The sequence below is a fragment of the Anolis sagrei genome, chromosome 2 (genome assembly GCF_037176765.1).
Source record: "Anolis sagrei isolate rAnoSag1 chromosome 2, rAnoSag1.mat, whole genome shotgun sequence".
Lineage (NCBI taxonomy): Eukaryota > Metazoa > Chordata > Lepidosauria > Squamata > Dactyloidae > Anolis > Anolis sagrei.
In genome coordinates this window covers 200,331,321-200,403,409 of record NC_090022.1, presented here as the reverse complement: position 1 = coordinate 200,403,409, position 72,089 = coordinate 200,331,321, and the positions used below count along the sequence as shown (strand labels likewise).

Genomic DNA, 72,089 nt, shown 5'->3' with positions numbered 1-72,089 from the left:
ACATATTCCAAGGTTAAAACCCTAAGAGCCGCCGCAAACTAGGCTCCTGCGGGAGCAAACCTTGCCAGCACGTCCCTGACGTCATGAGACTGCGCCTCTCTCTCCGCCCCTTTCTCCACCTCTTTCTCTGTGCCAGCGTGGTTTTTCCTTTGCTAGGGCAGCATTGCCAGCGTATTCTCTCAGTTGAATTCTGCCTACTGAGAGAATACACTGGCAATGCTGCCCTAGCAAAGGAAAAACCACGCTGGCACGGAGAAAGGGGCGGAGAAAAGGGCGGGGCGAGAGGCGGAGTCTCATGACATCAGGGACGTGCTGGCAAGGTTTGCTCCCACAGGAGCCTAGTTTGCGACGGGTCTAACACAGAAAGCAGACTACGGTGGCTTCTCTTGTCAATGGGATGGCAAACTTTACATGAGCTGTCCAAGGTGTTGAGCTTGCTTTCAAGATTTGGTTCAGCACCTTGGGTAGCTTCTTTAAAGTGTGGAATAAAACCAGAGAAACACCACTGCATCAACAACATTGGAGGAAACAACCTCCCCAAGCTCAATTCGCCTCAGGCTCAACCCTCTGCTTCTATTAAAGGAAGTCTCTTGCCTGCTATATCTCACTTGACAATGTCCGGGAATCCTTTCTATTTTCATTTGCTCAAACTCTTTTCTATGGGTTATATAGTTGTATTGATCTTTCTAACCTCGGGTAGTGTGGTGCATAGTTGTCTTAGATATTTGTTTAGATGTGTAGATAAATACCTGTTTAGAAGAAGAAGCTGTACCACCTTCCAGATGTTGGTGACCTGCAAGACCTAGCATTTGTAACCAGCACAGATCTTTTTGGAATTGTAGAACAGCAACAACTGGAGGGCCATACAATTCCCAAAACTAGTTTGGAATTTGTAGAGTACAGAGATAGAACATAATACCTCATCCAATGAAGTAGTCTCCAAAGGCAAATTATTCCTCCCAATTTCCATGGTTTTATGCAGCCTTCTGTAGTCTTCCTGGATTTGATTGTTTTGACATGACATCCTTCTCACATTCCACCACTTGACTGTGTGTCCAACTACTCCAATGCACTTTCCATATTATAAGAGCAGACCATCTGAGAAACTGTCTCACAATTACTGACTTCTCTCATGTGTGGGCTTGTCATCGGGCTTTGGCTCTGAGGCCAAAAAATAAAGCTAGCCAGAATGGAGAAGAGAATGAGAAGCGTAGTAGATGTAACTAAGGTTCTGTACCCACCTCTCTCTTTGAAATCAAGTCCATCCACACTAGGATTGTGCACCGCAACTAGACTGTAAGATACTGTATGGCAATCACATTGAGCACTTAGGAAAACTTTATATCACCACTTGAGTGATGACTTTAATTTTAAATATTCTGAAAGCACAAGATCTGTCTGATCTTGGAAGCTAAGCAGAGTTAGCTCTGGTTAGTGCTTTAAGAGGAGACTGACAATAATGCCAGGTGCTGCAGGCTGTATTTCAGAGGAAAGAACTGGCAAAACCACCTCTAAGTATTCCTTGCCTAAGAAAACCCTCTGGGATTGATGGGTTCACCATAAGTCAACAAACAACCTGGAGGCACATACACAAAGACATTTTAGTTATTACATTTTTAAAAGATCAGCTGACTCTTTTCAAGAACTGTCATCCCATAGAGGTGGTAATCAATTTACAAACTTCCTCCTTGATGCCCATCATAAACAGTCATTATCTTGGGGCCATCAAATTCAGCAATTTGCTTCCCATACATTTGGGAGAACTTGAGGGAATTGAATTCCAGTGTTGACAATGATAGTTCTATGTTTTCCTTCTAGTGAAACACCACAGTTATGTGCTATTTTGTTCCCAAGGTTTTATTGCTTTTCTTTTATTGTTTGAATGAAGTCAGAGCCCTCAGACTACGTGTGTGCAATTGTCTCCTTTAGTTTAAATAAAACGAAATTGCTATTCAGAAGACAGGCAGCTGGGAGAAAGCCCATGCATGAACAGCAATAGGCAGGGAAGCATTTCCTTTCCGCAAGTCCTATTAATTGCTGTGAAAGAACTCAAACTAAACCAGGGCACGTCCAGTCAGTGTGTCTTGTACCCACCTTTTTCTTTAAGGAAGTTTGTAATTTGATTAAAAATAATAATTACAGGGCGAAGTAGAATAGGTTTTTGTAGTGTCCTCAGCTACATAAACTCATCCACATACATCCCTCTCTATGTGTTTTTAAAAGCTCTATTGTTTTAAAAGATCTGATTTCATCAGGAATGTGCAGAAATATCAAACTATAGTCATCCAAGGGAATTATGCACACAATTATGCAAGATACCTAGGCAAGAAAGCAGGCAATGCCATTGTCTTTAAGAAGAAGTGATTCCACTTTAACAATCATTTTTATTATTATTATTATTGATTTATTATCATTCAAAGTAGGCCATTTCTCAACCAAATGATGGATGTAATAATAAAACATATGTTGACTTAAGGCTCAAAGGAGGATTGCAATAATGAGGCAACTATATTTAGAAGTCAAAACTTGATGAAATAGAGGGGAGAACATGTTTAATTGGAACTCCATACAGCAAGTAAGTACGAAGCATTTCTGGCATATTCTAGTTACAGGATTTTGGGGTTTTCAATTTCTCAGTCTACTATCCAAGATTTTTAATGAAATAAAATTAGCCCTGACTTGTATATTAGGAAAATGCACTTTTCACTCTCGGCTGTTGTGTCTTATCTCCTCGAAATGCAAGTGTAGAATGACTCAACTCTTCACGTTTGTGGAGAAATATCTCAGAAGTCAGACATCATGGCTGTTGCTTGAAGACAAGTGACTATTATGTTCTTATGAGTGCTCTGACCTTCCTCCTATGTCAGCATCCAATTTCCCATTTCAAAAAATTATTGTGAGAATCCACTTCCTTCAATTCTAAAGCTGTAATAGGCCAGTCCATGGGAACCAGAAAACAATTTTCCCCCTCGCCAGTTACGCACCCAAGGAAATAATAATAATAATAATATTAATACAACATCAATAATAATAATTTGGAGCACAATACTCCTGACCTCATGGTCATGGGAAAAAAGAAGTATGGATCATCAATTTTGCAATCCCAGGCGACAGAAGAATTGCCAAGAAACAACTGGAAAAGCTTACATGATAAGATAATTTAAAGAACTGCAAAGACTCTGGCACAAGCCAGTAAAGGTGGTCCCAGTGGTGATCGGCATACTGGGTGCAGTGCCTAAAGACCTTGGCCTGCACTTAAAAACAATCAACGCTTACAAAATTACCACCTGTCAGCGCTAAAAGGCCACCGTAGTCGGATCTGCACACATTATTTGCCGAGACATCACATAGTCCTAGACACTTGGGAAATGTCCGACGTGTGATCCAATACAACAGCCAGCAGAGTGATCTTGTTTGCTGTGTACTAATCTTGTTGTGTATCGAATAACAACAACAACAACAACAATATTAATAATAAATCTGTATACAGACAGACAGAGAACAGACTAGCTTTGCAAGGCAGAGCATGTTTTTATCATGTGCCTTCAAGGCAACTGCAACTGACATTAGCTTTATCATTGGGACTTCCTAGGCAAGATTTAGTCCAAAGATTTGCATTGCCTTCCACTAAAGCTGGGAGGGTGGGATATACCCAGTTCACCCAACTGACTTCCATAGTTGAGCCTTGATATCCATTCATATTGCAGCATTATAACACTGTTATTCTACTTTCATTGCCACGGTTCTGTCCTGTGGAATCCAGGGAAGGGGAGGGAGAGGGAGAGGTATTTAGGCTTCTCACCCAGAGTGCTCCAGTGTTGCACTGAATTACAAACTTCAGGATTCCATGGGATGGAGTCATAGCAGTTAAAATGGAATTATTGCACTATAATTGTGGTGTTAATAGGTTCCTGGGTGTCTTGACCAACGCTCAAAGGACTACAGCATACTAGGCATGCATCTACACTATAAAATTAATGTAGTTTGACACCAGTTTAACTACATAATGGCCCCGTGCTTTGAATCCTGGGAGTTGGAGAGACACCAGCAGTCTTTGAGAAGGCCTTCTAAAACTACAACTCCCATGATTTCATAACATTGAGCCATGTCTATTACAGTGGTGCCAAGCAGCATTGATTCTACAATCTACTTAGTGTCAAAGAGTAGCTAGACAAAGCAAAATTTGTATTGGCTTCATTTCACTGCAATTTTGTTCAGTTTCCTACTATATAGGACTCTTACAACCACTATGGCTGGATCTACACTGCCATTTAATGGGGTTTCAGAGTGTAGACTAACTGCATTGAACTGGATTATATAGCAGGTGTTCATTGAATGTAATCTGCATTCTGAAAATGTATTATATGGCAGTGTTGATCTGGCCTATATGAGAGTCACTTGACAGGTTCTCTGTGGGCTTATTAATACATTGATGGCATATAAATCACAAAAGCTGGAAAACATGAATATTCTCATATATAGAGCTTGCTTCACATGCGTGGGCAACTCTTACATACGGCAAGTACTATAAACTGCTCAAATAAAAGCCTTACAAACAACCTCCCACACTGAGTAAAAAAGATGAGGAAAGAGAGAATAAAGGAAACTGGAGAATCCATAACAAAACACAAATATTACAGCACTAAATGTTTTCTGAGGAAACACTTGAGACTTCTGCCAATCCACCTCTGTTTTTGGATACTGAAACTATTACATTGTTCTGTATTTTTTTAATGGTGTCATTCACATGTTTCGTTGAAATACAGTGGGACTTACCTCTACGTAAACATGAAAAGGCTTGTATTGTTGAAGTCTATTTTCCACCTATGAGGCTTAAAGGAATCTTTGTTGCTTCTAATATGAATATAAGCCCTACATTGACCATTGCATCATGGACTCTTCTTTGTACTTACTTACTTAGCTGATCCCTCATTGTCCGAGTAAGATTGTCTTCCAAGATCAGTGTACTGGCGGTGGGTCCATAGGTGAATGTGGAGCCCTATTTTTGATCTGCATCTTCTCCTGCAGTGAGGGCATTGGTTTCCAGGTGGAAGGCGGTCCCAGTCGGGGTTGGCTTGATGCACCTTCCTCTTGGTACATTTCTCTCTTTCACCCTCCATTCATGTCTCTTCAAATTCTACAGCACTGCTGGACACAGCTGACCTCCAGCTAGAGTGCTCAAAGGCCAGGGCTTCCCAGTTCTTGGTGTCTATGCCACAGTTTTTAAGGTTGGCTTTGAGTCCATCTTTAAATCTCTTTTCCTGTCATCTAACATTCAAATTTCCATTCTTCAGTTTGGAGTAGAGCAACTGTTTGGGAGTTGGTGATCAGGCATTTGGACAACGTGGTCTGTCCAGTGGAGTTGATGGCGAAGAACCATTGCTTGAATGCTGGTGGTCTTTGCTTCTTCCAGCACACTGACATTTGTCCGCCTGTCTTCCCAAGAGATTTTCAGGATTTTTTGGAGGCAATGCTGATGGAATCATTCCATGAATTGCATGTGACATCTATAGACAGTCCATGTTTCACAGGCATATAGCTGGGTTGGGAGGACAATAGCTTTATAAACAAGCACCTTGGTATCCCTACAGATGTTCTGGTCCTCAAACGCTCTGTGCTTCATTTGGAAAAATGCTGCACTCGCAAAGCTCAGGCGGTGTTGTATTTCAGTGTCAATGTTGACTTTTGTGGAGAGGTGGCTGCCAAGGTAGTGGAAATGGTCAACATTTTCTAAATGTTACACCATTAAGCTGTATTTCTGGCATTGGAGAGGGATTGCCTGGTGTCTGCTTGAAGAGCACTTTGGTTTTCTCGATGTTCAATGACAGGCCGAGCTTTTCATATGCTTCTGCAAAGGTGTTTAGAGTGGCTTGTATGTCTTCTTCTGAATACGCACAAATTATGTTGTCATCAGCATATTGGACTAACAATAATCACACATCATTAGCAAAAGAGAAGCCCAAAGGTAATCTGTCTTGCTTATGAAAACACTGTTTACTTGGAATGAAATGTCTTGCTTTGAACGTGTTTCCTCTTCCTTTAAGTCAGATTTTTTCTTGATTTGGGTTGCATGGGAGATATTTATAAAAAGAAATTAAGCAATGTTCAAAGAATTAACAAAAAAAACCTAGCAAAACTCATGATGTCCTTAAGGCTACAAAAGCAAAACAGAAGACTTTCATCCTGGAAGTGAAGACACATGTCTTTGGCATTCTCTGGATGGCACAGGTTATGAATTAGTCTAGCCAAACCCTATTTTGAAGATTTTACCTCACACACAAAAAAAAACTCCCACCAAGTTCAGAAGAAGCATTGTGTGAGAAAACTCTACAGGAACAGGCTTGTATTATTTTGCCATATTTTCCTCATGTTTAAAATGACATGCTGTACCTGGCAGCTGTTCAGGTTTTGACTTCAGCTCCGAGTCTCCTGCAATGCCCAGCAGCAATGAGGTGACTTGAGGACAGGGAAGCAGGCTGTGCTTTTCATAGATGCGCATATCCTCACCTCGCTCTACTAGGTCTAACTTTCAGCCAAGGACTATTACATTACCAAAGGGGAGGGATAGAAATGAAACAGCAGGAAAATATCACACATGCATTACTGTTTTTCTCACAATGCTATACTATTGTCACTATAGTTGTGCGGGTAACAGCATGTCCCCAAGTATCAAAACCAAATCTCTCTGCCTTCTCCTCTTCCTCCTTCCTCTTTCTCCTAATTTTCCACTTCTTCCTCTTCCATTCTTTGACTTTGTTCTTCTTTCCTCCTTCCTAAGGTAAAGCCTGAGGCAAATAAACAGGACTTTATTGTATGCAGACACTATCTCACGGCAATCACATGATCATGGAGAGTAGCAACATATCAGGATGATCACCTTATTCATCTTCATATGTCTATTCTGTGATTGTGCAGCTATACTTCTGCTTAGCTTTATAATGCTGTCCTTCCACAATTCCACTGCTCCATAGGTTCTGTATAACTTGTTAGAAAGCAACTTTGCAATCACAGAAAAGTAACTTCTAAACATCAATTAATTTTGCCTTAAGGGGAGAAAGGAGAGAAGAAGAGGAGGAGAATTTCACCCCCTGTCACTTCACTGCTGGCAAGTTTTTTCCATCTTTGTAATAAAGGCCTTATTTTTCATGTCAGGAGCAATATGAGAAACTACAAGTTGCTTCTGGTGTGAAAAAAATCTTGTCAAGCTTCTTTCCCTCCCCACCAGGAAACCTGGGGAATAGGGAAGCTGGTGTTCAAAGTCATGAGGTAATGAAGGAAGCGGCACAGATTTGTTACATGATACCACTAGCCTGTCTCCCAGGCCTCTTGACAAGTGAGACATTAACAAGATTGTAGATATCCTTTCATTGGAAAGAACTGTAGTGTAGTTGTGTTAGATTTTTTAAAGTTCACATTAAAATGGACTGTGCTGCCAGTAAACATGAGGTTTCATCTGTTTGGAAAGTGCATCCTCTGGATTGAACCCAGAAGGAGGAACTTATGCACTAGCCCAGTGGTACTCAACCTGGGGTCCCCAGATGTATTTGGCCTACAACTCCCAGAAATCCCAGCCAGTTTACCAGCTGTTAGTATTTCTGGGAGTTGAAGGCCAAAAACATCTGGGGACCCCAGGTTGAGAACCACTGCAAAATACATTGTTGGTTATAAGAGTAGAAAGCATCTGGTTGATGGTTCATAGTTTCTACTAGAGTACAGTCTCCATTTGTTCTGTCTCTTATTTATCGTAGAAATGACGTGCCAGGAGAGTGGAGAGGGGGGGTGTGATTTTCCTCCACCCCCCTGCTCTCCTGGCGCATCATTTCTATGTACCGGGAGAGTTCTGGCAACACTGTAATGGAGGCCGGGTAAGTTTATTTTACTTTTAAAGCAGATTTGGGGGCTTTGGGGGAGTGGGATTCCCACAGTTTTCAAGTTTTATATGTTTGTTTTAAATTATCGTTTTAATATATCTGTTTATTTTACTATATATGTTTACATGGCATCAAACTGTTGCCCCTTGAGAGGAGAAAGGCACAGTATGAATAGGGTAAATAAATAAATAAAAATAAAGGGATGAAATTAGCCATTGTGAGGATTACAATAGTTGGGATTTGGGGGTTCTTGAGGGTTGGAAGGCGTCTGTGGAGCTTTGAGAGCCTGCACTAGGGACTTGTAGACAACATTTTTACATTCTTCCTGTGAACATTTGTTGCTCCTTTCTTTCCTCTTTAGGCTTTATAACTACAAATTATTTTTCTGTTGTAGCTGATTCCTGGTGACCTTTGAGAATTCTTAACTGGACTACAAGCCACTGTTAGGTCCCATTCTTTCATTTAAATTTACACATCTCTTTTAGTTTGCCAGGAAAATTATATTAGTCTCTGTTGCCTGGCTAAAAGTATTACAGATCTTCCTGAGCACAGAAAAATATTTTGTAATGTCAACCATATGTTAAAGTCAAATGAAAACAAACACTTATTTGTACTGGGCAAAGGACACCAGCAATTCTGGTAAAGAGGAATGCTGAATTTTAAATGCTAGATCGTTTTTAAAATGTTGCATAGAATTGTATCAACTGTCAGCTCCGGAAGCAACACATCAAGGAAGCTTGGAGCTAGGAGGACAGAAAAACTGTGCCATGTTATCACACTTGGACTTGTCCCTTAAGGTCATCCACAGTTAAAGACTATTTCATGTACAGAGTGAGCAGGCACCATTAGTTATGACATATTATCACAGCAAATGCCTAATCAAAAGGACATTCTTAGAGCTTGAATGATGAAGCAAATAACAAGCATGACTGGTATTTTTGGTGCAAGAAATGAAAAGGGTGTTTCTTCTGTCATCACACTCACTTTCAAGTTGTTGATCTCTAATTCATCTTTGTAATAAGGAACATCATTTCTTCTAAGGTGTGCACTGGTCTCCGAAAAAGGCTATTCTAGGAAGATCATACATGATACATGTGCTGACTTCCATTTTGGGGACACTTCCCTACCAATACCAACAATATACAGGTTGCAGGGACTTCCTTTTAAAACTTTTGTTTAATTACATCAGTCTTCTTCCACCATATGGCCCAAGACATGCAAATCTTTGCCTCTTTCATCCCACACCTGAAAGAATACCAGAATGCCAGAACGAACAATCCAAAATGTTTTTTCCCTGCTAGTTGAGATTCCAAGGTGTTTTTCACATTTCCAATTAGTTTTTGCATTTCAGGACTTTTTGTGTATTTTGTCCGAAAGCCAAGTTTTGCACAAAAAAGGGAGGTTTTTGTGAAAAGATCTCAAATTTCAAAATATCCTTCAGTAATTGGCTGCTTTTAAATCTGTTGCGGAGGACACTAAAACTGCTAAGTATTTTTAAAATGATTTTTATTAGTGAATTATAGTTACAAAAGTGAATTTTAAAAGGAAGAAAAAGTGGGGCTGGCATAGAGAGGGAAGGAGTGAGGTAAAGGGGGTGTCTCCCAAGTATCTAAATTCTGGGAGAGGGTCTACAGGAAATCAATAGGAACAAGGTGTGGGGGGTAACGAGGGCAAGGGGGGTTGAAAAGTTTGACTCCCAATCTTCTTGACTGTGGTCTCCTTTCTTCGCTTTCATACTTCTAATTTTAATCTATTTTTTCCATTTCTAATTACTCATGTAGAAACATTTATTACTTATATATCTTCTTGTATGTCTACTATCAATGTTATATTTTCTTGATTCATATAGTCTTTAATTAGTGACCAGTCCACTGTTTTTCTCTTTCTGTCCTGGTTAGTGTTCATCATTTGTGTTAGGGTATCCATATTTATTATGTTCATAATTTTCAAAATCCATTGCTTTTTCATTGGCACTTCTTTTGTCCTCCAATGATGCACATAGCTTATTCTAGCTACTGTCACCAAGTAGTTAAAAAAAGTTTTCTTTATTTGCTTCAATTCCTGGCTCTATTATTCCCAATAGGAAGTATTCTGGCTTGAACTGTAAACTTATGCTTAACATCTTTTGGGTCTTTTTCCTGAATGCCTTTCCAGTAATTTTTGGCTATTTTGCAGGTCCACCACATATGATAGAAGGACCCCACTTGTTCATCACATTTCCAACATTTATCTTTCATTTTCGGATAGAATTTTGAAGGTTTCTGAGGAATGATGTACCAGCTGTACATCCTTTTTAGACAATTCTCCTTTAAATCATAAGCATAAGTCCATCTTATTTTCTGGCCCCGCATCTTTTCCCACTCTTCTAGTTTAATTGTGAGTCCAATGTTTGCAGCCCAATTAATCATACATTCTTTTATTTGTTCAGTTTCCGTGGACCACTCTAATATTTTTTTTTATAAATTTTAGTTATCAATTTATTCTCTGTCTTCAGAATTTTATCCCAAAAGGGTTCTTTTTCTCCAAATCCTGTTTTCTTATCTTTGAAATAAGAAAACACTGAAACCAGGAAATTCCTTTGTCCAATTGATTAATGTCTTTTGGGGATTTCAATACTGTCGCTCCTTCTTGTTTTTCCAAAAGGTCCCTATATGTTAGACATTTTTCCCAGGCAGTTTCTCTCCTATATTTAGCAGTGAAGGACTGGGCAACCTTAAAAATTCTAAAACCTTGAATGTAGAAGGATTCAATTTGAGAGCTAGTTGGCATTCATACCTTTGGTATGAAAGAAGGAAAATAGAAAAGAATTTCGGTAATCACTTCATTAGGTTGGCTTTGATAAAAATTTGGGAGAAATATAAAACCAGATTTTACTCTAAAACCCCAATTTGGATTTCCCCATTTGAAGCAAACTGCTAAGTATTCTTGACATCCTCAATGCATACAGTGTTCAAAGATCACTGACAAAAACCAGCGAGAGAGAACAACTTTTAACATGCAACTTTAAAAATATGCATTCTTTATTAATTGTCTTTGCTTGTCTCCTGATTACATTATCTCGATAACAAACATCAGACTGGAAGCCCTAACTTGATGAACACTCAGCAATACAAGTAAAGAAGGTGAAGCTGATGTGAAATGTCCATTAAAAGAACACTGTTGATTTATGGGTCGGGAAAAACTTTATAGCAAATTTTATAGGCTTAAATCTAGTATTAGCTTGATATGACTTTCTTGCCTTTTTCCTGCAGCCCTTTATACTGAAAAAACCTACTCCAAGAGGTTTTTTGTGCTTGGGCCCAGGTTATAAAGGCACATCAGGACAGAAATAAGGGACAGAAATCCCCCTTTCCTCTTGATTCAGCTGGCAGAAACAATTATGTCTTTTAAAATGACAGGTTCGAAACTTGCCCGCCATTTTAATATATTTTTTTCAATCCATTTCAGTGTCGCTCAGCTGTGCTCTTGCTCCATTTCACTCTTGCTTTGAACCATTGCGAGCTGACAATCTTGCCTTTAGAATTTTAAATAGTTATCCTTAGGGTTTTCTCTGTTTGAAAAGCTAATAAACTACCAGCGACATTTGTCACTAACGCATTCACATTGTCACAGTTTCATGTAACCATCCAGAAAAGCCAACAGCCAAAGTATCTCGAAAAAGAAGGACAGCAATGCCAAGGTACTGCTGTACTTTAAAATGATATACAATGTTGATGGCACCCACTGAGTTAAAAACTGAATAAGGGAGGATTAATATATGGCATTTGAAAGTTTGTTCAGTAAATTTCAACCAACCACCATTCAAAGGTAGGTTATTTCTATGTCACTTCTAACAGCATGGTAGTTTTGTTAGAAACTACCGTGTACTTGACCACAGTAGCCCACACTCTGGTTGCATCCCGTATAGACTACTGCAATGCGCTCTACATGGGTTGCCTGTGAAGACTGTTTGGAAGCTTAAATTGGTCCAACAGATTACTCACTGGAGTAGGGTACAGGGAGCATAAAGCCTCCCTGTTATGCCAGTTCCACTGGCTGCCAGTCTGCTATCGAGCACAATTCAAAGTGCTGGCTTTAGCCTGTAAAGACCTAAACAGTTCCAGCCCAGCTTACCTGTCCGAACGCATCTCCCCCTATGAACCATCTCAGTGATTAAGACCATTTGGGGATACCCTGTTCCACCTCCCTCATAAGTGGAAATAGTGGGGATGAGAGACAGGGCCTTCTCAGTGGTGATTCCTTGGCTATGGTACTCCCACCCCAATGAAATTAGATCAGTGCCCTTCCTCCTGGTCTTCAGAAGAAAAGTAAAAACTTGGCTATGGGACCAAGCCTAAGCAGTACAAGGAGTGATCAGGGATTATGTGCAATAGATATGATATTTGGAATGGCCTGGACTACGATTGTTGGATTGTGTGATTTTAATGTTTATATTGATATGTTTTTAATTTCATGTTTTAATGTTAAATGATATCATGTTTTAGGATTTAATTTATAATTGTATGTTATTATCATTATGTTAATTTTCTGGCTGTGAGGCATTAAATTTTGCCATAATCATGTTGGAAACTGTTTTGAGGCCCCCACTGGGGGAGAAAAGAGGTAAACGAGTGAAGTAAATGAATAAACAAAGAAATAAACAACAAAATCCAATTTTCTTATAACATGGAACTAAATCACACAAAGCTGCTACTTTATGGGAGTCATGCCATTACTGATACATTGGATACATTTCAAGGTGACCACCTTTCTTATCGTACTTATTTAATTAATGGAATTGGGTGGGTGCTCTGATCCATTGTCTTGCAGTCATGCTTTTGTATATCCTTTTCCCCCTTCAGCGCAATTGGCGGGGATGAGAGACAGGGCCTTCTCGGTGGTGGCCTCCCATTAGTGGAATGCACTCCTCAGTGAAATCAGTGCGACTCCTTCTCTCCTCTCCTTCAGGAAGAAACTGAAGTCTTGGCTTTGGGACCAAGCATTTGGGCAGCTGGCAAAGCAACAGCTACAATTTTTATTTATTTATTTATCGTGTCAGGAGCAACCAGACATTTGTATTACATTTTTAACAAAGCAAACAAACAAACAGACAAAACACAAAGTTTGCAAGCTTGGTAATTGATTAAATGTCCTTTGACCAGTATTTGGCCACTTGGAGTGGCTCTGGTATTGCCGCAAGGAGGTCCTCCATTGTGCATGTGGCAGGACTCAGGTTGCATTGCAGCAGGTGATCTGTGGTTTGCTCTTCTCCCCACTCGCATGTCGTGGATTCCACTTTGTGGCCCCAACAGCTACAATGACTCATGAGAATTGTCAATTAAGACACCTTGGACTGGAACTCTGGACTAATATTTGGATTTGCAAACTCAGAATTGGTTGTGTTAATATTTTAGGGGCCAATATTTTTAATGTATTTTATTGTTTTTAATGTATTTTATTACTGTTGACCTGTTTTGTTAATTGTTGTGTTCTAACTGTTTCTTTGTCGGCATCTAATGACTGCCAATTGTAAGCCATCCTGAGTCCCCCTTCGGGGGTTGAGAAGAACGGGATACAAATGCTCTAAATAAATAAATAAATACCGCTGCCCATAATTTATTTTTACTCCCCTGTAATTTATTTGTATTATTTGTTTGAAAGCAATTTCACCATTGCAACAATTTAAAAAGACAAATAATACTGAGAAGGTGGGGGAGAAGGAGAATCCCACCCCTCGTGTCAATTCTGTGCCAGTATGCTGGCACAGAAGTGGGACAAACCCATAACACCAGGTAGATGGAAACATTGTGGGATTGTGTCAGCTGTTGTCAGGTTTTGCCTTTAAATAGCAGTGAATGGGTTAATTGTGGGAAGAGTCAGACTGGCAGCAGGATAATGTCCATAGTGAATAAACAAATTGCCTTATTTGATATATTTCTTTGTCTCACTCTAAAAATAGGCAAAATTGTTATCTGCTTGGTAAATTTTGTCATTATTTCCACTTGAGTAAACTGTGAAATAGAGAGCACCCGGTGGCACAGTGGGTTCAATCACTGAGCTGCTAAACTTGTTGACCGAAAGGTCTCAGGTTCAAATCCAGGGAGAAGCATGAGTTTCCGCTGTCAGCTCCAGGTTCTGCCAACCTAGCAGTTTGAAAACATGCAAATGTGAGTACATCAATAGGTACCGCCAGTGGGAAGGTAACAGCACTCCATGCAGTCATGCCGGCCACATGTCCTTGGAGGTGTCTACGGACAACGGCAACTCTTTGGCTTAGAAATGGAGACGAGCACCACCCTCCAGAGTTAGACACAACTGGACTTAATGTCAGGAGAAAACCTTTACCTTTACCTTAAACTGTGAAATAAAATCTAATTCCATCCATAGAAATCTATACCAACATCCACATCTTCAGTTTCCAAGTTTTATCAGGTATTGCTTTCCCTCTAAAATCCAGGCAGATGCTGCTTTAATTACATTACTTCTTTCTGAATAACAGCATGCATTCACCATATACATTATGCAGTATTTTAAAGTTTGCCTGTCAATAAATATTATCTTCCAGCATTAAGTACTCTTGCATATGTAATGCCAACGTTCTTCTTTAACATCCATTTAGGGAGAGGGAAACCATATGTCTTTGGCAAGTGTTCAGTTCAATGATATTGGGAGAGTTCAGGAAGGTGGACCATCCACTGCGGGGCAAACTTCTGGCAAATGTTGGCCATCATTTTTGCCAACATTCTTTTATAGATATGGGTTAACCCTGCAAAATGATCACCGATAGAATATTTCCATTTTTATTTTATTTTTGCTCACCAAAGTTATTTTCCATATGAAATTAAGCAGATTGATGATATTGTTTGGTTGTCTGGAAATGCTTAAACAATCGTTCTTTCAGTTTGGGGAAAATTACATTGAAAAGAAAGGGCATCTGGAGACGGCTAAAATCAGCATCATCTTTCAGAAAAAGAAATACTGGAATTCACAGTAGGATATGAATCCATACCCTAGTTTTATGTATATTCATATTCACAATCTCAATATATTCAATAGTGCTGTAAGGAACACACAGGGATAGTAAATGCCCCTGAATTGTGACTTATCAGGCAGCAGCCAGTGCAAACAATGGGGATCTGTTCTACTGATGATAGGACATAGCACTCCTCTCCTGCCAGTAATCTCCAGTGTAAGGATGAATTGTACCTATTGATCTACTCACATTTTCATGTTTTCGAACTACTGGGTTGACAAAAGTTGTGGCTAACAGTGGGAGCTCACCCTGCTCGCCAGATTCAAACCTACGACCTTTCAATTAGCAAGTTTAGCAGCTCAGCGTTTTAACGCACTGCTCCACCATGGCAGTATAAGTTAATCAGTCACTGAAAACTCTACTTTACTTGCATTTATGTTACAAAAAAGGAAATTCATTTTGTGCTAAAATCAATACAAAATTAAGCTTCTGTGATTTTAGTCCTAGCTCTTGCAAAAAATGGTTGGGTCTTTTATATGGTCTCTTACCTAACAAATTAATAGCTTAATTAATAATTTAATGCAATGTATATCAACCAATGAACTTTTAAAATTAATTTAATTAAGTTATCGCTATGTGTTAAAAATTCCTAACAATATATAACTTAGTTGCTGTATGTTTTCCAGACTGTATGTCTATGTTCCAGAAGCATTCTTTCCTGACGTTTCACCTGTATTTATGGCAGGCATCCTCAGAGGTTGTGCTGTTGGAAACTAGGAAAATAGGGTTTATACGAGTATATCTGAAATATAAACCCCGTTTTCCTAGTTTTCAACAGACCTCTCAACCTCTGAGGACGCCTGCCATAGATGTGAGCGAAACATCAGGAGAGAATATTTCTGGAACATGGCCATACAGCCAGAACAACTTACAGCAACCCAGTGATTCCAGCCATGAAATCCTTCAACCACACAATGTATAACTTAATTGGTTTTAATTACTTTGTCGGTTTTTTTCACTGGGAAACGGTTAGCAAGAAACAGTAGCACAGAACTGGGTCTATCCAGTGCAATTTTGTGTGTTGGTTGTGTTCATTTTACATATAAATTTCTGATAACAAGGTTAACAGCAGCACTAGAGCCACAGTTGTCACCTGCTTAAATTTCATTCTCCACAATTTTTCAAATCCAAAGAAGCTAATTTTAACTGAACTTCAGAGCTCCATTATAGATCTCTCTTCTCTTTTCTACTGCATCTCTCATTAATTTAAGAAAATTTTCCAACTGCAAAATTTCTTAGACAAATAAATTATGTGTATTTGCATTAAATATACAGTTCATAGAGTTCATTCCCTCTTGCAAATTTCTCTCCTATCTTTTTTCCACTTATCTGACAATACATGTGGCCAACAGAATGTATGGAACTAATATTACTGCACAACTTAAATATTTAGGGGTTATACTAGCCTTTAGAGACACTGACAGGCAAAGAAACAGGAATTATGCACTTAATTTGTAATCATTATCAAAGGCAAAACAGTTTTATCCACTTTAGATTTGATTAAAAATCGTACCTTAGAAAAATCTCCCCCACAATAATAATTATTCTAGTCTCTTTAAATGGCACAGCAAAGAGAAGCATATTGGTGTATTCTTGTACTCTAGAGGGATTTTTTGGGATGTGGGATGTCATCATTTCTTCCTTGCTAGTCAAACAATACACTCCTTGTCTACATTTGCTTCACCTCATTTCCTGACATCATTGCACTTCTTCACAGTGCAGTTCACCTGATTGTAACAAGAAAACCATAAATCAAATGTTGAAATGAGAGTATTTCAACTCAGCACAAGTACAGAATGCATCTCCAGCTATTACAAAATATTACAATTTTATTCAAGGCTGTGTGGTAGGAGTGGGATCAAAAGTCAATGCCATACGGTCTTTCCTATCTCGTACACCAAACCTAGTACTCTTTCCCTGCCGCAAACATTTTGATCGAATGATAGAGAAGCTCTGGACCATTTTGTGTTAATCAAATAAGGTAGCAAAGATGAGGATGATTGTGTCAGTAATGCTTACTGCATCACGGAGCATGATTGATAACTTTCTTTTCTTTCTCCAAAAGCACCTTAATCTTTCCATTAAGAAGGAAGCAAGGGATAGGAGAGAATGGAGAAAGATTTTGCATGGAACAAGGAGATAGTAACCAAGTTAGGGAGAAAGCAGGGCAAGGCAGAGATGAAGGACAGGGCCTTCTCAGTGGTGGTCCCCTGGCTAGGGAACTCCACCCCCCAGGGATATTTGATTGGCCCCTTCCACCTGACTTTCCAAAAAAAAGTAAAGACCTGATTTTGAGCAAGCTTTTGAAATTGCAGCAGAATAGATGACACAGAACTATGAATGATGAACATGTAATGGCCAGACAATGTTACTGGATAACATTTTTAACAAGATGACACCGATGATTATATGCTTTAACAGTTTTTATTTATGTTTTATATTGTAATGTTGTTTGTTTTTAATGGGACTTTTATGAATGCCTGACATCGAATTGTGCCAGTCTGTAACCCGCCTTGAGTCACCATATGGCTGAGAAAGGTGGGCTATAAATATCATAAATAAATAAATAAATAAATAAATAAATAATGTTTTCCAGGGAGAGAAATCACAGAGCAGTGCGAGTTGTCAACAGTAAGATTTTCTCCAAATGTTTGTATCACAATTGTGAAAAGAAGCTGGTAACAGAAAGAAGTCTGTAAACAGTAGGTATCACCTCAAGGGAAAGTAATCTTACTTCCTCCAGAATCTGTTTTATTGTTAAATGTGCTGTAGACACCTGAATAAATATTTATCAAGAATAATCTAAGGGGTAGTTCAGGAAGTAGTCACTACAAGATAGACCAAAATGACTTTGCATAAGCATATCAATGATATCTACATTTATCATTAGATCTTACTCTATAGGTCTTATATTTTTCAAAAGGCATGATCTTTTAGAGGTCATAACCTTTTGGAAAACCAGAAGTCTCCATAGCCATTTGGAAGCATGATAATGGAGATTAATTGGCATTCACACTATTTAGAATAATCAAAACTCTTTTGTAAAGTATGATCTTCCTGAAAAGAGTTAAATACTCGTTTATGGTTAAATCCTCATCTAAATGCATATGTGGTACCAAATCCATTTAAACCAATTTTACAGGAATAAAACAAAACATGCTGACAATATGCATTCTTTTGCTATAAAATGCAATTTTCCAAGTCCTGAATCAAAGTGATTTGATAGATTTTGATAGTTTTTATCTGTGCATAATAGTCTACTCATAACTACCTATAACTCATTTTTCATTTTTTTGGATTTGGTACCTTCTGGAAACAAACTCCACATATGCAGTCCTTATGCTCAGTATAAAAAAAAGAACACAACATTTTCACATAAATTGTTTTGGATCCAACAGAGGAAAACAAATTTTAGAAAACACAAGGTGCTGTTGCTGAGAGGCCTACTATAACTCTTGCTGCTGCAATGACATTTTATAAAACATCTGATAATCTCCCTTCAGGGAACAAACTGTAAGAAAGAATTCAAAACAGCAAGAACCATCAGACAAACTTAAGTTGGCAAGGAAATTAAAATCTAAGAAAACAGGCAGAAAGGCAGCCAAATAAGAAAAAAAATGAAAATAACAAATGTATAAGGGAATTGTGAGGAATGTTTAGTGGCAAAGAATGCATTGTATTGAAGCACACAACCGAGATCCTAGATTTAGAATATTATTTCCTATCAGCCACAGAGGTATTCATTACTTCTAGAACGTGTTGTTTCTTGAAATATAATCCACAATATACATTGCACAGATCATGCAATAATTAATAGAGGAAATGCTCGAGGTATTGAGGTTTCTTTTAATGTCCACTGTATCGTCTCACAGAAAAATACAGAGGACTCACTTCCCAAGGACATCGGGCATGCCCCAACTCTGGCAGTCTTTAGGGGGAGCCTGAGAACGTGGCTGTTCCAGTGTGCCTGGAATAATAAGGAAAATAAGGAAAATTCCCAGCAATATGTCCTCAAAATGCACTTTACTACTGGTTTAGGATTGACTACATTCCCTCATCTCTCTTTTAAAACCCTATACCAGATATATTCTACCTTGTTCATGCCCAGGGTTTATTTTTTAATTTTTAAACTATTACATTTGGTCCGGCCATAGGTTTTTAAATCCTTGTGTGATTTATATTAATTGTATTGTAATTATTGTTTTTGTTTATTGCTTTTTGTTTTATTGTTTTATTGATGTGTTGTTGGGCTTGGCCTCATGTAAGCCGCTCTGAGTCCCTTGGGGTGATGGTGGCAGGGTATAAATAAAGTTTTTTTATTATTATTATAACTTGTGTACTGTAACCTTGTGAACAGCAAAAAGACATTTAGCAATGTATGTAATGGTAGAAATTGTCAAAATGTGGACAGAAATGAAGAGCCAGAGAAGATATTTGATTTGTAGATTTGTATATCCTTCATTTCCACCAAATGATACTCAACACCGTCTTCAAACGTTCACTTGGCAATGAAAAAACATGGATCTGAGGACCCTTCCAGACAGTCCCTATATCTCAGGTTTTCTGTTTATCCCAGGTTACCTGGCAGTGGGGATTCATATAATTCAGTTTAAAGCAGAAAACCTGGGAACAGGTCCTGGGGTATAGGGCCTCTCTGGAAGGGCCCCAAGTAGTCTGATCATCTGGCCTTCTAATTAACTTGGATCATTCCAAAATGTGGGTCATTCTTTTAAGTGGGAGCTCTCTATAATGTGAAATCTAAATGCCAGCATTTGTATCCTTTATGAAGTTGTGAATTTAAACCACAGGTAAGCCTATAATCAAATGTTATATTCCTTTGAGATACTGAGATGAATTCATAATCCTCTAATATGAGAATGATACTTACCTTTCCAGCCTTTTAGAGCTTTATTCTTGTACAACATAACAATTAGATCGAGCCTCCTTATGTGAAGTTACAAGAAGCTAACTTTTGATTGAAACTTAGAAGGAAGTTTCGGTTACAAGAGCAGTTTGGCATTGGAATCAATTACCTAGAGAGATAGTGGGGACTCCTTCTCCGGTTGTCTTCAGAAAGAGGCAAGTCAGCTACTTAATAGTCATGTTTAAGCTGCTGATCCTGCACTGAGCAGAGGATTGGACTTGATGGCATATGGGAGCCCTTCCAACTTTTATGAATTTAAGACATAGCCCTGTCTACCTTGTAGTCAATGACCCTTCTCAGGTGAGCACTGCAAAGTAGTGCTGTTATTTGAGAACCTCTCACAATATATATCACCACTGAAGTTATTATGATCATAGACAGATTTTACTATATTTTAACTTTGTGTCCATGACACAAAGTTTTAAATTTTAAACTTTATTGGGTTGTGTCATGTTAGCCACCTTGAGTCCCTATGTGGGACAAAAATAAAGTGTGTGTATATATATAGTCTGTATCCATCTTGGCTAACAAAAGGAAGCACATCCTTTCAGGCATGATGGCAGTGGTTCTCAACTTGTGGGTCCCCAAGAGTTTTGACCTACAACTCCAAGAAATCCCAGCCAGTTTACCAGGTATTAGGATTTCTAGGAGTTTAAGGCCAAAACATCTGGGGATCCACAGGTTCAGAACCACTGCATTGTGGTATCTAAATATTTCCAGATCCAGTAATGCGACTCTAACTAAGACTTAGCTAACACTAAGTCTTGCTCAGAGGCCAAGAGAAAACTATTATCGTTCTGGAGACCGAAGGGAGGATTGAAAAATGGTTGAGATTTCTATTTCTGTATTGTCGAAGGCTTTCATGGCTGGAATCACTAGGTTCTTGTGGGTTTTTTCAGGCTATAGAGCCATGTTCTAGAGGCATTTCTCCTGACATTTCTCTGAGGATGCTTGCCATAGATGCAGGCGAAACGTCAGGAGATATGCCTCTAGAACATGGCTCTATAGCCCGAAAAAACCCACAAGAACCTATTTCTATTTCTGTTTTAAAAAAATATAAAATGCAAAAAATTCAACTGTTAGAGAAAGAAAAACATAGCAAGTTTTACTTACCTACCATTGAGTGATAATTTCGCTTCAGTTTGGTTCTGACCATAAATAGCTCAACCCTTATTGTCAAAAAGTTTGGTGCAAATGTCTTTCTTCTTCAGCTCTGCTTATGTGCTTCACTCTCTATTAATTCTTGATTTCTTTTATTCTCTCTTTCTTGTCCTCTTTTTCTTTTTCTCCCCTTCTCCATGCTTCTCCTGGATACATGTTTCCTTCTCCCTTTAATGTCACCACTAGGAGCCATCTCTAGATCTTGAACTATACCCCTGACATCTCAGTGATACTCCAAAGCTGACAACCTTAAACTGTGTCTTTTCCGCCATACAATACATGATATCAGATGTCATGAAAACAACTCCATCTAGTCCTTTTTTGTTTTCCTCCATATTGTCTCCAGGCCTTGTTTCTTCCTCTCTTTTATGATACCACATCTGGATAAACTGCTAATTGCCGGAACTCAGAACATACATTTTAAGAACTACAATGTCAGTAACCATAAAAAGATGCCAAAATAAAGAACTCTTCCCTTATTATTCTCCACTGGAAAATCTATTCAGTTATTACCAAACGACAGAACAGCCTAATAAACACTTGCTCATACTGGTTCATCCTGTTGCCTCTGAGCAATTTGATCCCAAATTAATAGACTTGAACAATATTTAAGATGGCTTTAAAGCTAACTCAGAAATGATCCTTCAAAGTGCTACACCAGCAGATTTCACTGAAATTAATGGGCTTGCAACAGAGTTTGAAGAAAGATAATATTAAACAAGAACTTTAATATCAACATGGATGTTTTTAATATCAATTTTGGCAGAGAGAAATATCCTCTGAACTCTGAAAATGCAATGCTGAAAATGAGAAGAGAGGCCAAAAAGAATGCTTCACATCAACATGGGATTAGTTCTTGTCACCAAATGTCAGCAGATAAGACTTGGAATAAAGCAAAGAAAAGAGATTTGTGGACATAACAAAGTTGGCATATTTAGATGACGGATTTACTTTGATGTTTCTAGACTTTACGAACCTAACTCTTTTAGACATTCCTCTTGCCCAAAATACTAGTCTTGACAACTTGTGACATTGGCAAGATGACATATTTTGTAACATTATCAAAGGTGATTGTCAAATAAAGTGGAAGTATTTGCATACAGTTGGAAGCATTCTTGGGCAGTCATGATTAAGAGTGAAAAGTTACAAACCCAGCTGGCACAATATTTGGTGGTTCATAATAGCCTCTCAGTGCATTCCAAGAATAATTGCAAAGTGAAATTAAAAGGTTCATGTGACTGATCCATATTCCTATTTAAATTCTTAGAATGTTCCTAATTTACCTAATTTATTTATATACTCAGAGTTGGAATTAAAATAATAACAAATCAACTTCCTGTTGTTGTTGCTGCTGCTGTGTGCCTTCAAGTCATTTGTGACTTATGGGAACCCTAAAATGAACTTTTTTGCCAAAATTTATTCAGAAGGGGTTTGCTAGTGCTTTTTTGAGGCTGAGAGTGTGTGCTCAAGGTCTTCCAATTGTTTCCATGTCCAATCAGGGAATAGAGCCCAATATTAGTCCAACACGCAAACCAGTACCATTTCAGAAGTACATAATGCAGATTTGGCCTTCGTTCCTAAATGAGTAAGTAAGCACAAGTTTGGATTGTAGGAAGATGTGCCCAAATTGGGATGATACTAAAAATGGGCAGAGACAGATTACTATATACCTACACTCCTTACCCATACCATCAGTGAAAGAAGTCAAACATACAGTTTAATTAGAGACTACATTTTAAGTTTTAATTTATATGTTTTCTTTCAAAGTTGCTCAGGCAATATGTATGGTAACCAGCTTCCTCGGTTTTTTCTTCATTATAACTCTGTAAGAAGATAAGTTGACTAAGAGCAACTGTGAACTCCACAGTTAATTGGGGGTTTGAACCTAGGGCCCTTCCGCACAGCCCTACATCCCAGAATATCAAGGCAGAAAACCTCACATTATCTGCATTGAACTGGAATATATGGCAGTGTGGACTCAGATAACCCAGTTCAAAGCAGATATTGAGGGATTTTCTGTCTTGATATTCTGGGATATATGGCAGTGTGGAAGGGCCCCTAGTTTACCTAATCCTCCAATAATACACTAATACACCACACTGGTTCTCTGTTTACAGAACTTCTCAATATATATGTAAGCACATGTTAAGACTGTTACCCAGTTACCCACATTACTACATTCTTCTGGGATGTAAGTAAGAATATCTTGGCTCTACTTAGAGCCAGAATAGGAAGCCTTCCACCTCTGCTTATTTCTATGTACAGTTATGAAAGCTAGACAGGGATGAAAAAATCACAACTAATAAAAACTACTCCAAGAAAGGTCCATTTCAATGGTTCTACAATAGTAGTTATTTTTGGAGAAGTGTCTCCATTGTAAGCACAAACCCAGCTCCTGTTCAAATAGAGTAAAAATGACAAAAGGAAAAAACATAGTCCATGCCAGGAGAACCTAAAAGAAGCACAATTTTACTCTGCCCTCTTTCCCATGGCACCATTTCTGGCCTTTCTGAATGCCCAGGTCGGAAAATGGGGCGGCTGCCCCCCAAGACATGCCAGCAATTTTCACTCTCCACAGACTCATCTACAACCCATATAAAATTGATAATTTTGGTCCCAAAAGCTTGATGTATACATGAGTTCAACTTATACATAAAGTATACATGGCAATAATGTTAGGGTATTGTGGTTTTGGCCATACTTAGGGGCATGGTAAAGGGCATATATAGCTGCCACCACTTGGAAGACTGCCACTGCAGTGAAGGAAAAATTATATTCCAAATCTCGGTCCTACTGTATACTTCAATACCAGAAGTCTGTCTTTAGTTATAGTATCAGTGACTCACTATGCCGAGCCTATGTCAAAGATACTAACATTGTTTCCATATTGCCCTAATTAAACTATCATGTCTGTGCAACAGAATGTTATCATAGGATAATGGTCTCCTGCTGCTACATAAATGCCAAAGCAAAGCTGGAGACATTTAAGACAAACTCTTGAAACAAAATGTTTACTTTCCGAACAGGATACACTCCTCCATTTTTTTATTAAAGAGATCGAAGCCCACTCTCAACCATACTTGCATGCAAGTGAGCCCCATCACAAACTGAACTAGTTTACATTTAACTGTACCATAGGACCAGATTTTTAATTGCTCCTTGGTTTATCAGTAGGTATTCAAAAAGTCTGCATGTCTATTGCCCTTTTTCAGCTGGTTATAGGTATAATATTGTAAAAAAAAAAAAAAGGTCAGCAAGTGATTGCATCTAAGATGCCCAGAAAAACAAGTTCACAGCAGTTGGAAGTAGATTTTTTTTGTTTGTTTTCATAACCATGGTGTAATAGGAAAGAATTAATTGGCTCCTATCCTTATAGGGAAATCTGTGGTACTGTTCAGAAGTAAATAAAGATACAGTTAAATGCAACTACATATATGTGTCTCTCTGTGTGTATGAAAAAGTAGAACTACCAGGGAAAGGGGGAGAAAAATAAGGCATTCCTCTTCTAAATGGAATTTTGTAATTTCTAATATCACAGAAATTATAGGGAGGGATGAGAGAAAATCCTTCATACCAAGAACTCTTATATTTGTGATGCCCTCATTCAGTTGATAATTCTGCCTGCTTCTTTTCTTTGGATGCCTAAACTCTACTTCTAAATGCCCATTTGAAGTTGTTGCAATGCTAGAAATTTGGAGAGCAAAGGAAAATTTCAGGTTTGAAGACAATTTCCTCACCTCACTTTCAATTAGTCATACCACTGTTCCTGCAATTCTTCCCTTGGAGCAATGCTTGGAGTGATTCTGTGAGATGACCCAAGTCTCTTTGGGGAGATGGTGGCGGGATACAAATAAAGATTATTATTATCTGATATAGAAAACCAGCATTTTTTCCAGTGTACCAGGGATGAACACTATGTTTGATGTCATTACTTGTCGATGAACATATTTGAGTAGCATGGCCTCAGAGGACATGAAGTATACTGCCTTACCTTGCCATGCTTGCAGTAATCTTGAAAATTCTAACCCATCTATCTGAACTTGGTGGAGAGTAGAGAAAGGCCATTTTAGGCCACTGTACCCATCCACTGAATGCTCCTTAAAGGGAAACAGTGACAACTATGACATCATTTTGATACCAGAGTAATACTTTTGTCCCAGTCTTTTTATCCTCTACTGTAAGCGAACCATAATTTCTGTTTTATGTGTTCTGTGACTTTTATTATTGCTTTTAGCTGCTGCACTCTGCCTTTATGATCTCTGTGATTATTGTTGGTGTTGTCTTTGTTGTTTGATGTAATTACACTTTGTGTTCCCATTACTTTGCCTTAAGCAGCTCTGAGAGCTTTACTGAAGAGTAGCATAAATATTTTGCGAATAAATTGATTCCATTTGTCCTGAGACCAGACAACTTCTATGCCAGATACACAGTATTCAGGAGTAAACACTGCTGTAGACATTATGCCTGTACAACTGTTTTAGACACATTCAAACTTCATAAGAAAATCAGGCCAATTTGGAAGGGTTCATATCAGGTCAGGTCAGACTGTTTGAGATACAGAGTGGATTGAGCCCATATGAAGTGACTGCAATAGATTCCTAATTTGGGAGCATGTGCCGTGTTTGAAAATGTGGGTTTATGTTTTATTTTCTTATTGTTTTTATTCCCCACTGAGTGTGCTTGTATGCTGTGGAGGATCAATATGTCATTGTCAAAAAGGCATTTTTCTGGAATAGTGCTTCTTAGACTTCTTCCAGATATTTGTGACTTCAGCACCCAGAATTCCTCACCACTGACAAGTCTGGCTGGGGCTTCTGGGAGGTGATGTTTGAAACATCTAGAGCAGTAGTTCTCAACTTGTGGGTCCCCGGATGTTTTGGCCAACAGCTCCAAAAAATCCCAGCCAGTTTTCCAGCTGTTAGGATTTCTGGGAGTTGAAGGCCAAAACATCTGGGGACCCACAGGTTGAGAACCAGAATATGTCTTTAATCATTTATGTTAGCTCTGTCATAAAAATATGATTGGATTAAATTACATTTTAAATAGTATTAGGAGAAATCACATGGTTAGTAAGTATATTAAACAAAACACATCAACATAAATGGACTTTATGTATCTTTGAGCAGATTCATCATTCAACCAAATAAGCCATTTCTTCAGATATCAGTGCTTTTCTTTTTCCTTTCTTCTACAACTTTTCCCAGAAGCAAAAGGCTTCACAAAGAAAACATCTGATTGTGATAATAGAAACTGCAATAGTTCATCATCATATGACTGAGCTGTAATTCAGCATCCAGATAATTTAGAAAATTACCCAAGCTGCACTTATCCATCTATCCTAAATACATAAATTTAGAATGAGTACTTACTGATTTCAATTGAACTTTTGAAAAATCTACAGTGTTAAACAAATCAAACCTTTACAGCTGATTCAAAAATACATATATTTAGAATCAACACTAACTAATTTTGGTGGAAATTCTGCATAATCAAACCTCCCACCAATTGAATGGGTCAGATCCTTATAGCTAACCTACTAAATCTTAAATATCTCAGTAATATATCAGTTCATCTGATATCATAATACCCTGGTACAGTAAACCCTCAGTTAACCCGTACCCAAGGGTCTTGATAGATGGTGGATAAATGTAATTTCTGGTTGCTTGAAGGTTACTATTATAATAGGGCTAACTAATACGAAGTCTGTATTATAAAAACGTGGTGTGTGTTTTTTATTTTAAAGTATTACAATTATTGTTTATATGTCATATGTTTTAATTTTATTGTACTTGATTTTTGGTGGTTCATGTTATGCTCTGTTTTAGGCACTTTTTGCCATCTGCAAGCCACCCCTTCAGGGAGATAGAGGCAGGATACAAAAATAAAGTTGTTGTTGTTGTTGTTGTTTCTTTGAATTTTTTTCCCAATGGCTTGACTTCCAGTAAATATATCAATTTGGGGGTTTTTTTTCCAGTTGCTTGACTTCCAGTAAACTGAGAGCCTACTGTAAAAGATGTATATTTCAGGATAGAAAGAAGATTAAATAATGCAAAGCTGTCAGCCATAACATTAAATCATGTTTTTCTTTTTTTTTTTCTTTAAGCAAGCTTTCCATGTATACATGGGGTAGGATAGGGTTGGCTTTTGGGGGGTCAGGTTGTATATACCTATTAACATTTGTATGTATTTAATTGATTTTTTAAAAAGTAATGTAATTTTATTTGTTATTAGAACATTTGGTAAATATTTAAACTTATTGCTTTGGGAAATGGACCTCGCTCAAGGTCAACCTAAGTCTGAAATGACTTGAAAGCACATAACAAAAGCAACAATCCTATCTCATCAGCCAAAAGCAGGTCCACACTTCCCATTGAAATACTAATAAGATAATATTTGTTAAAATTGTTCTTCGTTTTAATTATTGTATTGTATTAAGTGTTTTTTGCACTACAAATCAAATATGTGCAGTGTGCATAGGAATTCATTCATGTTGTTTTCAAATTATATTCCGGCCCTCCAACAGTATGAGGGACTGTGACCTGGCCCTCTGTTTAAAAAGTTTGAGGACCCCTGCTCTGGGATAAAGGTGGGATATGTTAAATTATTTTTCCTAGTGTGTTTTTATATATATTCTAAAGGATGGTTTCATTTGCCTTCCTGCAAGACCACAGCATTCTAAGACTTGATTGGACTAATGCAGAAAAGATTAATTCTAATCACTAATTTATATATTTACCAACAAAAGCTCCAGAATTTTGGATTGGTCAATGCTGAGATGGACTTATCAACAGGATATACAGGTCACTTGGTGTTTTCTAGTTATCTTATGAACTAGTTCCAAGTTTGGGAGGGCTGATGATGTCTTCATAGCATTTAGGCAATAGAAAAACTTAAAAAGAATTAGGATGTTGCAAACAGCATAGTCAAATAAAGACTATCGGACTGAGGGCATAATCGGTTGTTTCAGCTGTTTTTAAAATGTCTACCTTATTAATAAGAACACACAGGTGAACTGAATAAATTTACAACAGAATCATATACTTGTTTATTCAAAAAATAAGCTTCACTGAGTTCAATGAGAACTAGTTCCAGATAAATAACTGAGAATAGAACTAAGGCCTATGAATGCCACACTAGCTACAGTTCTTCATGAACTGTAATAGTATTCTCCTCAAGTACTTATGTCTGTGCAAAACTGTAGTCTTTGTATCCAACTGCAATATTTTTCATTAATACAAAGAACTGTGACTCTATGACTAACAGAAAACACACACACACACAAAATTTAAAACTTTACATCTTTCCCTGACAAAGAAATCCATAATGGTCAAGGATTTATATTCCATGTTTCTCTCAAAATACTAGATACAAAGTGGCTAAAAAAGAGTGAATAAATCAAACACAATTAAAACATAAAACAATAACACAAAATATTTAAAATGCAGTAAGAAACACTCAGTTAAAATACAATAATCAACCTTTTCCAGAGCAACCAAAATCAGCTATGAGGTGGCCATCTGAGCAAAAGGGTATTTGCCAATGGAAAAGACAACAAGGAGGCAAACAGCCTAATCTTCCCCAGTAGAGAACTGGTGAAATTGGGAGGTAGACATAGAAAAAGCCCTCTGATGGCTCATGCCCAGTGTTACAATGTGCTTCCTTATCTGATCAATTAATGCTTATATAAGAATCTCCTGATGTAATATTTTCAAAATCGCTAATTCAGCTAACAAAACAAAAAAACCCACTACAATCCATATTTCTTAGATGATTTCCATCTTATAAAAGTAGTAAATATGTATTTACAATAGCAAATATTCTTCGGGAACAAGAAAGGTGACAGAAAATTAAACTATGAGCATACTTCTTATTTGAAGAAAACAGTAGCCAAATATGCTCCAACATTTCATTTTTCAAAATTCAGAAATCACCCAAATTGAAAAGGAATCCATATAAAAAAATTAGTGGTGTGTTTGAAAGAAAAATCTACACCATAAATTTCCAGGCATTCTTAATGCTGCCACCTGGGCTGGTTCGGGTGAGGAATCAAGGCCAAATTAAGAGGCAGAGCTTTCTGGTTGCTTCTATGTTTGGTACAAACAGAAACAGAAGCTATCCATGTGCTTGAATTATATTGTTAGGAGATATGCAGGGGAGAGGCTGAGCCAGCCATTCTGATAAGTGGTACTGAGACCAAGTTGGCACTCTGCTCTACTACCTTTATGTACAGTGGTATCTCATATGGCCAGTGCACTTTACTTACAAGCCCCATCCTCTGAATTGTTGTGCACCAGTCCACCCACTCATACTGAGACTTGAATTATGCTGTTGTTGTTGTTTTGATGCTTGTTTTATATTTTGATATAATGTTGTTTTATATTGTTTCAAATTATTGTTATGCATTCTAATGTTCTACGTTTTTAACTCTGTTGATTGGGCTTGGCCCCATGTAAGTCGCTCCGAGTCCCTTCGTGGAGATGGAGTCAGGGTATAAAAATAAAGTTATTACTATTATTATTATTATTATTATTATTATTATTATTATTATTAGAAATATAAAGAGATTAGTACAAAGCAAACAAGGTCATTCTGTTGGCTGTTGTATTGGATCATATGTCAGACACTTCCCAAGTGTCTAGGACTGTGTGATGTATCAGCAAATAATGCATGCAGATCCCAGTATAGTGGCCTTTTGCAGCTGACAGATGGTAATTTTGTCAGTGCTGATTGTGTTTAAGTGCAGGCCAAGATCTTTAGGCACTGCACCCAGTGTGCCAATCACCACTGGGACCACCTTTACTGGCTTGTGCCAGAGTCTTTGAAGTTCGATCTTGGAATCCTCGTATCGTGTCAGCTTTTCCAGTTGTTTCTCTTCAATCCTGCTGTCGCCTGGGATTGCAACATTGACGATCCATACATCATGAGGTCAGGATTATTGTGCTCCAAAACTCTATCAGTCTGAATTTGGAAGTACTAGAGTAGTTCGACGTGTTCATTTTCTGTAACTACTACTACTTTATTATTATTATTATTATTATTATCATCATCATCATCATCATCTCATGGCTTCCATGCACTGGGGAGGTAATTCCACTCTGAGGTTTTAGGGCAGACTGAGGAGTTGAACTCTGCCTCCAAAATAGATTAAGCACATTGGACAGTTCCTAGAATGGCTTCCCCATCTCAGTGACATAGGGGCTACCAGTTCCCACTATGCTTTTGATACAATGAAGGGATGAGAAGCTGCACTCACTGTTACTAATTGTAGCAACCTTTGGAATTGTGAAGCAGCACTTCGCATCCATGGGAAATAGCATTGCTGGCTTTGGTTAAAAATTAAATTCAGTCTACTGATGAGTCCTAAATTACTTTCACAAAAAAACAAATGGAGTCAACTAGCTCATATATTTACTCTCCAAAGAAGCACTTGTCTTTCTGCAGAATGGTTGTGTAACTGTGGCCCTCTTCGTTTTTTGGAGTTCATCTCCCATAATCTTAGTTAGCACTGACCATGCTAACTAAGATTGATAGAATATGTAGTCCAACATTTGGACATCCACAGTAGTCCACCTTTGTCCTGTATGCTGGAATCTAGAGCCATAATGCCAAAGCTATATTTAAGTCATTAGCGTGAATCATTTTAATTTTAGGTATGTCAACTGACATTTAGACATTATTTCCATTTATTTCAATATAATTTAATTATTCAAGAAATTAGATTTGTTTTCTCAAACAATAGAGTACAAAGTATGCTTATGCAAAAGTAATTCTTAGCCTCTTGAAATTTACTCCTAGATAAATATCAATAATTGTATTTCCTATTTGTTGATTGCAGTGTAAAAGTATTATTCTTGCTCATTACATTCACTTTCATACATATTTCCTTTTGCATAACAACATTGTACAGTCTAGTTCTTTAAATGCTCAGTTTGACTATTCTGTTCAAATAAATGTTATTTACAAAAGAAAAAGGGGAAAGAGCAGAGAATTACAAAGTCTACCCCACATCAGGTAGTACCTTATATTTACCTTCTTCTAATAAATAAGTACATTGAAATGTATACAGTTGTAATGACGCAAATGAGCTTTTAAATTAAAAAAAAACACTTAGACTATTTTTTATGTTTCTGCATTCTTAATACATCTTCTGTAAAGAAATGTCTTTTGTATAGAAAAATCAATATTACCTAGGCCAAAGTATTAACTATGCATATGGTATAACTTGAAATACTAGATTGTTGAAAGAAAGCTACACATTTTATAATTTCATAGTTTAATTTAGTCATCAAAGCTTAGTCACCCTCATGTTTGTAAATTATACAGAACAGAATTCGGCTCCCCCAGATTAACCAGTTTGGAAATAATAGATTATGAGAAGGGAGGTTCATGAACTTTAAATACCATATATGACCAACCCAAGGATGATTTATGGGACAAACCTTAATTCTTTCAAAAAAAATTAGCTGAGAATAAAATTTCATTTTACACAACGAAAAGGGAAAAGTTCATACTTTTAAAACATCAAAGCTATGCATCTGTCAAATAAAGTTACTGAATGTCCTCATTCTCACATGTACGCAAATTCCCGTGACTACATATGTACCCAAAGAACAGGGAAGTGTATGCATCTTTTGCTGAGGTGTACTACATACACAGAAAATCCTTTCTATAATTGGGGCAGCACATTAATTAAATAATGACAAGAGAAGTTTTGGACCATAAAACATTGACTAGGCACTAAAGTAAGAAAAAAGTGCTAGGACAGATCACACTAAATGGACTATATCTAGGAAAATCACATTTTTATTTGATACGACATGTCTTGGATTTCACAGTCAAGAAAGATATAAGTGCTGGAAATCAAGGGCTGAAAATGCAAAGGAAAAGTCATGTTGAGCACACTTTGAATAGATCAAAAGAATCAATAACCTGACTCCAAGCAATAAAAGAGAACTTTAAGAAAATTTTGGTGAATTAAAGCTAACTATTACCAAAAATGTGCTTATGAGGAACAGTGAGATGGAGACAAAAAGAACATATGATTCAGGGTTTTTTCTTTTTTCCAGAGTATGGCTCTGATAACGCTTGTACATAGTGACTTATTTTGATGGAAGATACTTCAGGTTTTGACCAATTCCCAGCCATTTTAAAAGTGTCTTTGAATGGTTGCCTAATTACGATGGCACGTAACAGGAATTTCTAAGCTTCATACACAATTGAAGGACATCTTTGAAGTTACAATAATAGCTCACAGGTCTATAAACCCATTACAATAAAGGCAAGTTGTCTAGTATGCCAGTCGGGATCGTCTTCAATTTAGATGCCATGAGGGTAGCCTTCCAGGTGGTGTTGGCGTATAATCCCCAGCATCAGTAATACTGAGAAGGACTGCTGGAAGTTACACTCTGGCAAAATCTAGAGTGTTGCAACTTTTTAAAACATCCAGTTGACATGAAATGAGTCAATAACATAGCCATTGCTGCTTCTCATGCAATATATGAGTGTTCCATTAAAAAAATGCATGCATAGTTCCAAATATAAACTTACTCCCAGGTACCAGCAACCTGCAGTCTAAGCGGTAGAGATGCTCACCCTGTAATGATGGGATGGGGCCTCTATGCCCCCAACTTAGGGCAGAGTTGTTTATGTAAAATCAAGCAGAGAAGAAACACTAATTCCACATTCCATATAAGATAGAAAATAGATAGAGATTCCAATAGTAATTGTGGTGCAAATTACATTTTTGTAAAATTCTGCATGTACAGATTCCACCATCCACAACTTTAAATTAAAAAAGAAAGAAAGAAAAATTCCAAGATAAATCATGTCTTTGCCATTTTATATGTTACTTTGCCAGGGTACATAATGAGACTTGATCATACACAGGTAATCCACAAGTTATCCTGGAACCAAATCTCAGTGGTTATTAAGATCCCACCATAAGGCTTGTGCATGGATTCAGTGTGGTCAATTCCCTTTGGCCAATCCAGCTTGTTCAGTTTGGCTGGATGATTGTAACAGTAAGGTCTCAGCCGTCACATTTTTTCGTCCATTACAGAACCGTATGACAGCTGATCACGGCTCCTCCTCCCCTATTCAGCACCATGGCAGGGCTGAGAGGCTGCCATGTGCTGCTAACATGAGGTTTCTCTGTAAGCCCTGCCTGTTGGGCCAATAAGAATAGAAGAATACCGTTACGTATCTTACACACTGCTTCCTTAATCCTGTTGCTCAAATCCAGACTTCTTTGAAGAGGAAGAAAGAAATAGATCCCTGGAAGGATGCTTCCTTAACCCCATTTTTCAAACCCAGACTTCCTTGAAAGGAGGATAAGAAACAGTCTTTAGGAGGGGTGCTTTCTTAACCCCGTTCTTCAAATCCTGGATTTTTCAGCCACAGACCAGAAACAGCTATTCGGCAACCCGTCCATTTTCGGGGGGGGGGGGGGGGGCACAAAAACGGATCCATGGGTCTCCCGGAATTCGGCCAGCAGAAACGGATCAAGATTCAGCCCAAATGCACAAGCCTAGTATCTATCTGTTGTTGAAGGCTTTCATGACTGGAATCACTGGGTTGCTGTAAGTTTTTCGATCTGTATGGCCATGTTCCAGAAGCATTCTCTTCTGACATTTAGCCTACATCTATGGCATGCATCCTCAGAGGTTGTAAGTCTGTTGTAAACTAGGAAAATTTGGTTTATATGTCTGTGAAATGTTCAGGGTGGGAGAAAGAACTCTTGTCTGTTGGAGGTAGATGTGAATGTTTCAGTTGGCAACCTTGATTAGCATTTAAAAGCCTAGCAGTGTGACTTCTTACTGCCTGGGGGCATCTTTGTTGAGAGGTGATTAGCTGTTGCTGATTGTTTCTTGTCTGGAGCTCCCTTGTCTTTATTTACTGTTATGATTTTAGAGTTTTTTAATAATAGAATTTTAATAAAATCTAGTATCTATCTCCTGTGCAAAATGTCTGCCAGCTCTCATGTATCTAAACTAATGTCCTAATGAAGGGCTCATCTACACTAACATTCAAATCTAGGGCTGTAATAGAACATTTCTCCTCCAGACCAGCTCCAAATTTGGTGGACACACTCTATTCCCCAACCCATGGCAGCAGAAGTGAAGTATAGATTGTTGGGTCAGGGGCGGCTCAACCCATTACGCAAAGTAAGCATTTGCAGTATAGTTGATTTTGCCCAGGGGTGCTCTTGAGGCGCTCTTGGGGAAAAATAGACCTTGACATATGCGAGTTGTAGTTACTGGGATGTATAGTTCACCTACAATCAAAGAGCCTTCTGAACTCCACAAATGATGGAATTGAACCAAATATGGCACACAGAACTCCCACGACAAACAGAAAATATATATCAGTGATTGGTTGGGGGAGGGGGGCAACAAAATACTGTTTGCTTACCATTGAAAATTAACTAGGGCCGCCTCTGTGTTGGGTTGAAATTTAGCCTTAACTTTGCTGTCTTCTGTTGCCACAGCATTTGTCTATTTTAAAATTTCTTACTGAATAGCTTTGTATGTGCCTACTCAAATAGATACATACAAGTTCTGTTGAATCAAAGGGGAAATTCTTTTAGCATAGATAGGATCTGCAATGTTAAGATTTTTTTTTATATGTTTTAAGGCATTTTACACTACCAAAAGAATTGGCTCAATGTGGTGGATGCTGTTCTAACATCCAAATATCAACAGCTGTATGGAGAGATTGCAGCTGGAACAGTCACTGCATTTTTACAAAAATGAAGCATCAGAAACACCATAGCTGACAGTCAAACTGAAGATAGATTGAAAACACCCTAACTGTTGGGTTGTTATGAACTCATTTTTGTACACTATTTGCCTGGTTCTTTAACTACAATTTATGTGCATATTTATGCTGGAAGGGAATGAACGTCTGCAGAAAAAGAGAACTTCGCCTCTTTTCAATAACCTAGAACTGGAGAAGAGCACTGGATTCAAATCTTTCATCAAAATAATGAAGAATTAATATATATTTTTTCTGATCTTCTTCAGTACTTTGGTTCTGAAGAAGGTCTAGTGTGAGAGAATTGGCCATCTGCAAGGACGTTGCCCAGGGGATGCCTGGATGTTTTACCATCCTGTGTTTTACCATCCATCTCTCATGAAAAAAAAAGTACTTTGGTAGAAGTTTTGAAACCAGTGCTCTTCTCCAATTCTAGATTAACTGAAATGGGGCTGAAGTTCTCTGTGACACCCCAATTAGTTTTTCATTCACAAAGAGTAGTGAGTTTTATGAAGAGTCTTGCTCTTCATAAAGAAACATCTGAGTAACTTAGCAGCTAGGAAGCCTTCCTCCAGAGCAATTAAAACTGAACAATCGTTAACTGTGGTTAATGATTCTCCCAAGCACTTCTGGGTATTACAAATAGTTTTAAAATGTAATAATTTACATGCACTAGAATGAAATTACTAGTTCTGGTAACTGTGATATTCCGTTTGGTATCACCACTACAGTAAAGATCCCCGTAATCATATCATCCTCGGCTGCACAGTGCAAAAAGAGCACCACACTCCAACCAAATACAAATCCATTGTTGGAAGAACTCATACTACTGCTCCCAGGTTAGGAAGCAAAGAAGACTCTCCCTATGAAAAAATGTAGCATTTGTCAGCTAGAGAAGAAACAAAATGTTCCTTCTCCCTTTCAACAGCTAGATCAAGGGCAGGATAATTAGTTGTAATTAAGTGACATATCTGAACTTGTGACACAGATGATCTCAAGCTGTTATAAGAGAAAATCATTTTCCCTTTCTATCCTTCTATCAAGTTTTCCTTCTATCCTCCTTCCCAAACGGTTTGACCCACAGTGCCACACTAGAGCATGGATCCACTTTAAACCTGGTTGCTGCCTCCTGCAGCATTCTGGGGTTTAGTTTAGTGAGGCCCAGGACCTGCCTGACTGAGCATTTTTAAAGGCTCCTTCCCTAAACGACAAGTCCCAGAATACTACAGGATGCAGCAACCAGATTTAAAGAGGATCAATGCTAGTGTGATGAGGTCCCTAGTGTGCCTTGAAGTTGTTTTCAATTTATGACAATCCTAAAGAGAACTCATCAAGAAAAAATGAAATGCAGAGATACAGAATGGGTGAAGCCTGGCTTCACAACAGTCCATGTGAAAAAGATCTTGGAGTCTTGGTGGACAACAAACTGAACATGAGCCGACAGTGATGCAGCACCTTTTAAAACGTCAATGGAATTTTGGCCTGCATCAAAAGGAGTCTGGGGTCTAGATTGAGGGAAGTAATTGTGCCTTTGTATTCTGCTTGGTTAGACCTCACCTGGAATACTGTGTCAGTTTAAAAGAGATATTGACAAGCTAAATCGTGTCCAGATCAGGACAACTAAGGGCCCTTCCAGACAGACCGTTATCCCAGGAACATCCATGTTTAAAAAACGTGGATCTTCTTGGGGGCCTGTCCACACACACCCCAGAAAGCATGCACTTTCTGGGGTAGGTGTCCAGATGTCCTTCCAGGACTAATCCAAGAGGACACCTGGAAACTCTAACCCCCTCCCCAAAAGCCCTAAAACCCCTTTTTAAAAATAAAAGTACTTACCAGCCTCCATTGGAGAGCTGTGGCAGCTCTCCTGTTGCATAAAAATGATGCACCGGGAGGAAGAGGGGGAAGGAGTGATTTTCCTCCCCTCCCCCCCCCCCCCCCCCCCCACCAATTCTCCTGGTGCATCTTTTCTATGCCACAGCTCTCCAAATGGAGGCTGGTAAATACTTTTATTTTTAAAAGAGGAGTTCAGGCTTTTGGGGAGGGGGGTTGGGATTCCCACAGTCCATACATCATTCCCACAGTTTTCCAGGCTAAATTAGCCCAGAAAATTTAGCCATGGGAATGGTGTATGTACTGTAGTCCAGACACCAGAAATAGCGGGTTTATCTCGCACCTTCCAAGAACCCACTATCAAATTAATTTGCCACAAACCAGGGTTTTCCTCGTTTGTGGTGAATTAATTTGGGATTGTCCAGAAGGTTGTCTGGATAGCCCCCTTTTTATTGTGGAGCTTTCTGCAATAAAGAGGCTGTCTAGACCCGCCCCCAGTTCAAAGCAGATATTGTGAATTATCTCCCTTGATATTCTGGATTATATGGCTATGTGGAAGGGACCTAAGTCTTCACTGCCAGGTAATCTGGGACCAGATCCTGGGATACAGAGTAATGTAGCTCCATCCTGAGGGCCCTTCCACCCAGCTCTATATCCCAGAATTTCAAGGCAGAAAACTCCACTATATCTGCTTTGAACTGCTTTGAACACTCAGATAATGTGGGATTTTCTGCCTTGAAATTGTCCCCTCCCCCCAGCACCAACTGGTGCTCTGGGCCAGAGTGAAGAGAGAGGGGGTCAGGGGACAGTTCCACCTTGTCTCCTGTGCTATGCTAATAATATAATATAATATAATGTAATGTAATATATTGTATATACATATAATATTATAATGTAATACAATAGAATACTAATACTACTACTAATAATAATACAATATTATAATTATATAATTTATATGTAATATTAATAATATTACAGTATAGTGGTATAGTACAATATAGTAATATATAATACTGATATTGTTCTATGTTCATAATATAGTATATTGTGTGTGTGTGTGTGTTGTAAGCCATTCTGTGTCCCCTTCGGGGTGAGCAGGGCAGCATATAAATGTCATAAATAAATAAGAAATAAATAAATATTCTGGGATATAGGTCAGTGTGGCAAGGCATCCAAAATATCAAGGCAGGAAATCCCACAATATCTGCTTTGAATTGGGTTGTCTGAGTCCACAGTGCCATAAGATCATTAAGATCGTCTGGGGAGGCCCTGCTCTCAGTCCTGCCTGTGTCACAAGTACGTCTGGTGGGGACGAGAGACAGGGCCTTATCAATGGTGGCCCCTTGGCTGTGGACCGCCCTTCCTACAGATATTAATCGGCCCCCTCCTTGTTAGCATTTCGGAGGAAATTGAAGACCTGGTTGTTCGAGCAGGCATTTTAATAGGCAGTGTGATGAATATAGAAATATGGAACAATTGAGTGATGAAACTGGATCCTGATTCTAATTATGAGACGCTACCGAGATGTTTATTGATGTATAATTGTTTAATACGCTATTGTTTTAATTGTTTTTAACTCTTTTATGTTGTTCTGAGCATTGAATTTTGCTATTGTTAACCGCACTGAGTCGCCCGGAGGGCTGAGAAAAGTGGTATACAAATATAGTAAATAAATGAATATATTCCTTCCAGTTCAAAGCACACACTGTGGGATTTTATTCAGATGCGTTTTATTTTGTCGTGTCAGGAGTGACTTGAGAAACCAAGTCGCTTCTGGTGTGAGAGAATTGGCCACCCGGATGAGTTGATGTTTTTTCATCCTTGTGGGAGGCTTCTCTCATGTCTCCGCATGAGGAGCTGGAACTGGTAGAGAGAGCACAGTCGCCTCTCCCCAGATTCGAACCTGCGACCTGTCGGGTCTTCAGTCCTGCCGGTACAGGGGTTTAACCCACTGCGCCACCGGAGGCTCCATTCAGATGCGTGGAAGGAGCTGGAGAAAACGTGGCTTGGCAGGGCTGAGCCGCTCATAATATCTATCTATTACCAAGGAGAGAGGACGAGGAAGTCTTGCGGCTCTCGCTCCGTGGCGCTCAGTCCTCCTTCTCTCTCCGAAGAAACGCTCCAAATAGCAACCAGGAAACTTCACAATAAACACGGGCGTTTATGGCCTCTACGCACAGCGGGACGTCACGCCTCGCCCGGGAAAATACCTTCTCCTTGCTTCATGCTTATTATTATATACACGGAGGGCCCTCGGAGTCCAGCCTGGCGCGGAGGAGGGGTGGGTGCCTCAAAAAGAGAAGGAGAGGACAAGAAAACCCCTCTCCTTCCTTCCCTCGCTCGCCATCCTCCACTGTCCCTCTCTCTCTCTCTCTCTCTCCAGGTGCGCGCGCGCGACATAGAGAGAGAGAGAGGCGCGCGCGACACACCGAGGGGCGGGGGTTGGGGGCGCGCGAATAAAAACAAACCAGCGGCTGCCTCGCGGGCTCCTCCTCGCTGGCGTCAGCGCCGGGCGCGAGCTGCCAGCCAGCTGCTCTGCTGACGTCACGGCCTATCCCTGCTCTCGCTTTCTCTCTCCCTAGCTCTCCACCTTCTTCTCTCTCCCCCCCCCCCCCTCCAACCCCACGTGTTGGAGTGAGAGAGAAAGAGGGAGGGAGAGTGTAAAGTTTGTTGTTTTCCTCTGTCGCCAGGGCAACAAGCATCACGGGTGGGCGTGGCTCCGGAGGCGGGGGGCGGGGCGGGGCCAGGGAGGGAAGTTTATAAAGTCCCGCGAGCGGCGGGGCGCGCGAGGCTTGACAGTTCGGAGAAGGGAAATCGGAGCGCGCGCGCAGGAGCATCAATCGCCCAAGCGAGGGTCCCCCACTGGGAGTGAGGAAAGAGAAAAAGAGAGAGAAAGAGAGAGAGAGGAGAAATAGAACGCAAGTGCCAGCCCCGCCCGCGCACCCGTCAATCAACCAGCCAAGCAAGGAGCGCGCGGCAGCAGGACTCCTCCAAGGACTCCCCTCATGGCAGCAGCGGCGCGCGCAGGGAATCCCCAGGAATTGTCTCGCGCCGTCCAGCTGACCGCGTTGCTGCTGCCTCTACTGCTGCTCACTTACAAAGCGGATTCTTTTGCTGCTGCTCCCTGACGGGGCCATTCCTTCCCTTGCAAAAGACAAGAGTTCTTTTCGGACTGTATCCCTCCCCGTTGCCGTCAGACATTCATGAGGTGGGTGGTCGTTCTCTGTTCTTTCCCCCCATTTTTTTTTGCCGCCTCCTGCAAAGAGGCTTTGGAAGTAAAAGTGTCCTGAGGTGAATGGTGATCCCTCCTGCTCTTTCCCCTGCAGGCAGCCTCCCCCGGGAGACGTCGAGATGGCGCTCAGCGGCACCCTGCTCCCCTCCATCGCCACCTTCGCCGCCGCCGGGACAGCAGCCAGCAGGGAGAAGGCCCTCCGACAAGCCGCCGCCTGCAACGTGAGTAAGAGGGCTTGGAGGGCTCTCTGTGGGAAGGGACGCCAGGATCAAGGGTTCCTGAGCAGGTGCAGAGTGCTCCGCGAAACCAGAGAGGGCCCTCTTCCATCCCAAGCTCAAGGACTGGCCTATAGGACTCCAAAGTGACAAAACAGGCTTTCTGAATTGGAGGGAGGGGGATTTAGCTGGACAGGGGGGATTTAACCCACCTCATGGAGCCCCCACTGGCACAGTGGGTTAAAGCACTGAGCTACTGAGCTTGTTGACCGAAAGGTCGCAGGTTCGAATACGGGGAGTGGCATGAGCCTCCGCTGTCAGCCCCAGCTTCTGTCATCCAAGCAGTTCGAAAACATGCAAATGTGAGTAGATCAATAGGTACTGCTGGTGGGAAAGTAACAGCGCTCCATGCAGTCATGCCGGCCACATGACCTTGGATGTGTCTACGGACAATGCTAGCTCTTCAGCTTAGAAATGGAGATCAGCACCACACCCCAAAGTCGGACGTACTGGACTTCATGTCAGGGGAAAACTTTTACCTTTACCTACAAGGTACTTCATATTACATACCAAGTCAGGTCAGCGCTGGTCACTTTTGGGATGAGGCCAACCAATCAGTATTAGCTGAAACAAACTGCGAAACCACTTCTGAGGATGTGTTGCTTAAGAAAAACTCACAGGGTTGCAATCACATCGAGTGTAACCAAAATTTATCTCGCCTACTGGGTTGCTGTGAGTTTTCCGGGCTGTGTCGTTATGTTCAGGAAGCATTATCCCCAGACGTTTTGCCTGCAGCTATGGCAGGCGTCCTCAGAGGTTGTGAAGTCTTCTGGAAACTATCAAAGTGGGGGTTTATATATCTGTGGAATGTCCAGGGTGGGAGAAAGAAGTCTTGTTTGTTGGGGGGAGGTGTGAATGTTGCAATTGGCCACCTTGATGAGCATTGAATGGCCTTGCAGTTTCAAGGTCTGGCAGGGTGCTACCTAACAAAGAATCCTCCCAGGCAGCAACCAGCCAGACCTTGAAACTGCAAGGCCATTCAGTGCTAATCAAGGTGGCCAATTACAGCATTCACACCTGCCTCAGACAACAGTTCTTTCTCATACTCTGGACATATATGCAAAACCCCACTTTGATAGTTTCCAACAGACCGTACAACCTCTGAGAATGCCTGCCATAGATGCAGGCAAACTGTCAGGAGAGGATGCTTCCCGAACATGACCATACAGCCTGGAGAACACTCAGCAACCAAGTGATTCTGGCCATGAAATCCTTCAACAATATATTTATCTCATCTACGATACAGAATCATACAACTTGCTCAGTGGGGCTGGCTCCACTGCCTGCCAGTCGGTAACGGGGCACAATTCAAAGTGCTTGTTATTGTTCTTTATTTAGGTGATGCCTTGTAGGTTGAGGATGATGGTCCTCCAAGTCTAGTGTCTTGACAATGGGTTTGTAGGTGGCTGTGGAGCCCTATTCTTGATCCGTATGTTCTCCTGCAGTGAGGACATCGGTTTCTAGTTGGAGGGTGTCCCAGCCAGGGTTGGCTTGACACGCCTTCCCCTGGGCACATTTCTCCCTTTCGCCCTCCATTCGTGCCTCTTCGAATTCTGCAGCATTGCTGGTCACAGGTGGCCTCCAGTTAGAGCACTCAAGGACCAGGGTTTCCCTGTACTCGACTGTTAGGAATTGTGGGAGTTGAAGTCTAAAACACCAAAGTTTCCCCATGCCTGCCCTAGAGGGACTTGGGGCGGCTTACAAAACAGCAGCAATGCAAACAGGATAACATAAAATATAAAATACACAACAATAACCTAATAAACATGAAGGTATACCAAATTAAATAAAAGATAAAGCATAACAATGAAACTTAGCATAAACCACATCAAATCAAAATAAAGTAACAGTAAACGTAACAAAAGGTTAAAAGTAAAAAAGTTAAAACCTAATATACAAACCAGTTTGGAGTAGTACTTTTAAAGCCCTAGAGATGGTTCAGCTGTTTGGCTGACCGCATCCCCTTGTATGAACCTGCCGAGGCCCTGAGGTCTTCGGGAGAGGTTTTTTATCTCGGTCCCACCTCCATCTCAAGCTCGGGAGAGCAGGCCTTCCTTCTTGGTGTCTTCCCCTCGACTCTGGAAATCTCTTCTTCCCAGGGAAGCCAGAATGGCCCCCTCCTTGTGGTCCTTCCAGCGGCAGGCTAAAACCTTATTCAGACAGGCTTTGAAAGAAGAAGGTTTTAAAAATCAATTCAGAGGACTGTGGTTTTTAACTTTGAATATACTCTGTCTGCACTTTCTCCACTTCCTTAACCCTATAATACACTGTTTTCCCTTGCCCAGTCCTTTAGTTGACCATGCCCTTTGGTAATCCTAGCCAGTGGTTTTATTGAGCCTTGTCTGATGGAGTTATAATTGCAATTGGTTAAAAATTTTATTGTGATGTTCTAGTATGATTTTGTGATTTTATGATGCATTTATTTTAATTTCTCTGTGCGATTTTCTTCTTGGCAATTGAATGTTTTGCCTTATATGATGGAAACCTGAGTCCCTTCAGGGAGATAGGGCAATATACAAATAAGTTGTTGTTGTTGTTGTTGTGCTTGATGAATTTTAACCGAATATTTAAATACTGTTTGTGTTTAATTCTGTTTTAATGTCTGTATATTTGTATATTTTACATTGGATACCAATGTTTTTATGTCAAGACGCTTTGAGTCCCCTTTGGGGAGATAAAGCGCCGTATAAATAAACAACAACAACAACACTTATATATTATTATATCGTAGAATCATAGGGTTAGAGGAGACCACAAGGGCCATCTAGTGCCAGCCTATGCTGGAACACAGAATCAAAGCACTCTGGACAGATGGCCATACAGCCTCTGCTAGAAGCTTCCAGAGTAGGAGACTCCATCACATATTCTAATGAGGAATGGCTTCCACCTTCAGGACATTCTTTCTAATGTTTAAGGGGACTCACATTTTTCCTGCAGTTAGCAATATCCTCCAGAGAAGGAGATCCCACGACACTCCAAGGGAGCATATTCCACTGACTGACGGCTTTCACTGGCAGGACAGTTTTCCTAAGGTTTAGGGGGAATCACCTTTTTCCTGCAGTTAACAATAACCTCCAGAGAAGGAGATTCCACCACACCCCAACAGGTGACCTGAGAGAGTCTCTGGCCCCTTCTACACTGGCCTTTATCCCAGAATCTGATCCCAGATTATCTGGCAGTGGAGACTCATATATTCCACTTCAAAGCAGATAACCTGGGATACAAGTACAGTGTAGAAAAGGCCAGAGAGAAAGAAATCTTGGATATTAAACAGAGTCAGCCCTGGTTTAGTACTCTGATGAGGGATTGCCAACCAATACCAAGTGTTGTGGGGTGTATTTCAGAGGAAGGAACTGGGAAAGCCACCTCTGAGTATCCCTCGCCTTAGAAAACCTTATGAAAAAGTCATGGGGTCACCATAAGTCCAAGAGAGAAATTATCCACTTGCTGATGGTCCAAGGTGTGGCTTGGGGCAGAGTGGGTGGCTATTTCAACTTCACAGTTAAGCTGGTTTGTCGTACTTTGGAAAGGAGCATTTGAACGCGAAGGCAGTAGGAAGAGAGGGAGACCAAATTGCAGGTGGATTGATTTGATCAAGGACAGACTTCAAGGGCAAGTGGGGGGTGCGGGGGGAGTGGGTCCTGAAATGAGAAATAACAATAGATGGAAGCGAGATGTACAAGTTACAGTAATAGAACAGGAAAAGTGACCAGATTTGTCTAAAGTTTTAGTGCAATATGTTTTTTAAAAGGAAAATGCTTCAGTTCTAGTCAAGGGACAGTCCTGTGAAACTAGACTGAGAGTCTTTCAATTGGGCTTTTGCTTTTCATATGCATATATATATACAGGTGATTCTGAGAGATTTTGTTTAAATAAAGGTATATCCCAAGCAAGATTAAAAGAGAAAGTAAAGCAATCTCTGCCCTTTAGATGGGTGTAACTTGCGGAGCAAAAAACAAAAAGATATAAAAGAGCACCTAGGCTGCAGCTAATAAGCCAAAAAATATGGCGTATCACACACCGAAATCATGGGTGTGGATGCCGATCCTTAATGCAAGGGCTGGCTTTGGAAATTTACACACCTACACATGTGCCCAGGTTAGCCTTTGGTTGTATCATCTCAAGTCAATGGCTTGCACCTACAGCTGCTATTGTATAATGCTCGCTGCTTTAGAAAACGCCTACACACGCCAAATAGCAAATGCAGGCACCCTAATGCATGAATGTTGTCTATGCAGGTATTTCAAAACCCATTTGTTTGTATTAATCTCCTTGTAACCTGTGACTACATGATGCCTTATCTTTTATTATCATACGTGTTCCTCATGGCTCAGCAATATCTAGAAAAGAACCCCAATAAGTAGGTAAATGTAACTCGGCTATATATATGTGAATATCTATACCTTATGAGAGAGGATATGGCATAATAACTGGATCTGTAATGTGTTTGACACAAGATTGCAAAGAGATTTTGTCATACATTGTAATTTATTACTACAAAATGTTTTCATAGTTGATGCTGAAAGAAATCTCATTTAAACCCAACAGTTTTGAGCCTCATTGTCAACTACTGACAACCCTATTAATTAAATTAATTAAATCAATTAATTAATCCCCCTTCCAAAATCACATGATACGAGAATAATAATCACATAAAAATAACATAATACGAGAGTAATAATCGTACAAAACAGAGGGGAAAACGAACAGTTCTCTGGAGCATGTCCTGGCTTGAAAACAACATATACTTTGCTCTAGAAGCTAAAACACTAAAAGTCAAAAGTTTTTTTAAAAAAAATATTTTATTAGGCTGTTTGATTACTTGTAATGAGAGCTTCATTTGAGGCTGCAACTGGGATTGCTAAAATTTGGACAAGCATTTGGGTATACTAACTAATTCCTGGTTATAATAACTATTCCGATCCTGGTTAAGATGTGTATTATTTTTCTCACCTGTACCTTGAGGCTTCATTATGCAATTTCCTGCTTTAAAATACTGTAGAATTAATGCAGTTTGACATCACATTAACTTCAGTGGCTCAATGCTATGTGATCATGGGAGCTGTAGTTTTACATGATTGTGTGCTTTCTCTGTCAAAGAGAGCTGGTGCCTCACCAAACTGCAACTCCCAGGATTCCATTGCAGTCAAAGTGGTGTCAAGCTGAATTAATTCTACAGTGTAGATCAGGCATGGACAAAGTTTGGGCCCTCAAGGTGTTTTGGACTTCAACTCCCACCATTCCTAACAGTCTCAGACCTTTTCCTTTTCCTCCTCAGCTGCTTAAGCTGAGTTTGACCATGCCTGGTGTAGATATACCCTAATGTGTTTTCCTAAGAAATGCCCATGCAATAAAACTGCTTAAGCAGCTAAGGGGAAAAGGAAGGGGCCCGAGGCGCTTAGGAATTGTAGGAGTTGGAGTCCCCACCTGGAGGCCCAAACTTTGCCCATGCCTGGCGTAGATACACCATAGTATGCTTTCCTAAGAAATGCCAATGCAATAAAAGGAGCTCTTTTAACACACATTGTGCTATCTCTTTTTCTTTTTCACTCAGAAGTGGAGAGAGGATCTATCTCACCTAAAGAGGTTCCCACCTGTGCTGACAGGGCGACCCTATGACTTGTCTTCTGAACTGGAAAACACCAGCAACATCAACGGTAGTGTGATGTCACGGCGAGAGACAGAGGAGCTGAATGAGCTGCTGGACTTTGACTTCATCCTCTCCAACTCTCTCATGCCCCAGGAGCAACCCACAGCTGCCGCAGCCGTGGTGAGCTCTGTCCCTGGCTCCTCGCCCTCTGTGACTGGCAACACCTGCCCTTCCGTGACCACCTGCGACTTCACCTACCAGCTGCAAAGAGGGGATCATGCTGGAGGCATCCTGTACAACAGGGAGCAGGCCCCAGCTGCCCCCTTCAACCTGTCCGATATCAACGACGTGTCCCCTTCGGGTGGATTTGTAGCTGAGCTGATGAGGCCAGATCTGGACCCTGTCTATATGCAGCAGCAACAGCCGCCCTTACTGGGCAGCCTGCATGGGAAGTTTGTGGTGAAAGCCACTGTGAACATGGGGGAGTACAATAACCACATCAGTGTTAGCAGCAAGAACAACACGGCTGCAACTTCCCCTTGTGCAGATGGCCCCGTGCCGCCTCCTGGCTATAACCACATGCCCACAATGTGCCCCAAAATCAAACAGGAGGCCGCCCCTTCTTGCACCATTGGCCAGCCCCATGGAAATACTCCAAGGGCACAGCCACACGATTTCACCTTGGGCCGGCCACTGCCTAGCAGGACTAATCCTCCCTTGACTCCAGAGGAGATGATGAGTAACAGAGACTGCCATTCTTCCCCACAAGGCTTAAGCCACTCGGGTTTGCCGGTTCCTCCGGGCTACCACCCCGGCCCAGGATATCCTCCTCCTTTCCTTCCAGAGCAACTGCCACCAAGTGCACTCCAGTATCAAGGTCAGTCTTGCTATCTAAATGTTTTTGGAGAGCTTTTAAGCATGCCTCGTGTGATGCAAGGGATGATGCTGACTCCGCCCTCTTCACCTCTAGAGCTCATGCCTTCAGGGGGCTGCATCTCTGAAGAGACCAAACCAAAGAGGGGACGAAGGTCGTGGCCCAGGAAAAGGACCGCTACACACACGTGCGACTACGCCGGCTGTGGGAAAACGTACACAAAGAGTTCGCATCTCAAAGCACACCTGCGGACCCACACAGGTAAGCCCTGCAGTAATACTACAAAGATATCAGATTGTATGGTTTCAAGGGGATTTATGGAGACTCTAAAGCACACCTATCATAGATACACCATAGTATGCATAGTATACCTATCATATTTTTTCAGAGGAAGTTTGCCATTGTTTTCTTCTCAGCTTGAAAGAGTGTCTTGCCCAAGGTCACCTGTTAGCAAATTTGCACGGCCCTATTCTGTGTAATTGGCCCCCTGGTGGTGCAGCAGGTTAAACCACTGAGCTGCTGAATTTGCTGACCGAAAGGTTGACAATTCGAATCTGGGAAGTGGAGTGAGCTCCCACTGTTAGCCCCAGCTTCTTCCAACCCTAGCAGTTCAAAAACGAGCAAATGTGAGTAGATCAATAGTTACCACTCTGGCGGGAAGGTAACGGTGCTCCATGCAGTCATGCCGGCTACATGACCTTTGAGGCGTCTACGGACAACACCAGCTCTTTGGCTTAGATCAGGGGTCCTCAAACTAAGGCCCAGGGGCCAGATACGGCCCTCCAAGGTCATTTACCTGGCCCTCACTCAGGGTCAACCTATGTCTGAAACTACTTGAAAGCGCATAACAACAATAACAACAATCCTATCTCATCAGCCAACTGCCCATTGAAATACTAATAAGTTTATATTTGTTAAAATTGTTCTTCGTTTGAATTATTGTATTATTTTAAAGGTATGTGCAGTGTGCATAGGAATTCACTCATCCTTTTTTCAAATTACAATCCAGCCCTCCAACCGTTTGAGGAAATGTGACCTGGCCCTCTGTTTAAAAAGTTCTAGGACTCCTGGCTTAGATATTGAGATGAGCACCACCCCCCAGAGTTGGACATGACTAGACTTAATGTCAGGGGAAACCTTTACCTTGTTCTGTGTAAATTGGTGCCTTTGTGAACATTACTCCGCCCTGCTGTCAGAAACTCTATTTGAATGCAGATGGTTGCTTTTCAGAGGCTTCAAAATGGTGTTAGTATTGTCTGTGGCGCAACAACTTCAGGTGAATCTGCAGTTTTTCCAAAGCTCATGAGATCTATGAGACGTAGTACTCCATATAGTGTGTAGCAAATGCAGAAATGTGTGTTTGGTCCCACTTTCTGTTTTGTCAAGTGGGGGGGGGGGGAGGGGGTTGAAGTAAACTTGCCACACCTTTCTGTCCAAAACAAAAGTACAACTGTAATTGCATGTCCAAAACTCCCTCCTATCAAACTAGATTCCTGCTCTGAAAGAGCGATTGTCAATCTACCGCGTGCATGCACCTTTGTGGTATCAAGTTTAAATACAATGACTGTGTTAGCACAACTTTTTTGAAAAAAGAGATAAGCAGTAACCAACACCACCCTGTCAAGTGTTAAATAATGGGTTGTGACTCTATCCGAGATAAGAGTTTAAATATCAAAATCACATTAAAAGTATAGCTTTACATGGGGACTAGAGGGGTTAGTCAAAATGACTCAGCCGTGGCAAAGGGCTTGTTTGCAGGTGCGTGACCATGGCTCTCCTGGCTATGGCCATGTGGCTTCTTAATTATAAGGTAGTCCAGAGCGAATTAAGTATGGTTATCATGGTAACACCACCAAGTTTGTTTCTGTTGGCTGCAGTGGATGTGGCAAATAGTCATAATTCATTTGCACTGTTGTTGTTTTTGTTTTGTTGGAGATCTTGATCTCATCTTGATGTGCTGTAAATAAAAAAAAATGTTGGCTAATTGGCTACGAACTTGAAAACCAACCTCTAATTTGGGGCTGTTTTGACTTTGGAAGCACGGCAGCCCTCCTACAACTGGTTGAAAAATTGCTTCTTCATTCTGCTGTTAGAAGCAGCTGCTTGTCTGCAACGGACCTAGTTAATTAGCCTCGGAAAATATCCAGTTCTGAATGTTCCAGTCATCTGTATAAAGTGAGACAACAACCAATTACTTTGCTTCTTACTACTGAGTTTTATATATTTACTTTGGTATGAAGTAACTTTAAAAAAAATTGCCCCGACGCTAAACCATGTTTACTTGGAAGAAAGTACGTCCCTTTCTTTTTAGAGGGACTGCTGATTCGGAGGACATTAATTTGGAATGGCAGAATAGTGCTTGTTTTCCAAGCAAGACACACCTGTGGCAGCAATGTGAACTTTGTCCTGTGCCCACCCCCACCCCCCACCCCCAAAAATGCTAAAGAAAATAATTGGGTGTCATTAAGTATACATGTGATCAAGTGCCATTGAACATGACAAATTTACTTTTTGAGTAGGAAAGCTCTGGATTGCCTTGTAAAAGTGCAGGAGGTTTACTTATAAAGCATTTCCACTTATTTCAGTTTACACTTCCACCTACATGTGAACATAAGAGTCCGGGAGAGCACTGAAAATATAATTATGACTGATCTTTGTAGCTTCTATTTGGAAGGCACATTGAAGAGCCAAAAATGAAAAAGGTCTCTTCAAATAATTTATAAAACAAACTTTCTCACAGAGCAGTTTTTAAAGAGATTCCTTGTGTTAGTACCACTAGGATTAACAAAGTTTTGTTGCAATGGGTTAAACCCTTGTGCTGGCAGAACTGAAGACTGACAGGTTGGAGGTTTGAATCTGAGGAGAGCGATGATGAGCTCCCTCTGTCAGCTCCAGCTCCCCACGCAGGCACCTAAGAGTAGGCTCCCCCAAGGATGGTAAAACATCTGGGTGTTCCCTGGGCAACGTCTTTGCAGATGGCCAATTCCCTCACACCAGAAGTGACTTGCAGTTTCTCAAGCTGCTCCTGACATGAAAAAAAGTTTTGACTTCAATAGTCTTTCTTTAAAACAAGAATATTAAGAGAGGTGTCCATTTCGTTTGATAATGAGGAAAAGCGTTCATGGTTTTATCTAACTCCTTGGACAGTGTGGCTGTAGCATTTGTTCAAAATTTACTAAACTGTTACTCATTCTCTAGCTATATAGTCTCTTTCTCTCTGTTTCAAAACAGAATATTTTTGTAATTTCATTATATACGTGCAATTTACCTTTCCTTGAACTGTTCTTCAGAAATTAATGTATTGTTGACTGGCCATATTGTCATGCAGTCAGTAAAAACATAGTTGAAAGACCTTGTACTTGTAGGTACACTGAATTTCTCAATTTATATAGGTTGGCAATAATCAGTATTATGGGTGAATATATCTATTGCTTGTAGTGAGCATAATTTTTCAGATCAATCTAAGGGCCCTTCCACATAACCCTTTATCCCAGAATATCAAGGCAGAAAATTCCACATTATCTGAGTGTGGACTCGAATAACCCAGCACAAAGCAGATATTGTGGGATTTTCTGCCTTGATATTCTGGGATATAGGGCTGTGCAGAAGTGCCCTTAGGGCCTTTCCACACAGCCTTTTATCCCAGAATATCAAGGCAGAAAATCCCACATTATCTGCTTTGAACTGGAATATATGGCAGTGTGGACTCAGATAACCCAGTTCAAAGGAGATATTGTGGGATTTTCTGCCTTGATATTCTGGGATATATGGCTGTGTGGAAGGCCCCTAAGAATACTAGAAGCCCTCAAAGATGTTTTCCTAGCCTAGCTATTTGTTGCTACACAGAGAACCTATATTTGTCAAGGTGTTTATCCTGGTTTTCCAGAAGCAATTCGTGTTAGCCATAGGTGCCTAGGCAAATGGCTGTTGTAGTGACGAGTTTGGTATATACGTTTATTTCCTTTCAGACTGCACTCTCAGATCAAACAAGTTTTACAGGTTTCTCAGAAACCTGCAAAACCAGTGAACAGAAATGATTGTGGGATAGGTGTGTATGCACATCATGGGAAATTACACTCTTATCATGCCACCTTCGGCACTCTGAAAAGAACAATGCATGTCTCCAGTGAAAGAAGCCCATGTGAAGTTTTCTAGACTTTTCCATACAACTCCTTGCCATAGAATGTGCAGCTCTAATAAGAGAAGTGAAACTACCTGAAGAGCTCTCGCTTGATAATGACTGGAACAGGCACTTGCTCATTGGAGCGTGTGGCAGTGATTGCCCCAATATGTGAGAAAAATGCAGAAGTAATTAATGCGACTCTTGATTATTTCTAGGTGAGAAGCCCTATCATTGTGACTGGGAAGGCTGCGGCTGGAAGTTTGCCCGCTCCGATGAACTCACGCGCCACTACAGAAAACACACGGGCCACCGCCCTTTCCAGTGCCAGAGGTGTGACAGAGCTTTCTCCAGGTCTGACCACCTTGCCTTACACATGAAGAGACACTTTTAAAACAGGACACAGTGGACTTTTTTCTTTTACTGCCATGCGCTATTCAGTATTTGACAGCACAAAAGACTGTCTTCCACAAGAGGGGAGCACTCCACTTAAAAAGCACTACGAGGAATTCCAGTGAAGTCTTCCAAAAAAAAATTAAGTGTGGACAATTTTTTAAAAATCATGGGACTCATTTTTTTCCACAAAAAAAGCAAGGGAACAATGACTGGATTTTGTTTTCATCATTCCATTTTTTTTAAAAAAAAAAATCTGACTTGAATCTTTTCTGGACTACAGAATGCCAAGGGTTGACTGGAAGTCAAGGAAATCAGGGTTAAAATAATCTGTTGTGGGGAGGGAGCAATGGGGGCCTACGTAGGGAGATTATGGGTGAAAACAGATGAAACATTGGTAGAGCCATGTAGCCACTTTAGAAACTTCTTTACCACATACTCCAAAGCTAAGGTCTCCAAAGGCTAATACTATTTCATGGATGTCCAGTTCAGATGCAGCTTTACTCTCCCTGACGCCCCTCTCTTCTCAACTGAAATTCCTAGGGGAGATTTGCAATAGTTTTGAAAGCTTTTGTATTTAAGGAAACAGATTAAGGATAGAATATACTTCTACTTAGGCTGCATGGTGGCGCAATGGGTTAGACTGCTGAGCTGCTGAACTTGCTGACTGCAATGTCGAACCAGGTAGCGGGGTGAGCCCCAGCTTCTGCCAACCTAGAAATTCGAAAACATGCAAATGTGAATAGATCAATAGGTACCACTTTGGCAGGAAGATAACAGCACTCCATGCAGTCATGCCGGCCACATGACCTTGGAGGTGTCTATGGACAACACCGGCTCTTCGGCTTAGAAATTGAGATGAGCACCACCCCACAGAATCAGACACGACTAGACTTAATGTCAAGGGAAACCTTTACCTTTACTTATACTGCTACTTAAATGAAAAGGAAGTACAATAAAGGGAAGTTGCAACCTTTAAAACAAGTAGAAGTAATATCTGATGCCAAACTCACCATCTGACTTCATGGAAATTCTGTCATGCCAATTCCAAAACCAGGAACACATCCAAATTTCACCTGAAGAAAATCCATGGTTATGGCTCTTAAAATGCTTCATCTGTCTTCTTCACCCTTGAATTCCCTTAAAATGTCTTTTCAATGCAATATTGTAAACATGTTGCAGACTTGCAATTTCTTTTTCCTCCCAAAAGCCATTGCTAAACTTTTGCCAGATGGGGAAGAAGAAATTCAGGTACAGATTTGTGGTTAAAAACCTATTTTAATGGTGCTGAATGACTTTTGGTTCTTAAGGTACCAAAAAAAAAAAAGGAAGCCAAAGTTCTCAAACTGCTGCATATTCGACAAGGAAATACGTTTGTCTTCCGATCTACATTTAATGATGACCTAAGTCAGGTTAATAAACCTGGTTTATTTGTGTTTGTGTCTCTTTTTTAATCTTCTATGCAGACAGTCTGTAATGCACTGTGGTTTCAATGTGCAATAATTCGTACAATGGTTTATTCCCAAATATGCCTTAAGCAGAACAAATGTGTTTTTTTCTATATAGTTCTTTACTTAATAAATATGTAATATAAATTTAAGGAGACTTCTATTTTGTATATTTGTAAACTATGAAGTGAAAAAATGAACATTTTGTCAGAGTTTGTATTTTGCATAGTCATTTCGCTGAAAATAACTTTTAAATAAACCTATTTTATCTGAATAGCTTTTTCTATCTGTTCTTCTTGTACTATGTTTCATTCATAATCTGTAATATCATTTTCATTTGTCCTTAGAACATGTAAAACCTGTGGTATCTATTATTATTATTATTATTAGCTACACAACAAGATTAGTACGCAGCAAACAAGATCACTATGCTGGTTTTTGTATTGGATCACATATTGTACACATCCCAAGTGTCTAGGACTATGTGATGTATCGGCGAATAATTTGTGCAGATCTCAATAGGGTGGCCTTTTGCAGCCATCAGATGGTAATTTTGTCAGTGCCGATTGTGTTTAAGTGCAGGCCAAGGTCTTTAGGCACTGCACCTGGTGTGCCGATCACCACTGGGACCACCTTGACTGGCTTGTGCCTATTATTTATTTATTTATTTATTTCATATTCTGCTCCGAACTCAGTCCTATATATCCTTATCCATCTCCCAGGTTCATAAAACTCAATGAAGTGCATTTCTAAGTTTGCTCCCCAGGAAAGAAGTATAATCAGCCCTCCATATTTGCTGGGGTAAGACCTCCAAGTTCTGCTGGAAGCCATAAAAGTGAATTTGATGATGAGATGATTGGGCTGGTTATTGTAATAATTGTTTAGTGTAATTGCTTGTTGTTTATTAATTGGATAATGTGTTAAGTGGTCAATTGTTATATATGCATTGAATTATTGCTGTTTTTATTGTGTGTAAACCGCTGTGAGTCGCCTTCGGGCTGAGAACAGCGGTATATAAGCAAAGTAAATAAATAAATAAATAAATTAGAGGGCATAGAGATTCAAAGAGAGTGTTCTCTTGAGAAATCTCTTAAGTGTGACTGGAGAAAGTTGACCGTAGAATCATAATGGAGGACCTGAAAATTCCTAGAGAAAACATTTTAAAATCAAATCTGAATAATCAAATGTGCAAAAGTCAATACTGCAAATTGGGAGGAATGACTTCCACAGAGGTCAGTAAGCTTCACTTTCCAGGTTATCAAAAGCAAACAAAGGCCAAAAATGCTGCATAGTAACTGCTACCTAATGGAGGTCGGTGGATGGAAATCAATCCTTTCCTTGTAATGTCTTGCTGGGCCAAATATAGGGTCCACCATTCTGCCTCTAACAGTGACAAGCCAGATGTATCTACAAAATTCATGAGCTCTTAATCGTAGGTATAAATCAGTGGTTCCCAACCTTTTTTTGACTAGGGACCACTCTACAACATTAGTAGCAAAAGGGTTACTAGTCAATTTTTGGTCAATTTAAGATTCGGTTTGGTTTTTTGGGGTACTGATTCAGAAAATTACATTGGATTGATCACATCAGCTCTAGTTTCTGATACAGAACATATGCCATCCAGTAGATGCCCTCTGCTTGCCCACAGAAAACCATATTTAATGATCTAGAGCTGATATGGTAATAGTAATCTTTTGTGGATAGTCAGCCTCTCCCCTCCCGGCATCCCCATTGTCTCGGCACTATAAGAAGGTTTCGGAAGACCAGTCTCTCTCATTGCTACATGGTTTCAAAGCAACAGTGTAGTAATTGTGAGGCCACAGACCAAATTTTCGTTCTTGCGGACCACTGGTGGTCCATGGACCACAGGTTGGAAAACGTTGGTATAGATGGAGCTTTCTCCTAAGACATAATTATCATTGTAGCCATTAAACCAACATAGTATATTCTTCAACATTTCAGAGATTTCAGAGATGAGATCTGACACACATGGCCAAGGTGGCTGAAGTTATTAGTAAGAAATGACACCAAACTAGAGCAGAGTGTAGCAATTTGCTTTTGCCTGTGCCTACTAGAAAGGAAAAGATTGTGCTCCATGCTTCCCCTATACTGAGTTAATTAAGTGCAAGCTAATTTTGCACTCAGTTTGCAAGAACTGAAGGAAGTTGAGGCCAAAGGGTAATGTGGCGGGGGGGGGGGGGGAGAAGAAAAAAGCTGGGACACTTTAATAGGAGCTGTAAAAGTGGGAGGATAAAATATTAACTGGGAATGTCCCTGAAAAATTGGAACAGTTGGGGTGTATGGCATGCTCCTGTATTAAAATAGACTATTTTAGAATACATATTTCTTTACATAACAATACAGTCTCATTCCCAACTTCAAATTTTGCAGTTACACTACCATAACTGTATTTAATACTAGGTTATCTGGAATTTAAGGTTTCAAGATTGTTTTAAAATACAAAGAATGAATATATTTTAATAAAAATTACATGGATTGTATCATAGATACTACACACACACACACACACACACACACACACACACACCCCATAACCACCAATATATTTTGTCATCCATGGGATGACTTTTTGATGCCTGTCATAGAAGTTTCCCTCTGCCTTTTTCAGCCAGTTCATCACTTGGATTTTCATCTCATCGTTGTCAGAAAAGTGTTTTCCACCCAAGTGTTCCTTCAATTTAGTGAACAGATTGGGTGCGAGATTGGGGCTGTGAGAGGGGTGGCTTAAAACATCCCAGCCAAATGAAGTCAATATCCCTTGTGCTGCATGAGCAGTGTACGACTGCACATTGTCATGAAGGAGACAGATTTCCGCCATCAGCATCCCATGATATTTGTTTTGGATGGCTCTGTGAAGTTTTTTCATGGTCTCATAATATATTCCATACCAATTTTGTCACATGCTGTCTTGACATTACGTCCTCTCCATAAACGGAAATGATTTCTCAAATCACAGCGGGATTCATGCCCTTAGCATTTAGGTAGCATATTACAGCGCAAACTCCACACATGGAGGGAAATGGAATGAGGACGCTCATCTCTAACCTTCACCACAAAGTTGATGAGCTACTGACGACTGGCACTGCTCGTTCGCATCCACTGGCTTCCCAGTGATGCCAACTTCCCCCATGAAAATTCCCAGTGAGAGCTATGTGCCTTCTAACCTTACTTTCCAGGTAACCCTTGTACAGTAACAGTTATGGGGAGAAGAAAGGGCCATGCTGATTGTGCAACCCATTTATAATTACCAAATATCCCCGAGATGGCTGACATTGACTGTCTAACAATATTACTTGAGCGTTTTGAGCAAACAGACTTTGACATGTCAGACAACAACAACCCTGTAGGGCAGGTTTCTATTATATATCTAGATCTATGTATATTTTGGGAAGAGGTTGGGCTGAAATGACGTGGAGTAGATTGTGATTATTGGAAGGAAAATGTGAACCAAGTTGTTTTCCCTAGTTGTCATAGCTCTGTCTCTAAGATCCTTTGTCATCCCAGCTTCCAAGTGAGATCTTGTCAAGTTAAAGACTGGTTTCAGGATTATTTAGAGAACAGGACCTACAATATGTTACCACAAAAAAAGGTTTAACTTGTTTTAAAGGCTAAATACTTCTTCCTTTATGTCTTGCACCTACAGGTACGTACAAGCAAGGGACTGATTTTCTTGAGAAGTTTCAGATCATATGTCTCAGTTGCTGATAAAACGTCACTTCAACTGTACTATAGAAATGCTCTATCATCTGACATTTATGTTTTATTTGCATAGGATCTAATTGGCAAAGCTTCACAGCAGCCTTCAAAGTGTGTTTGGATTTGTAAATGCTTTTGCTTTTTAGTAGTATAGTTTTCCTGGTCTCAAGAGCTCATTTACGAGGAGGTTGGGATTTTTCTAAAAGAAGAAATAATCAGTAGTTGCAGTAAGCAGGTCGTCTGCAGAAAATTAACTCGAAGAGATTATTATAATTTGGAAATATGTTTTGCTTTTGTAATAATCCACCAGGAACATAAGGCTATTATCTTAAACACTATTCATTTATTAAAATACCATATTTGTATCCTGCCATTTATGGAGGGATCCCCAGGTCGCATACAATATAAAAATGCACTATAAACATCCACAAAACTGTGAAGGAGGGTTTGTATAAACGGGTATATGAGCAAGCACTGAAGGAAGACTAGAAAATGAAGGGTTTTTTAAATACATCAGTTTGGAAAATCATCCCAATATACCCTTCAAGGAAAAGGGTTTATTTTAGCATTATTTTACAAAATGCAAAATAGGCAAAGTAGAAAACTATAATCCAACACATTTTAAGCTTTGGAGATAGGAAGCTTGAAAAGAAATGGATAAGAGCGTATGTATGAAGGGATCCTTATGAGCACATTAAAAGCATGCGAGGATCATTGTTTGTGAAGTATTAAAAAAAAAGAGTCTTAGCCTGGATCTACACTGCCATATAATCCAGTTTCTGAATCCAGATTAACTGCTTTGAATTAGATTATAGGATTCCACAGTGTCATTTAATCCAGTTCAATGCAGTTAATCTGAATTCTGAAACTGGATTCTATGGCAGAGTAAATCCAGCCTTAGAGGCAACCATGTGGACAGCAAAAATTGGATGTGGCAGCACAAAGAGACAGAGATTGGAATGTTGTCATTGTCGTAAATGAACTGTTATTATTTACAATATAAAAACTTCTGAAGGCCCTTCTAAACATGCCCTTTATCCCAGGACCTGACCCCAGGTTTTCTGTTCACCCAGATTATGTGGCAGTGTGGACTCATATAATCCAGTTTAAAATAAACAAACCTGGAGTCAGATCCTGGGATAAAGGGCCTGTCTGGACGGGCCTTGAGTCTAACAGAGAAATCCCAATTAACACAAGGTGTAACTAAGCAGGAAATAGCTCTTCTTTTGTTTCTTTGTTTTCATGTGTGTGTGTGTGTGTGTGTGTGATTAGGATACCTAGTGGGGGATTTGTACAGATAGAGGATTTTGCTTTTAAAAAAACATGGAATCGGTGTTGAGAACTTATTTTTGCATAAGGAGCACTGATTGCTTAATGTACATGATTACAATAAGAAATTTGTATCAACCACTCTAATTATATTTAAATTCCACCACACTCCTGACATGTATATGTCATGTTGCTCCCTAAATGCATAGGTAACATTAAAGAGCATTTTTCAATAACAACAACAACAAGAAGAAGAAGCAACTTTCCTTCAAGCAGAGAAAAGCAGAAGTGCAGGTTATTGACCCAGTGTTTGAAATGTTGTTTCCTGATCAGCCTTACGATATTTTGGATTTACACTGCATTGAAGGGAATCCAAAGGGATTTTTTTCTGCATCTCCCTCCCTCCAATCCAAGCCTATCATTCACTCTAATGATCAGATTGGTGCTCTTTCCTCCTTAAAAGTAATCCTTGCCAAACTAAGGATACTACCAGCATGACTCCCTCTTCCTTAGGGATGGGAAACATGGTCCAACAGGTGTTGTTGGGCTATAATTCCCAAATCAAGTAAACCTTTATTTGCAGTGAACCAATGGCCATTGCAGTTACAGTAAGACATCTATATCCGTGGGAGATTTGTTCCCTGACACTGTGGTTATGTGAAATTACAGGTACAACAAAACATAAATGAATCGCCTCACTTCTGGTTCCAGCATGATGTGGAGTTCTATTGGAGGACCTAGGCACCTTTTACACTGCCTATAATCCAGATTATCAAATGAAATAATCTGGATTTTATATGGCAGTGTAGAAGGGACCTAGAGATTCCCTGAGAGGTGTCCTCTCTAGTAATTTGCAATATAAATGTTTTAAATAAATAAATAAATAAGATCCTCCAACACAACTCTATGATAACTTCCAGGGGAAGTATACCATAAAATCACCTGGAAGATCAATTGAATTCCTAGGCCCCTTCTACACTGCCATGTAAAATCCAGATTACCTGTTTTTAACTGGATTATATGGCAGTGTAGACTCATATAATCCAGTTCAAAGCAGATAATCTGGATTATCTACTTTAATAATATGAGTTTTATGGAACTGTAGAAGGGGGCCAGTCCATACTTCAGGGGGGGGGGGGAAGCCTGACTGCTCATTGGAGGGAAGGATATTAGAGGCAAAGATGAAGTACTTTGGCCACATCATGAGAAGACAGGAAAGTTTAGAGAAAACAATGATGCTGGGGAAAATGGAAGAAAAAGGAAGAGGGGCCGACCAAAGGCAAGATGGATGGATGGCATCCTTGAAGTGACTGGCTTGACCTTGAAGGAGCTGAGGGTGGTGACAGCCAACAAGGAGCTCTGACATGGGCTGGTCCATGAGGTCACAAAGAGTTGGAAACGACTGAATGAATGAACAACAAAGAAGGGGGCCTAGAGAGACCATTTCCCCAAAGACATGGGTAAATTAAACTGAGTGCATGGGTTCTGCAGTTCCAATTTGATAAATACAATGCACTATATACCAACAGGCATGACCCAGCATGAAAGTGTGCCAATACAAATACTGAAACTATCTTATTGTTAAGATATGTAAAATATAGCTATGATATTAAAACAAACAGGGAAATTACAGTTAAAAGGACCTGTAATGTAAATAAGATTGTTACATGCATGTCTAGTGAGTGTGCATTTGTAAGTGTGTAGTAGTGCAATCTGGTTAAACCTTGATCCATTTTGGTGTCCCAGATTTTTGTGGGGGCCAGATCCATTTTTCAGGAGCCTCCCGAATTCGGGAGGACACAAATCTGCTTTCAATCTGGGAAGCCAAAATATTCGTTTTCAATCTGGTCCACTGGCAGCAATGGGGGGCGGAGCTTCCCAGGTTTTAGGCAAGGGCTTAAGAAACCCACCCCCCTTCCTGTGGTCCTTTCCCTTCTCTCTTTAAAAGAGACCCAGGTTTAAGGCTGGGGCTTAAGAAACCTTGCTTCCTGTGATCCTTTCCCTTCTCTCTTTTGAAAAGACTCAGGTTTAAAGCAAAGGCTTAAGAAACTCCCCTTCCTGTGATCCTTTCTCTTTTGTCTTTAGAGAAGACCCAGGTTTAAGGCAAAAGCTTAAGAAATCATCTTTTCTGGGATCCTTTCCCTTCTAGTAGCTGCCTTTCTCCCCGCACTCCACGTATAACCAAAAGAAACTGAAAGCAGCTGGATTTCTACAGCCGCTGTTCTGTTGTGGCTGAAAAAAATTGGTGGAGGATTCCATGCCATTACGGGCGTCCGAACCAACCAAACCAACTGAAGACTTTTTTAAAAAACGGATCTGTGTGCAAGCCTAGTGTGTAGCTGAAAAGTCAGAACTGTGATGCCCTTATTCTAGCAGTAACTGTTTAAAAATCTATTTTTAATACGAAATTTAAATAAAAATTGTTTGGATATGACAACAATGAAGAGGCAATTCCCATCAGCTCTACCCAGCATAGGCAAAGGTAAGGAATGCCTCAGTTGCCATCCAACAATATCTGGACATCCATGTGCTTCATATCACTGTTTTTCCTGATAGAGTGTAGACTGTGATTTGTTCAGTTAAAAAATCTTTCTACCTACAACATCTCACACCTTTTTTGAATCTTTATTTATTTACTAGCTGTACCCACCACGTGTTGCTGTGGCCAACTTACCCTCCCTCTTTCACTCGTACTTTCCTTCCTTCCTTCCTTCCTTCCTTCCTTCCTTCCTTCCTTCCCTTTTTTTCTTTCATTCTCTCCTTCCTTCCTTCACTTTCCTTCCTTTTCTCCCCTTTTCTTTCCCTTCACTTTCTCCTTTCTTCCTTCTCTACCTATTATTGAACCGCAACTCCCAGCAGTCCTCCTGATCAATCTATCTACCTACCTATCTATCTCTATCTAATCTATCTATCTTATCTATCTGGAGGATTGCTGGGAGTTGCAATCCAGGAATAGGAAATTGGAAATATGTAAGAATTGGGATGCCTTCAAAGAAATCCAAGAGAAGAAAGCTTGCAGCTTGAAAGCAGTTCATTTGGATCATCCTCCTTTCCTAAAGGGCATGGTCTAAGCCAGGGATGCTGGGAGCTTTAGTCTGGAAGAGAGTGTGGATATGCTATTGTGTGTTTTGTTTGCCAGAGGGAGTCATTTCTGCACATGCACTATAGTGTCTTTTTGCTTTTTTGGTTTTTAAAATCCCTTCTGTCAGGTTTTTCAGTGTTTTTATGAGTGATGGTTACTTGTTGGCCTGATAGGTATACTGTGTCCAAATTTGATGTCAATCCGTCCAGTGGTTTTTGAGTTATGTTAATGAACATTACATTTTTATTTATATAGATTGGATTGATATCCCCCAACCTTTCTCTCATGATAGGAGATCTAGCTATCTCCTCTTATGCTGACAACAATCTTGTGAAATGGGTGGGAATGAGGGAAATCTTCCTAAAGATATGTACTGTGCAACAAAGCTACACATTGAGTGAAATCCTGTGGCATTGAACAGAGAAAATACCTAGGCAAAGGGACACAGGAATCCGCTTTAATGTCCAGGGTGTTTTGAAGTATGAAACCAACTCACCATAATTTGAGGCTATTACATCAAGAGTACCTTTCAGGGGGCTAAGTGTACTTTCAAAGTCGTATGATCAATGGAAAAAAAAATCCCTTCATCTTTTTTAAAGATAATATGCTGGCATCAAATGTTGCAAATATTTAAATAATTTCATAATAGAAGTCGGTAGCCTTATTAAAATCCAGGTGAATGAACAAACTCAAAATCTGTGGTTGTGTAAAATGATGATATCTTTTTTGTTGTTGTTGCTGTTGAAAAATTACAAGTAGAGTCTTGCTTGTGACATTAAAGCAGTTTACTTCAAGTCGTTTTTTTATGAAGAAAAAAAAATGATGACAGCTGGTTGTTAATGCAAATGGTATGTGCATCATTATCTGCCTGCTGTTTTATGCCCTAATTTTCTATTTACACACAAGCCGTCCTTTGATTTGGTTTTTCCCGATCTGAAAATAAATCTTCATTCTGTTTAGGGTTTTCCTCCCTTTTACTGTCTTCATACTTTTTTTGCGGAGCTTGATTTGGTTAAAGGGGGAAATGGAAACCCAATGAGTTCCATACTTCCTAAGTACTTTGCTGTGCCTTTAAACTTTTATTTTTTTTAAAAGAAGAAGAAGCACAACTTGCACACAGTTTTGGTGGAGTGCCAGCTAACACTCCTTAATGCGTGTAAGACAGCTCTTCCAAGGGAGGCCCTACAGAGGGAAGTCTTGTTCTTTCGGAGGTCCCTGGGCCAGGTAGAAGACTATCAACACAAGCAGTCGTAATTCAAAAGGCAGGTGTAGCTAAAAATAACTTGCTGTGTTAGCCACCTGTTCCATTATATGCCGTGGCTCCTGCATATAAAACATCATCAACAGAGGCAAGGCAACAATACACCAGCAGAGCAAATGCATCATTTAGGAGCATGGTAGGAGAGCAGACAGCTTTGCATTATTCTAATGCAAAAAACTGTAAAGAGACAAAATTACCCTGGCATTCAGGTCCCTGATATCAAAGAGATTGCTGAACTACACAAGATTGGGGGGGGGTCGACCACACATGTGCTTATATGTTGCTGAATGGCTCCAGCTGCATGATTTGTTTTTGTTGGGGTTTTTTAAGAAAGTTTAAATTTAAAATAAAACATCAGAAGATTGAATATAGAGTTAAGATATGATAAAAGAGGAGATAGGAAGGGGAAGACAAAAAGAGAAAAATAAATTGTGGTAGGGAGGAGAGACAAGAAAAGAAAAGTATGAAAGAAAAAAGCAATAGTGAAAATAGTATGTGAGACTGAATTAAAAAGAGAGGAAAAAGTAAAATGGAGTAGAAATTTCTTGACTTCCCAGTATCTGCTACAAGGTTCCCTCCTTTTCCTTTCTCTTCCTTTATTCTCTTCCTTTTTTCTCCGAGTACCTTGCCTTCTTTATGTAAGTATATTAATTCCTTTTCTTATTAAATAGGTTGTTACCCCCATGATTTGTTGTTTATTATTCAGTCGCTTCTGACTCTTTGTGACCTCATGGACCACCCCATGCCAGAGCTCCCTGTCAGCCGTGGCCTCCCCCTACTCCTTCAAGGTCAAGTCAGTCGCTTCAAGGATTATTATTTTTTTTGTCGTGTCAGGAGTGACTCCTGGTGTGAGAGAATTGGCCGTCTGCAAGGACGTTGCCCAGGGGACGCCTGGATGAGTTGATGTTTTTATCATCCTTGTGGGAGGCTTCTCTCATGTCCCCGCACGAGGAGCTGGAGCTGATAGAGGGAGCTCATCCACCTCTTCCCGGATTTGAATCTGCGACTTGCCGGCACAGTCCTGCCAGCACAGGGGTTTAATCCACTGCGCCACCAGGGGCTTCAAGGATGCCATCCATCCATCTTACCCTTGGTCAGCCCCTCTTCTTTTTTCCTTCAATTTTCCCCAGCATCATTGTCTTCTCTAAGCTTTCCTGACTTCTCATTATGTGGCCAGAGTACTTCATCTTTGCCTCTAATATCCTTCCCCCCAGTGAGCAACTGGGTAATATTTCCTGTAGTATGAACTGGTTTGATCAGCATGGTATATGAAAACAAATGAGCAGCTCAGCATTTGATGCTTAGCCACCAAAGGATGGAAGCTCTGAAATAGAACCAAGAAGCTTTGAATCCAAGGTGTGTCAGAAAATTCTCACTAACGGATCATCTACACTGACTACTTAGGTTGAGATACAACTAAATCAAACCCCAACAGCTGATCCATGTTAATGTATCTTAACACAACCTAGTCCCAAATTAATCTAAGTCAGAAAGCCAAAATTTTGGCTCAGAATCCTGCTGAACCCCAATTTAGGGGCATTCAAGATAGTTGGGCCAGTTTCTAATCAAAACCAGCTGTAACTGACTTGACTGCCATTCCACATTCCCCAAGAACAGCAGCCGGGGAACATGGAATGGCAATTCCCTGTGTCTTCCCCTGTCAGGACACCATGTGGGCCTGATTCAGCAACCCAGATGTCAGATTGGGCCTGCATGTGGGGTTCATATAAAAGGGCCCTTGAGGAAGCTGAGCAAAAGGGGCTAGTCAAGGGCCCACCCTTTCACTCACATAGTCAAAAAATTATCTTACCTCCTACTGTATGCATTTCACACAATCATAGATTGGAAGAGACCACAATAGCCATCCAACCCAACCCCATTCTTTCATGCAGGAATACTAAATCAAAATACTCCCAAAATATGTACATCCAACCTCTGTTTAAGAACCTCCTGAGAAGACTCCACCACACTCAAAGACAGTGTATTCCACTATCAAAAAGCTCTTACCATCAGGAAAATAGGATCCACTATTTAACACTATGGGTTAAACCCTTGTGCCGGCTGAACTGCTAACCTGAAGACCTGACGCTTGGCAGTTTTAATCTGCGACATAGTGTGAGCTTCCCATACAGGGACATGAGAGAAGCCCCCCACAGGATGGTAACACATACGGCATCCCCTGGGTAACATCTTTGCAGACAGCCAGTTCTCTCACACCAGAAGTGACTTGCAGTATATTCCCAAGTCGATTCTGACACCATAAAAAATCAGGAACATTTTCCTAATAGCAGTCCCCAATGCTTAGGCAGCCTGGGGAGGGGAGATGGCAGTGCCTCCCTGCAGCCATACCTTTCCAAAGCTCCACCACATCACCACTGAAGGCAATCTAGGGAACAGAGCATCTTGCAAAAATAAGAAAGCTTTCACTTTGGTTTTGGGGTGGGGGGAGGGCAGGGAAGGTAGGGAGGCACACCTCATGCCCAGTCATGCCAAACTGACACTGTATGGCCACCACCACCTCTCTGCCAATGAGGCGGATTTTTGCACCTACATGTGGCCAAAGTACCGTGCATTTTGTGTCAATATGGAAGGGCCTCCAGAGTTTAGAGTTCAGTCTTAAGGGAAGCTAGGATGGTTCCTTGCTTGCTTGTCTTCTGCTAGCAAGGAAAAACATTCCTTTCCTATCTGGCTATTAGGAACTGGTGGTGGTGGGCATTTAATAGTTTGCTACACTGTGTCCTTGGTGTATATGGTTTTAAAGGAATTGCAATAATTTTGTCTTTAGATATGGTTTGTTTGCTTTTGTGTGTATATAGTGTGTGTATTTTCACTTAAACTTTTGTACAGCTTTTAGTTTGTATTGTATTGCTTTAAATAAATGGTAAGCCTCCTTGATAGCTCTAAAGCAGTGGTTCCCAGCCTGTGGTCCCTGGACCACCAGTGCTCCACAAGAACTAAAATATGGTCTATGGCCTCACCATCAGTACAACATTGTAACAAGAGCAACTGGTCTTGCAAAACCCTCTTATAGTGCCAAGTCTTATTAAATATGGCTTTTTGTGGGCAATTAGATGGCAACTACTGGATAACATATATTCTGTATCAGAAACTAGAGCTAATATTTTTTATCCAATGCCGATTTCTGAATCAGCACCCCAAATCACCAACCCAAACCTAAAGTTGACCAAAAACTGATTTGTAACCCTTTTGGTACTAATGTTGGAAAGAGGTCCCTGGTCAACTGGTCCCTGGTCAAGTGGTCCCTGGTCTAAAAAAGGTTGGGAACCACTACTATAAAGAGAAGAAAGTTGGGATATAAATGGATTAAATAAATAAATAAATAAATAAATAAATAAATAAATAATATCTGAAATACTATTCATGCTTAAATTGTTTTGAATGACCTCTTTTTAAAAAAAAAAACCACTTCAACAATAAGGTTTATGTTTGATGTAAGTACCTTTTCATGGTCCTGGCTTTTGCTGTTTGGTTTTTTACTATCCTCAAGAAAGAATGGGAATAGATAGTAAACTAAATAGAACCGGAGCTATTACTCAGTGAAATTAATTATAGTCAAGTAACAGTGTAGAGTAAGTCTCTGATACATGGAACAAAAGAAGGAATTGCCTCTATTAGAACAAGACCTTCCACTGTTTTTCTTCTTAATAGCTTACCTTTAAAATCAATAATTTTTTAGCTGATTATCCAATAAGAATTTGCAGTCTTGAACTAAGCCCATCTGTATGGATGGCTATTTTGTTTTATAGTACAGTATTCATTCCTCTGAAGCATCTAAGTTGGAAAATACAACTATATCACATAACCAGCCACCTAAAAAGCAGAGAGAGAGAGATCGAGAGAGAGAGATCGCAAGAGCACATTTTGCAAGGACGAGTGAGCTCTTCATCGCAGGATGACACATGTTTGTTTAGAAACTGCCAACTTTTTTTTAATGAAGTGGCAATTTACTAAAAAATAAACCTAAGGCGATGAATAGCATTTCTCTTCATTAACCATCTCTGTGTGCCTGGTACAAAGCCTGAAGAGGAATCCCATACGTATTAAAACAATTTAATTATTTGTAACTCAGCTTAAGCACCTTTGGCTCTTCCCTGCTGGGCAAAATGCTAAGTCTTAATCATATCAGCTTCTTCCTTAGTAGATCTATTACGCTCAAGAAGATGGATTCCCACTGCTATTGACATGAACCAAAAGATTTAATTAAGCTAGTGTGTGAATCACTCGCTGCATCTAATTCTACTTTAACATGGGTAAAGAACAAAAGAGGGAATCAGCACCGGAGTACAATAAAAGCAGGAAAATACAAGGGCTTGTGAGGATAAATTAAATCACATGTCTAATTGCTTGAAGGATTTGTGTTGTGCTTTAGCTTTTGAACCCACAAATGACAGCCGCGGAAGAAGGGAGCCATCCCGGTATGCCAGATTTGATACAACAAAATGTGATATGTTACAAAGTTTATGATGTAAAAAAAGAGAATCCATTTTCTAGATTCAAACAAATTAATAGAATGTCTCTTCTAATCATAACTGAAAAGAAAGAAGGGTCTTTATCTTAAATATAATTAGAATGACCATGGATTGATATTCCACCTGGTACCAGATGTTATAAGTTGCTAGCTTGGGTACCTGGAGGTGCCCAGGTTGTTTGAAAAAGTCATTTTTTTTATTTTACAAAATGCATAAGGTTGTGGGTGAACTACAACTGATATCATGCCAGGTTAACCCCCAGAAACTCCATCAGTATTTTGTTTGTTGTGTTGAGCAAGTTTGCTCTAGATGCATCATCGGTGGGGTTCAGTGTGCTCTCTGGCTGCAGGGTAAACTACAGTTCCCACTGTGCCGAGTCAGTCTCCTCAAACCCCTACAGTAGGTTCAGTTGGTCATGGGGGTTCTGTGTGCCAAGTTTGATTCAGGTCCATTGCTGGTGTGGGTCACAGTTTCTCTGGTTGTAGATGAACTATAACTCCCAAAACTCAAGGTCAATCTCTCCTAAACCCCTCCAATAATCAAATTTGGGCATATCAGGCATATGTGCCAAGTTTGGTTCAGATCCATCGGCTTTTGGGTTCACAGTGCTCTCTGGATGTAGGTGAACTACAACTCTCCTAAATCAAGGTGAATTTTCCTCAAAGACCTCCAGTATTTTTGATGATCATGGGAGTTCTGTGTGCCAAGTTTGGTCCAATTCCCTTTTTGGTGGGTTCGGAGTGCTCTTTGATTGCAGGTGAACTATAAATCCCAGTACCTACAACTGCTATAAATCAAAGTCAATTCCCCTGAAACCTCTCCATTGGCCATGTGAGTTCTGTGTGCCAAATGTGGTCAGGGAAGGCTGAGCGAAGGAAGATAGATGCTTTTGAACTGTGGTGTTGGAGGGAAGTTCTGAGAGTGCCTTAGACTGCGAGAAGATCCAACCAGTCCATACTTCAGGAAATCAAGTCCAACTGCTCATCGGAGGGAAGGATATTAGAGATAAAGTTGAAGTACTTTGGCCACATCATGAAGAGACAGGAAAGCTTAGAGAAGACAATTATGCTGGGGAAAATTGAAGGAAAAAGGAAGAGGGGCCAACCAAGGGCAAGATGGATGGATGGCATCCTTGACGTGACTGGCTTGACTTTGAAGGAGCTAGGGGAGGTGATGGCCGACAGGGAGCTCTGGCGTGGGCTGGTCCATGAGGTCACGAAGAGTCAGAAATGACTGAACAAATGAACAACAACAATGTATGTATGTATGTGTGTGTGTATATATATACACACACACACACACACACACACACATACACACATACATACAAAGACAGGTATTCCAAAATAAAAAAGCCCAGCAAAATCCAAAAGATTTCTCACCCCAATCCTTTTGGATATGATTTACCCAGCCCTTAGTCATAGGTATAAAGTATATGATAATAGGCTTGATGAAGACACTGAGCTAAATAAGGGAGTGGTATATCAGCAATTGATCTATTGAAAACTCCAACTAGTCCAACGGGCGACAGCCAGATTGCTAACTGGAGCGACATACAGGGAGCATACCATCCCCTTATTGTGTCAGCTCCACTGGCTGCCAGTCCACTTCCAAGCATAATTCAAAGTGCTGGTTTTGACCTATAAAACCCTACACAGCTCCAGCCCAGCTTACTTGTCCAAACAAGTCTCTCTCTACGTCCCACCTCACAGCTTAAGATCGTCCGGGGAGGCCATGCTCTCGGTCCCACCAACTTTGCAAATGCTTTGGCGGGGATGAGAGACAGGGCCTTCTCGGCTGTGGCCCCCCGCCTCTGGAACGCACTCCCCAGCAAGATCAAGTCATCCTCTTCCCTCCTGTCTTTCAGGAAGAAACTGAAATCATGGTTCTGGGACCATGCCTTTGGACAACAGACATAGCAGCACTTTGGTGGTGGAATTGAACTGGAATGCTTTATGGTTTTGATAAAATGCTTTTAACTGTTTTAACTTAATGATTTATGTATTGTTTTAAACTGTTGTTATATTGTTGTATTTGCTTGTATGTACGGCATCGAATTGTTGCCGAGTGTCAGCCATCCTGAGTCCTCCCTCGGGGATTGAGAAGGACGGGGTAGAAATGCTGGAAATAAATAAATAAATAAATAAATCTATGATAATAAACTCACTTGGTAGATTTGGGGAACATCTTTTGTTCAACGCACCATGCCCTCCCATCTGTAATGGGCACATAATGCTGATCTACTTTTCCTAGCTTTTATTAGGATTGTTGTGATAATATATGTGAAACTGTTCAGGCTATTTACAAATCATTTTCCAAATCACCTCCCACTTTTCACCGAGAGACTGCCATCTCCATCTACGGTAGTTGTTCCTTTCTTCTTTATCCTGCCAACAAAATGCTGATGTTGTTTAAACATTGAACATTGTATAAAAGAGTGAAAGTACTTGTACTTGTGACACAAAGGCCATAGGTAAGCCATGTGTGCTTTTAGGCCACTTGAAGACTGAAATGAAAATAAGAAGGACAAAATGCCAAAGGCTTTCCCCATAAAATACAGGAAATTACATGTAAAAACCGTCTGTAAATTAACTCCAGAATGAGGGAGAGAGGGAACATATTTCATCTATCTACCATCTATCTCTATCTATCGATCTAATCCAGGGGTCCTCAAATTAAGGCCCGGGGGCCGGATACAGCCCTCCAAGGTCATTTACCTGGCCCTCGCTCAGGGTCAACCTAAGTCTGAAATGACTTGAAAACACAAAACAACAACAACAATCCTATCTCATCAGCCAAAAGCAGGCCCACACTTCCCACTGAAATACTAATAAGTTTATATTTGTTAAAATTGTTCTTCATTTTAATTACTGTGTTGTTTTAAGTGTTGTTTTATTTTTGCACTACAAATAAGATATATACAATGTGCTAAGAAATTCATTTATGTTTTTTTCACATTATAATCCGGCCCTCCCAACAGTTTGAGGGACTGTGACCTGGCCCTCTGTTTAAAAAGTTTGAGATCCCCTGATCTAATCAGTGGGCATAAACCTAATGGTACGTATAGAGATAACATGATTTTTCATTCACATGTTTCCATGAAAAACTGGGGAAATTGTTCATATAGGAAACTTCATCCTCAGCAATCCCTTTTTTTCTTGAAATATATTTTATTAATTAATAAAAAGGAATACAGGAAAGGGTAAGAGGGTAAAAGTTATTTATACATGTAAAGTGGGAGAACAATAATATACAAAGAAAGTAGGAAAATGAAAAAAGGGGAAATTAACACACAAAAGATACTTTAAAAAGACTAAAAAAGAGAAAAAAGATGAAAAAAGTAAGAAAAAAAATAAAATTGTCCTGGTGACTTCCATCCAATCCTTTGTGGTTTCAAAATTATTTGTTCCGTAGTATTCTGTATTACTTTGACTCTAGCATAGTCTAACTTTATTCTTCTTATGTTCCATTAAATATGAATTCTATTTATGATTCTTTAATTTTCTCATTTCTTCATAATCATCCATCAGCGACCAATCTGTCTGTTTAATCGGGTTTCCAGAGTTTTTCTTTAGTAAAAAAGTTAATTTGTCCATATCTTTTATTTCCCTTATTTTATTTAACTACTGATCTATATCCGGTATTTCCTTCTGTTTCCATTGTTTCACATATATGATCCTGGCGGCTTTCATCAAAGACACGAATATAATGTCCTCATTTGGATCTAGTGTTAAATCTGCAAACCTCAGCAATCCCTTTGAAATGAAACATTGGTGGGGTACATAACCAATTTTGTTAAATCATATTGCAGCCCAACCAAGGTTGTTTGCAGATGATGCAAGTAGTTTTCCATATGCATGTGGGGCCTTTTCAACCCTCATTAAAATCCCTTCCTACCAGCAAATCATCCCAAGTAATAAGAGCTCTTCTTGAAGGAACAACCATACCCCCTCTCTGTTGTGTTAGATCCACTGGCTGCCAGTCCACTTCTGACAACAACTCAAAGTGCTGGTCTTGGTCTATAAAGCCCTATACGGTTCTGGCCCAGCAGATTTGTCCAAACGTATCTCCCTCTACGTCCCACCTCGCAGTTTAAGATCATTCAGAGAGGTCCTGCTCTTAGTACCGCCAGCTTTGCAAATGCGTTTGGCAGGGATGAGAGACAGGGCCTTCTCGGCAATTGCCCCCTGCCTGTGGAACTCGCTTCCCAGCAAGATAAGGTTGGTTTCATCCCTCCTGTCTTTTAGGAAGAAATTGAAATCATGGTTCTGGGACCAGGCTTTTGGACAGCAGGTATAACAGCACTTTGGATGTGGAATTGGACTGGAATGGTTATATGGTGAACAATAATGCTTTTAATAGCTTTCATTAATGTTTTATGTATTGCTATTATATTGTTGTATCTGTTCATGTGTTATGGCATCAAATTGTTGCCAAGTGTAAGCCATCCTGAGTCCCCTCCGGGGGTTGAGAAGGACGGGATAGAAATGCTGGAAATAAATAAATAAATAATACACACACAGCAACATGTATGTAACAAGACTTGCAACATGGAAGGAGGATACAAGTGATACGATACATTTTAACCTCTGAGTAGGAAGCCAGATGAAACTATAGTTCTCACTTTGCTGCAGAAACATCAGTTCACAGATGAATTTGTGGGATTGTGGTTTCTTTCAAAAGCACATTTCATGGAAGAACTTGTGCCAGGTTGTGAAGGTGGTAAAAGCAGAAAGCACTGTATCAACTGAGCCACCTAGCTGCAACTGGGATGTGGTTTTTTTTCTTTTCTTTTTTGCATAATTTTTGTTTTGGACTCCGCAAGCTTGTTTTCAGCACATGCAGAGGCTTGTTCACTCCTGTTATTCAAGTTCTCTACTATTGAGTTTTCAGACATTCAAAAAAAGCAGCCTCTTTATGCTGGCAGATAGTAGGATCCCCTCCTGTATCGGGAAAAGTATCTATTTTGTGACAGGTTGCGGGGCAGCTCAGAAAATCCACTTCCACTATTTGGCAATGGACTGAACAATGGGAAAATGCTTGTGTGATTCTATCCCAAAAATGGTGTTGTGCTTAAGAATAAACAGCGAGCACCGTTCAAATGTTGCAATCGATAGCATCAGCACTGCTGCTCACTGACTCTTGCTTCTGGTTGAAGAAGGAGGAGGATTTTGCTCTTGGTTGTCTTCCTTGCTCTTCGCAGGCCAGGAGAAACCAAACATGATCAGAGGGCAAAAGAAAACTACTTGTTCTTGGAAAAGACCTGGAGGTGGTCTTCAAACAAGTCACTGGTCAAATTAGGTCATGTACCTCTTCCTTCATATGAGGAATTGCCCAACTCCTTGCCCAACAATAAAGATATTGTTCAGTATCTTTATGAAACAAAAAATATAAAACTACATAACAAGAAATATACAGAAATAAACCATGTAATAAAACTACAGATACACAGCTATATGCACAGATTCTATCCATGGCTTGAAAATATTTTTTATAAAAAATCCAAAAAGCAGACCTCGATTTTGCTATTTTATATAAGAAACACCATTTTACTACACCATTGCATATAACAGTACATGAGCATCCATGGATTTTGCTATCCACAGGAATCCCAGAACCAAACCCCCAGCAAATACCAAGGGCTCACTGCAATACAAAAAACAAAAAAAGCAACAAAATGAAAAAGAAGGGAAAAGGGAAGAGCTTCCAAACTACCTATCTGATGGTAATAATTGATCCTTTATCCAGTGTCCTCAAATGTAATATGTAACACAAGTATTCT

The 72,089-nt window shown here is 40.0% G+C and overlaps 1 protein-coding gene across 3 annotated transcripts; it reads left to right on the top strand.

Annotated features, from left to right (window-relative positions):
- The first annotated feature begins 39,341 nt into the window (after positions 1-39,341).
- KLF4 (KLF transcription factor 4) lies at positions 39,342-52,762 on the top strand. Of its 3 annotated transcripts, XM_060762546.2 has the most exons (5): positions 39,342-39,764; positions 39,883-40,009; positions 45,618-46,530; positions 46,624-46,788; positions 50,866-52,762. In XM_060762546.2, exons 1-5 carry the CDS (start codon positions 39,760-39,762, stop codon positions 51,039-51,041), a joined length of 1,386 nt encoding a protein of 461 aa, XP_060618529.1. In that variant the 5' UTR covers positions 39,342-39,759; the 3' UTR covers positions 51,042-52,762. The 3 variants fall into 3 exon arrangements, with proteins under 3 accessions (XP_060618529.1, XP_060618528.1, XP_060618527.1); XM_060762545.2 differs by having other exon boundaries at positions 45,621-46,788; XM_060762544.2 differs by having other exon boundaries at positions 45,618-46,788.
- Positions 52,763-72,089: the final 19,327 nt, after the last annotated feature.

Coding starts and splice junctions, on each gene's coding strand:
- KLF4 (XM_060762544.2), top strand. Junction 40,010..45,617: donor GACAAGCCGCCGCCTGCAAC/GTGAGTAAGAGG, acceptor TTTTTCACTCAG/AAGTGGAGAGAGGATCTATC. Junction 46,789..50,865: donor ACACCTGCGGACCCACACAG/GTAAGCCCTGCA, acceptor GATTATTTCTAG/GTGAGAAGCCCTATCATTGT.